This window comes from Camelus ferus, chromosome 17, assembly GCF_009834535.1.
Source record: "Camelus ferus isolate YT-003-E chromosome 17, BCGSAC_Cfer_1.0, whole genome shotgun sequence".
Lineage (NCBI taxonomy): Eukaryota > Metazoa > Chordata > Mammalia > Artiodactyla > Camelidae > Camelus > Camelus ferus.
The window spans coordinates 646,835-718,923 of record NC_045712.1 but is presented as its reverse complement, the minus strand read 5'-3'; the positions used below and the strand labels follow the sequence as shown (position 1 = coordinate 718,923).

Here is a 72,089-nt window from a genome sequence, read left to right as displayed (position 1 = left end):
AAAAATTAGAATGAAAAAAATAAAAGTAAGACAATTTAAAATATAAAAGGAAAAATATTTAAAAACAGAATACTATAAATGATAGAACTAAGCAAAAAATAAAACTGAGAAGCAAATTAAAAATAAAGAAAACAATTTAAAAATAAGAAAATAAAATTTTATGAGTTTAAGAACTGAAAATCCTAAAGAATAAAAAAATGAAAATTAAAAAAGAACAAAGAAATAAAAATAGGAGAATGTAGTTCCACATAGACTGTGTGATTTTAATAATTTTGATGTGAGGCCTACTTTAAGCATGGTTGTTTACCAAGTATTCCTTTTGTGACTTTTGGCTTTGGTTAAGGTTGTAGCTTTGGTTGTGGTGGTCAGAGCCTGCTCGTTCTATCGAGCAGGTCCTCCTTTTGTTCTATCATTGTCATGGCTCTTGTCCTCACACTGCTTTGTGAACTCAATCTCCACTGTGTTGTGACAGAGGCCCTTCGATCAAGCCCTCAGGTCGCAGCCCCATTCTGGGCCGCTTTCACTACTGCATCCAAGCATGATATGTGGGCCAATAGCGCCCCTGCCAGTGCCATTCCCAGAGCCAAGTACATTTCCAGTAGACAGACTACCAGAAAATGGCCACACTAGTCCTTATGCCCCAGATGTGTGGCAAAATCCTGCTCCTTGCTCAGTTGTCTTACAGGTATGAGTCCACTAAGGCACTGGAGCAGAATGGTCCCCTCTGCCTTGAGCTGTAAATAAATCTCAGTCTTGTCTATAAGATTGCAGAGGCCCTGGGTACAGGTTCAGGTTTCAAACCACCCTCTGCCTGGGAGTTGAGCACAGGCAAATATAGTGGCTGTGGCTGAGCACCACCTGTCTTCTCCTGAGAAGGAGCCAGCAATGGTGCCAGGAGTCTGCAGAGACAAAGGCTACAGCACCCCTCTACCCAATACACATTAGCAGTTAGCTTTGCTTTTTGTTTAAATTTTATTTTACAGGGGATTCAGGCTGTTCTGTTCTATATACTCTCCCAGCCACAGAGCACAGTACACTCCAGTCCCCTGAATTTGCCTCTGTACAATAGGCCCCAGTCCTCTGCCTGCTTGGGCAGCCTGTCCCATCCCACCCCTGCCAGTTCACATCTAGAGCTGAAGGTCATATGGACCCTTTGTGCCTGTTTCACTTAGTTCTGTGGGTCATGGGCTGTTCTATACAAATCTGAGCTTTGGAGGTTCCCCTCTGTCCTACTGACATCCCCACTGGGTTTGGGGAGACTCAGCATAGGAGCAATAGTCCTTCTTTGGTGCTTCCTCCCCGAGGGACTGGTACTGCACTAATTTCCTTTTTATTCTTTCTTTTTTTCATTTACTTTTACCAGATTTGTGATGAATTTTGTCAGTTGAAAAAGGTGATGTTCTGTCAAAGTTAAGGAAGTGTTCTGAGTAATTAGGTGGGTCCATGGATGTCTCTCTTGGTGTTTTCTTGGGAGAAGTTCAGCTAAGACAGTCCTTCTGAGACAGGAGGAAAGGGAGCATTGCACAGCCATTCAAAAAATGACAACAATTAACCCCAAAACTGGAGGATTCAACTCCCAGTAGGCCTTGAGGATTATGAAGGCAGGAAGCTTAGCCTCTATTAGACTTTGAGCTTCACTATATGCTCATTGTAAATAACATGCCCATAGGTGCCATGACAGTCCCAAGGCTAACCACACAAAGTCAAACAGTGGGTAGTGGCCCAATTCCTGGGATTCCCAGCCCCTTCCCCAGTGTATATGGAATAGTCCTCACACTTGTTGGCATGTGAAGCTAAGAAGCCCATGAAATCTGGCAAGACCATGCCATGTGGCCGCCTCTCTCTTTGAAAATGGTCCACAATCTGTCTTTAGGGTGTGTGTCTACTTTTACTTTAACCTGAGCACCTAACCCCAACACCTCCTAGCCTTTCTTTTGCCTTCTGAAACAGCCTACACTCTATGCATTATGTATCTCTTTAAATAAATCTACCTTTCCTGAACTGTGGCTCACTCTTGAGTTAAATTCCTATGTGATGCCAAAGACCCACACGCAGTGGGGAACATTCGAGGAGATCAACTGAGACATGGGACATGGCCCTCCTCATGCCCCACATCCATTTTTCCTGCATCACTTCCATTCCACTATCTTGGCTGCTCTCTTAAATGTCTTAGCTCTTTTCAATTCAAGTATTGCTTCTGTCCATTTCCCTCTTTAACTTCTGTGATTCTAATCAAATGCATTTTAGAATTTTTTAAATTGTATTTTAATGGTCTCTCATTTTCTCTCACTGGATGACCCTCTTTTTGCCTCTACAGTCTTTATTCTGAATTTCTTTTCTACTATTTATTCTGTTCAGTAAATTTCTGGTTATTTGTTGTTAAGATGTGCATTTTCAAACACATCCATTGACATCTTGATGTTATTTACTTCTCATGTTTTTAAAAATTTGTTTACTTTTTCAAAAAATTATTTATTATTTTAAAGATATGTTCCACTTCTTTGCCAAAATATTTAAACTTGCTTTTTATCTCCCCAAATCTACTAAATATACTTGCATCAAGTTAGTATCAGGAGGTCAACTGAGCTGGGCGAGAGAATTGAACTGCCAAGTGTCAGAATACCCAACTAAAACAAGAAGCCAAAAATGAGAGTTAATCCTTTAATCACATACTGCAATATTTAATCAATAGTACAGAACTGGGGAAAACACCAACTCCCTCAATTTTATTTTCCCCCATAGAGTAGCACACTTGAGGTTCATGTGGATCAGCACAGATATGAGGTTCATCTCAGTGTGGAGGGAGGCCCCAGACAAAATATCACAGCAGTTTATTAGACAGTAGGCTAAGTGAGAGGCTGAAGCAAAAGGGCTAGGAATGAAAAATTACGAGGTACTGAGTCAGAATCAGCAAAACAAAGTCTTTAAGATTTCCTTTTTCCTCCCTCATAAGGAGGCCTCAGGAGAAATGCCTGAGGGAGATCTTTGTGCAAGGCCACAGAGAAAGACACCTATGAATGGAGGTGTAAGGGCTTGGGATGAAAATATGAGAAGAGCATGCATGGGCAGAGATGCCTGAATCCTTGACTATAACTCCCTTCAGAGACTGCAGTGTGTCAAAAACAGGGCATCTGGTGGGAGAGCAGCTTCCCCCAAGAGGCCTGTTAGGTAACATCCTTTGTAATAACTTGGTATCAGGCCTAAACTGTTCCATAAGTTTAATTTGTCCATTCTTGTTGTTATAACAGAATATTTTAGACTGATTGTTTTAAGCAGGAAACATTTATTTTCACAATTCTGGAGGCTGGAAGTCCATGATAAAGATGCTACAGATTCAGTTCCCAGTGAGAGCTGCTTCCTGGTTCATTGACAGTCATATTCTCACTCTTTCCTCACATGGCAGAGAGGGAATGAGAGTTCTCAGCTCTTCCATTTCTTTCTCTTCCTCACTAATTTTCTCACGGAGGCTCCATTCTCAGAGCAACATCTAAACCTAATTGCCTCTCAAAGATTCTGCTCCCAAACACCATCACCCTGAGGATTAGGGCTTCAAAATAAGAATCTGGAGGGGGATAACACTGATATTCCGTCCATTTCACATAAGTGTTTAACCAGGATCTGGAATCTCAGGTAGTAATTTTTACCTAGTAATTCAAACATCTGAACCATTGCTTGTGTGGTTCTAGTATTGGCTGTTTCTTCTGATCTTTCTGTTGTCAAGTCTCCTCATTGGTTTATTAGAGTTGATGATAAGCTATATTTTTTTTATACAAAATTGCTTGTGGAAATAATTTGAGGGCTAAAATTTGTGTGTTTTTTCTTTCTTTCTTTGTTTCTTTTCTTTTCTTTTCTTTTTTTTTTTTAGCCTTTAGGGGGCACAATTAATCTGGAATCTCCTAAATCCCATAGTGGGAACTGAGACTATTGTTGGACACAAGATCGGCCACATTGATTTGCAATTCTCACAAGGGCATACTTTATTCTGAAAATGTGGCTGTTCAGCAAAGCACTCCAAATTACTGGTGAAGGTATTACAAAAATTCCAGCCTTAATGAATCTGGATTCAACCATTTGTCCCTGTCGCCCTGTGCACCTGTCAAAACTGTAACTGTATGAAGTTGAAAGTTTGCTGCTGCGTTTTCAGTCTGCAGTAAGTACGTAAAGAACAAATGTGCATCATGAACGGTGACCAATCCTCTTTCAGAGCCTGTTGGTGATTGCTTAGTATGCATCTATTTTCCAGGTGTACTTGTGTTGCCACTTTGTCTCCCCCATCAATGGGAAATAAAAAGAAATAATTGCCCAAGAAAGACAAAATTTCAGCAAAGAAACAGAAATGATGATATTGGAAGTAAACTTGTATGTAGTTAGGAGACAGCTGAGCATAAATATGAAAAAACTGCCACCATGGGAAAACAGTAGTTGTGCTGCCAGTGGAACTGAGTGCAGAAGAACTCGACAATATGAACAGGCTGAAAATATCTCAGGGAAATGATTCTGGTGAAAACTTAACCATTCAAGGAACTCTGAGAGATTTTTCAATACATTGAATGTACAAAAATAAGGTGTTAGAAGCTGGTCTGAACTTAGAAAGGAATATGACTGTCCATCAAGACATAAAAAAAGATATCATGCAAATAAGGCAAGTTGTGTTCAAGCCACAGTTAGCATGATTTAAAAAATTAATAAGATGCTTTAATTTTAATGTCTTCAGTTACGGTATAATAAATATTTTTCATATTTTGGTATTTTATACATTTTTTAATTGCAAGTAAGGGTGTTTAATATTTTGACCAAATCTTTGAGTGTCATTGAACAATTGTACTTTTCTCATTGATTAACAAGATTATTTTTTCAACTTAAGGTTTCACATTTTATGGTCCTGAACTACCCTGCAAATTGAAGATTGTGTATAATTGTGTCAAATATCTAGTTGTGATCATTTAGAAAGTTGGTGCTTGATTTTATCCAAATATCTAGATATATATTGTTTATGTACAGAATAATTGAGAGTTTGGAAGGTTATTAGCATCTAGGTAAATGTGCCAATGGCATTTCTGAAAACAGTTTTGACTTTTTATTTTAACCTTGTCTAATTATTTGCTACGAAATTGGACGAAAATTAGAGACTGGCAGGTACTTGGACTCACATAATCTTGGTTTCCTTGATAAGAACTAAAAGGAATAATTGATACCTCTTCTGTAAGGGAGATCTGGAGGCAGAATTCTATAATCATGAGCTTCCTTGTTTTTCTTTATCCTTTCATCTACTCATGGACACTTAGGTGGCTTGTTTATCTTGGTTATTGTCAATAAGGCTGCTGTGAATATATGGGAGCCTATATCTTTTTATGTTTTTGTTTTCTTTGAAAAAATATCCAGAAGTGGACTTGCTGGATTGTGAGGTTTTTCATTTGAGTGTTTTAAAGGACCTAATGTTTTCCATAGTGACTGTATCAATGGACGTTCCAGACAGAAGTGCACAAGTGTGCCTCTTTTTTCCACTTCTTCACCCACCAAGCCCATTATTTGTTGTCTTTTGTAGGATAGACATTCTGTCAAGTGTGATGTGATATCTCACTATGCTTTTAATGTGCAGTCTCCCCAATGATGAGTGATGTTGAGCATCTTTTCATGTGCCCATTGGCCATCTGTATGTCTTTTATGAAAACAAAAATAGTTTATTCGTTTCTCCTGCCTATTTTTTCTATCAGATTATGTGTTCTTTTTGGAAGTTGAATTATGTATTCTTGATCTATTTTGGATATGAACACTTTTTCGGATATTTCTTTTGCAATTCTCCTCTCCTGCTCAGCAGACTACCTTTGTGTTTCATAGATGGTTTTCCTCATGTTGCCACAGCTTCTCAGGTGGATGGAGTCCCATGGGTTTATTTTGGGTTTTGTTTTCCTTGCCTTAGGAGAGAGATCCAAATAAAATCTCGCTAAGACTGATGTCAAAGTGCACACAGTAATACTATTTGTGTTTTGTTCTAGGAACTAGACCATTTCCGATCTCATGGTGAAGTCTTTGACCTGTGTTGGGTTTATTTTTTTGTAGATGGTGTGACAAATGAGATGGTGTGTGTGAGCCGTTTGAATTCCTGTTTCCCTGAGCTGTGAGGTTTAGGTGTGTTCAGGTCTTCCGGTTATTATTTATTTATTTATTTATTTATATTTCACCTACTTGTGGAGGGTGAGTTTCCATTCCTGGTCAGTTTTTTATAGGAACCACTTATTGTGTATGTGTGTACTTTTTCAATTTTTATTGTATTAAATGCCATACTAAGGAAGTTCTAAAACTTGATTTACTGTTGGCAGATTTGCTTGCTTTTTTGGTTGGATTACAATCTGTCATCAACATTTAGCATATTTCAAATACACACACACATATAGAGTTACATTGTATAGATGTAATGGAACTCAGTTTATTTAGTGGGTAGCTATTAACTACCCCACACGCATTTTTTTTCCTGTTATGTTGTAAGTCATGCTGAAATCCGTGTTGGCAAATCTTGATGGCAAGTGTGTTTTCCCCAGTGTGCACACAATCCCATTTTCTGTCTTTAGATATTTTCATTGTCTATGCGGAGTTATATTTTTATTTACACTTCTATGGGTTCAAGAGTATTCATTCTTTCTTTTCTAGCTTCTAGGCTTTGCGTGTCTGCTTTCAAAAGACCTCCATTCAGAAAGATGAAATCAAAACCAATTCCTGCATTGTGGTCTGAGAGGGTTTGCCAGACCTGCTTCCCTCCCTCCCTCCTCTCCTCTCTCCCACCAGGAGCCCAGGGGAGCCCTGGATCTCGCTCCTGCCATTCTGGCTCTGGATCTCGCTCCTGCCATTCTGGTTCTGGGTAGGCCGTGCTGGTGACCCAGGCTCCCAGCATCCCTAGCATCGCGGTGGAATGTCCTCCATCCAAGAATTGTGGGGAGAGTGCATCCCCTTTGCAGCAGCCGCCTGCCAATATCATCCTAGCTTCCCTACACCTCTTGTTTGCCTGCCAGGTTATAGTCATGCGGTGCCTTCCTGGGCGCTAAATTGCTGGGCCCTGCCTTACTGAGCAGGGAGCTAGCTCCTAGGCTGACGCCTCAGGGCAGCACGGGCCGACAGCTGCCTCGCCCTGGGATGAGCTCAGGCATTTAGAAGGCCGATTGGTGCCCTCGCCCACCAGCAATCGATCCATTCCTCCGACCTTTGCTCCGGTTTTCGGGCGCCATCTGGCGGCCGCTTTTATGTAGTCTCCTCCCTCCGGAGCTCTGGCGAACTACACAAGGGATGGGACTCTGCTGCTGTGGAAAAGGAAGAGTTTCGGGATCTAGTCAACGCTGGCGGTGACCACCCTGGTCGCGCCGGGACTTGGACGCATCATTCTCTCACCACAGATTGGACATTCAGGCTTCTGTGGGTGATCAGCGCCGCTCTCCCTGGTGCTGGTGGGTATTCAAGCAACTGCAAGCACTTCTTGGCCTGGAAAACAGACCCCACCAGGGCCAGGCCTGGCCTGCACTGAGGAGATGGGGAGGATGTTCTGCACCTAGATGTCTGTGGACCACTCTGTGTCATGGTTATTAATTCCTCTGCTTACACTCCAATTCCTGCTCCAAAAGTGAGGCCCAAGGAGGGTTCCAGTCCCTAAAGTGAGGACCCTTGAATACGGGTCACTGGATCCTTTCTGAGTCTTCTGATTCACATTCTGGAGTTGGGGACTGGCCTGGACCTGAGAGGTAACCTGGATGGAGTGACATAAGCCTGGGCATTGCCTATAATGGGCCCAGTCATCAAAGGCTCCTCTGTGAAATTGTTCCAAGTCTCCATTCAGAGACTTGGACAGACTGGTAGCTGTCTACTTGGGCAAACAAGCGAGGGCATCCCTGGCCCACTCTGATTTCCTTGTATCTTCAGTTCCCCTGGCTGCCACTGCACAACTTTGGTTCATCTGATAGCCCTGAGAGCTCTAGGACTGGCAGTGATAGGGTAGTACTGGGAGCCAGTGGGCAGACCAGGGTCCCAGACACCCTTTATATTTTATGGATAGACCCTATTTCTGGGTGTGGTAATGTGTTTCATCCAAAGTGGGCACATTTTTGTCACCAGATTGGTCTTGAGTACATGTTGCCAGGACAATGAGACTCCAGAGATGCACAAGTTTCTGGGCTTGATCACGATCTTACATCCAACTTTTTTTTTTTTTTGAGCTGCCTTCCTGGTCCTATTGAGCTGCTCTTGTGTGTATTCCCATTTGCCCCAACCCATGGTGCCGTCTCGGATAACCCAAGGCAGTCGGGTCATGCAGGGTGACTCCCATATCCCCTGTGCTTTTCACCATATGCACCTACTTGTGGCTGTGACAGCCACATTTTGTGTGCTCTGCACCTCATTTCAGGTGTAATCATCCCCAGGTTGTTGTGTACTGCCTACTGAGAGAAAGGTGTTGGCAAAGCTGAAGTAGATTGTTTTAGCCAGACCCCTTCAGGGCTTTCCCATATCTGCATTGATCAGGGTGTTGATGTGTTCTGTTGGGTCTAAGCCATGCCAGAGAAGGGATGAATGTTCATGAAAAATTGGCCATTGTTTTACCCACGAATCTCTTGTCTCTCTCTTAGTGATGGATGGAATGTGGAATCTGGCCTGATCATGCTCTTCTAACCCCTCTGTCTTGGTGTCACTAGAGTCCTCAAATGAGGTATTCTTGCCTCATCTTCCTGGCATGTCTCATGAGTAACCCTCCCTGCCATGGGGAATGTCACCTTGCTGTGCTCTTGGCTGTATAACTGTGTCCCATATGGCCTTCTGTGGGGCCCCTGGAGTGATCTAGGTCATCTGTCAGGTGCCCAAGGCTGAGCAGTGATGGCATCTCTTGTTCCCAGATAGCCCCTTGGATCTCCACTGTGCTGCTGCATCCTGTGAGCAGATTTATTGGGGGTTGAAATGGTAATGTAGGCACACATCTTCCCCTTATGGGGCAGGTGCCTCTTTATGGTTGTTTTCATTGAATGCTTAGTAGATTGACAAGTCCATGTGCATGACATGAGTTCCCTTTTCTTAGTGTTGTGCATATGATGTATGAACAATTGTGGTGGGCAAGACAATGTGAGGGGGACATCAAAGGTGAAGAAAATCCTCCTTGTAAGGGAAATGGACAAGCCTGAGGCAGCACAGGTGTTCCAGGCCTTCACTCTGAATGCTCAACTTATCCACATCAGAAAATCCCCGGACCCCCTAGGTCATGACATTGAAGTGTTTCTGTGGGCCTAATGGGGAGATTACAATAGGAGGGGAGAGCATGTCCACAGTGAGAAAATGCACTCTAAGATCCAAAAGTTGGGATATTGAACTCCCAGCTGCTGGTCCTTCAAAGTATGCAGTAGCTGCTGGTTTAACTGCCACAGCCTGTGGAAAGAACCCCTCAGCTTCCTGTGAGGGCTGAACTGGCCTTGTGTTAAGGGCCAAGAGCTTCTCTTTGTCTACTATGGCCTGTGCCTTCCTCCCCAGGGGAGGATACGACTGGGACAATATCCAGTGCAGCGCAGTTTATGCGTCCTGCCTGCTCCTGTCCTTAGTCACACCCTGTGGTAATATGTGGGTGTGGGTCAGACGGTCTCGATTAAGAATATCATCTGGATGTGATTGCAGAGCAGATGCATGCACAGATTTGGGTGAATGGATTATGTTGGTGGCCACCCCATGGCAAGTGGCCATCAAGCGAGGAGCCTGGTGGAGGGCTGAGGGCTGGGTAACAGGAGGCTTATGGGAGACTGAGGTTGCCTGGCATTCTGGACACTGTTGGATTGCCCTTTTGTCTGTGGTAAATGGATCCTGTGCTTGTTTTTCCTGGTGGCCCAATTGCATCTGAGCTCTTCCTTCTCTGGACAGTGCCTGTGCCCTTGCTTCATGGCCCTCACCCTGTGGGCTACCCTTTACTGTTGTTGGTCTTCTGTCCAAACAGAAAACTGTACAATCTGCTCTCTGAAATGTCCTTTCTTATGTGAGTCACCCCTAGGTGAAATATTCTTGGATCCAATGATGGATTCAGCAGCAGCAGGTACATAAGGGGCCAATGATAAATGATCATCAATGTGTGGGCAAGAGGTCTCATGGGCTGGCTGTGGCTGTGTGGTGTTGGTGCTTGCAAGCCCTGTGAGGGGTCCTGGGGACCAAAGAAGTCCTTGATGCAACGGGACTGCTCCCGTACTGGAGACCTCTGGCAGTGAGACCTGGTGCCATGTCCTGGTGACTGACATATCAAGGTAGTCTTGAGAGTATCAGGTCCTGTTTGGCAGCACATGACCCCCTTTTGAAACCACCATTCCAGCACCTATCCTTGATGCCAGCCTTGCCTAGTCACCTCTCTCCATCTCTCTGTCTATCCAGTCATCCTTGCTCTGGGCATGTGGGTAGGCAGGCTCTGGTGTTTGCCCCTCCAATTCCTTACGTTGGTGGTGCTGCTGCATTGCCCATTCCTTGCACTTGGAGTGACTGCCCTGTGATTGTGAGCCAGCTCTTGTGATCTGGCTTTTTGGAGCATGTGCTTGTCTACCTGATCTTGCCCGTAACATATGCTTGTCTCAAAGATTAAGCCATGGATGTTTACGTACACCCAGCTGATACAGTGAAATTGTGAATGGCTCACTAAATCAGTTTTTGTTCCTTTGGTTGCTTGCTCCTTTGCTGTTTGAATAACTGGTAATTGTAGAGATAATACATCATGATAAGCACTAGCCCCATTTGTTGGGGGGGGAGATGTGTGCATTTATCAAATCAAAACCCACCTGGACAAATCATCTTCCTCTTGGACAGAGGTGAGCACCAGTGTCTTTGTTGACCCTAGATAACATGCCCCAGTATTGGCAACGAACCCTTTAAACAAGCTTCCCTGACAAATTTCACTGCTAGTTGTTGTGCCTACCGTGGTGAACACAGGTGATGGATGCTGGGAAATCAGGGCTTGATTCCTGAAAGGGAGGCTGAGAAATGGCTACTACATCCAAGGAAGGCAGCAGGTGTGCAAATTACTCACTTCCAACCCAAAAAAGGTGTAACAAATCTAATACAGGAGACTTGTGTGGCCCTGTAAATGGAATGATTACACTTAAAATATTTTTCTGAGGATCCATTGGAAGACAAGTCTGGTGCCAGCAGCTACGGGAATTCTAGCTCCAACAGCATATCTGTGGGGCCTGAAGTGTTTACTTTGGAAAATCCTATTCCATCATCCCCAGCTATAGTATCCAGACAGCTCAGTCCTATTTTGAACACTAACCTTGGTTTTGTGAGGTTGGTTTTTGGAAGTGAGGTCATGATTAAGAGAGACTGCCAGGGGCATTTGTATGGCACCACTAGAGGTGAAAATTATGGACTGCTGGAAGCTGGACCAGAGTAAGAGCATTTGCCAAGAATATTTTCATTATTGAAGAATGAAAGTTGATTCTAAGACAATTGGATAGTATAAATATGACCATAAATGATGCCAATTGGCACTGTGATAACATTCCCGTGACCCACTGAGCTGCTTGTAGGAAACCAAAGTCTGGGTTCCACAGGAGAATGATTGCAAAGCTGAAACTTAAAGGAACTGATGGTAGGGCACCACCAGGAGTGGAGCCTGTGGCTTAATTTGACTCAGCATGGGATACCTCCATTGGTCCAGACATGGACAGGTTTGACAAACCAATAGCTCTGCCTTTATGCCATGTGTGGTGGTGCATGGTCATTCTTAGTTGGTGGAGCCATTTGTCTGGTTAATTTTGACAATGAAAGAGACTCTGGCATGCTAACTAGTTATGTGACCCACAAGCATTCCTGTTTCCCAACCACTTAGATGGACCAGTGGTATTAGGCCCCTAAGATATATCAATAATCAGCAATGCCCCCCTTAGATATGTGGGCTGCAGGTATGCTACATTGACTGTTTCAGTGTGTGCCTAGCCTATGCCAGCAAGTCTAGGTAACCTTTTGAATCCCATTTTGAATGATATTGGGGATTTCAGTTTTTCCTGATGAAAAGGAATTCCCAATTGAGGTTATAAGCTTGTCTTAAGTCCTAGTCTCTTGTATACACACCCTATAGCTAATACCAATTAAGTGGCTTGATGAGGACCTTGGATCAGCCCAACTGGGTTTGGCCTATGACCCTGGTGGATTTCTGATTAGATTGTTGGATATCATTTACAGGCCTAAAACATTTTCTATAGATGAACCTGTGGATGGATGTTTAAGAACAGTGCACGGTTGGTGTTAGTGATGGCCTGTGCTGCTTGTAAGCCTCCACTAGTGAGGTGTCAAATAGGAGAGAGGGAGGGAGGTGTCCAGAGTCATGGGGACTGTGTCTGCATATCTCTGTGGTGGTTAACATTCTTCTGAAAGGGAGGAAAAAGTGAGGTGGTGTCAAGAAACTGAGGGAAGTCTCCTTGCTTCCTCTTCTTGTCTCCCCCATGCACCTCCTAGATGCCCATCTTAGACATCCAAGGTGACCATGTCCATAATGGCATGTTGCTCCCATTCCCACCCTGACTCTTAGGAGGTTAGTTGAGGGTTTGGGGGCCGTGTTCCCTTTTCCTTCAACACTGGACCATTTGCCCTCACCAGATTGTGAATTCATGTGCAGAACCTTTGTCCCTTCTTGGGATGTGTGTTCAGGTGGTGGTGGACCCTCATGGCCTAGGTTGTCATGGGCCCCCTGTTGCTTGCAGCTGCTTCCTGGAACCCAAACTGGACCTTCTACCTTGTTTTCTGTTCTGATCTTGCACCCCTTTATGCATCTCTCTGCTAAGCCCCAGGCATGTCCCTATCTGACTTTATTTCTCCCTGTGCCATGCCCAATTGTACCTCAGTTGTCTTAGATGTCACTCTGTGGTAAGACCTAGGGATGCATGCAGGGAAGGCTGGGGGTTGGGAGAAAAACAGAGTCAGGGAGCTAGATGGTTTGGGTAGCATCAGTGGAGGAACTACATGAGGGTTGGCCAGTGCCCAATTGACCCTGCCCCAGGCTTGCAGTGCTGAGGTCTGTTTCCCTTGGGCAGCTGTGTGTGAAGCATGGTAGTCTGTGATAAGTTTGAAGCTGTACCACCACCCCATGCCTTGCCTCTATTGCTTTCCAGGTACATAGAGCTTCCTGGGTGTAGAAGTTTAAACACCCTTGAGAAAAACCCTCCTGGCTAGGGGTTAGGGTGGTCTGGCCCAATGGGACTCATGAGGCCAATGTGTATGCTATTATAAAGTCTTCTGACATCTAGCCTCATTTTGTTTGATTTTGCTGGTCACAGACAACTCCAGGGGATGTGCTATGCAGGGGCTTGCCTCCCCACTATGAGAGGGAAATTCAATACCAATACCACTTCATACACAGAGATGGATCATGCCTGTCAATGAGGAACTCAGCTACTTGTGAGAGTTACTGTGAATTTCAGGAGACATCCATTTATTGAGATCTCAAAGACCTGATTGGCACTGGATTCCTTTCCTGTCTGTTGCTTGACAATCAACCCTCTGGTAGAGTGTGTGTCTCCACAGAGTAATGGAGTGAAAGTGCCCACAGTAATATCGGACCCTCAGCCACCTAAGTGCAGACATGGAATTTCCCCTCATCCTGGCATTGCCACCTGCTTGATGTATGTGGTGAGTAGGTAACGGGTGTGGTGCCAAGGACACAGGGTGCTGCATAAGAAAAGGAGAGAGATGATTGCTTGTAAGAATGGTATGTTCATGTGAACATATGTGCTGTAGAGTGCATCCAGGGGTCCATGCCTTCTACCAACATTGGCTTAGTCCTGTCTGAATAGGCTGACTGGGATGATGCCAAGTTGTGCTTGGCTGCATCTTGGGGTATATGTGCCCAGCAGTGATGCCAGAATGTCTCTGCATCTCAACACAGATCCAGCCAAGATTTAGGGTTTTCTGCTGCCCATTGTTTGAGGTGTCTTGTAGTCATGTTTGCAGAGCATGTGGAATGGTTATGCAGGAAAGTTGTAAGGCCTGGTGGTTTGGAGACAACTTCCTGGATACAATATCCCTATGTCCCATGGACCCTCTCAATAAGATAAAGGCACAGGCTGGGCATAGCATGGTGCAACATTTCTCAGCCTGTGACATCATCTCTTATTATAGATGCCAATGATTTCCCTACATGCCAGTTGAGTGAATAGCGTGTATTAAAAATTGCTTGGCATTCTTTGACATGATGTGGTTCACAACTCCAAAATTACCTGTATTTACCCTTCCCTTACTAATTCCTCATAGTCAAGTGTGGTAAGAGATTAGGGGACCTGACAGTTATGTGTGGTGTGTGTGTGCCCACAATTCCACAACCCCTGTACTAACAGACAAATGTTAAGAAAAATGAGATACAAAAATTCAAGTATAAAAGTTAGGAGAAGAGAAATGATTTCATTAAGAAGGAAATTGAGAGTTGACTGAATCATAAACCTGCAGGGGACTGAGGAAAAGTGCTGCATAAAAAATATATGGAAGAAGGAATTCAAGACATGCTTAAGGGCGGGGGTAGGGGAAAATTATGGGAATGAAATGAAGTTGCAGAAGAAAATGATTCTAGGAGTGGTATCACGGATATATGGTTAGGATTTTCCAAAATTAAGGAAGAGATGAGTGTGATATCTTAGAGAAAACAGCTGGGGTGCATATACAATAAAAGAGTTTTCAGGAAGAAAAGATGTCGGTGAATGTGAAGGGAAAGAAGAAGGTTCCATGCTGAAAATTCAGGAAATTTTAAGCAATGTACTAAATTTTATCTATATTGGACGTCTACTAGTAAAAGCTAAGGGCATCCAGATAAGTCTCTGTGGGTAGTTGTTGAGCCGGCAAGTCAGTTCAGTAAGGGAAGCCTACGTGTCTTAGTGCCCCTTGAAAGGTCACAGGCACAGTGCTCCTTCTCCTAAGGTTCTCCCCTTTCAGGGCTCCTCTCCCACCTGACCAGACAGGAAGCCTTGAGCACCGCTAGTGCCTCGAAGGTGAGCCAGAAAGGACCGAACTCCTTGGCACAAGCAGCCTCACACACCCTCGTTCCCTGGGCTTTGATTCCTGACCACCCGTAGGACCAAGGGCCACTCAGCTCCCTCTGGCCCTGTTCTCCCAAGGGACAGCCATTCCTAGCCGGGAGTGGAGTCCAGGCTTGCCTCAAGCACCCAGACCAGGAGCACCAAGGGGAGGAGACGGCTCCTCTCCCTAGCGTGCCCTCCACCACGAAGGGTCTATAGCCAATTGCATATTGGGCTCGGAAGCCACGTACAAACCCTTCAGCACAGAGGCTCGTTAGGGGATGCACCCTTTTCCCTGATGCTGTCTGGCTTATCTTTTGTTCCCTCACAACGAATGAGAGACGAAGCCCGGCTAAGTCTCGGCAGCCAGTTCCCAGTCATGGAATTTGGACTCCACACGGCTGTGGCCGGAGTGGCATCTGGACACGGAACCTGAGATAGGATGAATCCAGAGACTGAGATTTAACTGAATTCTGCTTTCGGGAATGCCCAGGTCTCTGGCCAGGCTCTCTCAGGCCTTGATACCAGGGTAGGGGTTCTGTTCAAAGAGGGCTTGCAGAGCGTCCTTTTGACTGAGCTTCAGAACCAAACTCCTTCTCCGCTGTCCACTTGGGCGTGGGCCTGCCAAAGACAAGAGGGGGAAACGTCTGAGAGGGAATCCGTACGGTTGCACCAACGGCGGTGCCGGGTGGTGAAGAGTGGTGCCACGCCAGCCTGCCTTTTGTGTCCGGGAGGCCGGGGTGAGTATAGCCAAGTGCGCAGATGACCGTCCCTTTCTATCTAACAGAAGCACACACACAGCCCTTCTTAAAGGGAGACCCTGGGCCTTCCATCTAGGACAAGTAGCAAAGATGAGATGGCTCATGTTCTTGGGATCTACCACCCACTTACCGGCAGCCCAGAGAACTAAGAAGCAACCAGCTGGGAAAGCCTAGGACAACAGGGTCACGTTCCAAATGGGTGGAAGATGTTCCCACCCAGGGGACGCGGCAGCCGGCTGCCGGCCATGCAATGTCTGGAGGGCACCTGGCAGGACGGACCTCGAAATTTAGTACAGCTAGAAGAGCCTGCCTTGTGACTCCTCACACACCCATGGCACACCTGCTTGGACTACTTGAAAATCAAGCCAAGCATGGCCACACGTGGGTAGGTTGTGTCGGATACCCACATTGCGGCCCTCATTCCCCGACCCTGATTCTGATGGCGCCCGGGCTGGGACGCCACAGAGGATGAGCACCCCATCTTGGACGTCAACGTGTCATGTGGACTGGCTGTGTAAGTGCTATTTTTCTCTGTGGAAAGTTTGAAGTGATGGAGCCGTGTCCTAGTAGACACTTGTTCTCTGTGATGCAGAGGAATAGGAATGTGCTTGTTCACACGTTCTGTGGAAAGCCCGACATGGTGTTGGTCACGTCCCGGGCTTCGGGACGACTTGGATTTCCTGAAGTGTATTCAATCTCTAGAATATCAGCCCTCCCGACAAAGGAATTCCCCGCTAGCCACTGCCAGCTACCAAACTAGGGTGTCAAGTTGTCTGCCTGGAAGGACGCAAGGCAGGGTTTGCGCACCCAAAGTGATGCTTCCTTCACAAGCACCCTTCCTCCTTGCCAGCTCCAGTGAGATTGCTTCGGACAGAAGTCATTGAGCACACGGTAGCCTGGCCTTGGGGGTTTTGCCTTCAGAAAGACCCACACCCACATGCACCCCCAGCCGTCCCTGCCCCCTGTATCCACTCCCTGCTTTGGAGTCGATTGGGAGGCAAGTCAAGGGCTTCTGGGATCAGTGCCTCCTGTGCCCTAGTGTTGAGTTTGGTGGCAAGGGATCCTATGATCCTGCCGTGCTTCTTGGGATTCCTGCGTGTGGACTATTTCCAGGGACAGCAGAGAAACAGACCCGTTCCCACGGAACTCAAGGCAAGAGGGAGCTGCTAAACCACAGTGAGAAATTACCAACACCACCAAGTCAAATGTCCTAACGTGGTCCACTAGAAATGCGCTGCATGCGATCGGAAGCCTTGGACAACGGCTGCAGCATTCTGTGCAGCTGCACGTCAGGACTTCTCACAGAGGAGCTGTGGGTGGGCAGCAGGGCTACCGCTCCCTTGTCAATTTCAACGGGGCCAAAGAAATCAATGAATAAAAACAAAAAAAGGAAAGGAAAAACAGAACTACCCAAGCCACTCTCTCAATCATTTGGCCCAATGTCTTCCTTAAACAGATCCCAGCCAGAGCCATCCCTGCAGTCTCAGGGGGCCATTTCCCCTCGTCCACATCCCTGAGAGGGCAGGAAGGCATTTCAGTTGAGCCAGCAGGCAAGCCCAAGTGTTGATGTCTACATATTTTTGGGCGTGCGAGAGTCATCCATGGCTGGAGAGACACCAGTCCGGCACAGAGGCTGCTGGGCAAATGTGGAGTTCCCGGGAGCACTGGACTTATCAAGTTATAGGGCACGCCCCGCACCTCTTTATGGAAATCGCTGCCTCGAGATCCCAAAACCCCTTCCACCTTGAGAACGTTGAAGGATTCCCATGTTTCCATGTTAGGGGACTTGGACTGAAAGGCAAATCCAGAGGCCAGCAAGGACCTTTCTTTGGAAGCCTGGCTTCCTCAGTGCCCCGGGCTGAGTGGGCTCCAGGACTGTCTGGTTTTCAAACGTTTCCAAATTCCACACAGTGTTTGTGCTCCCTGGAGTTCCCCGGCCCTGAGTTCGTGGTGACAAGGCTTTGACCCACTGTTCTTTCCAGTGCGGAGGGCCTAGCTTCCCGGTGTCTACTTCCCAATTCCCTCGACATGTCCTGGACCTCATTGCATTCCAGGCCTGAGGCATTTCCTTGACTGGAGGCTGAGGACCCTCTCATTCCAATAGGAAGGCTGAATGCGCCGACACACACAGGATTCGACACACGGGTCATGCTCTTCGATCACAAACTTTGGATACTTTTCCAACTGTCATCTGCAGCCCGCCCCCTTTCTCAAGGGCCAGGGAGTGATGGAAGAAATGGGCAGACCCCACTACCACTCTAGGAGGCGGCTTCGAAGGGCGAGGCTTGTCCTGGTCGAACCCAACATGGCTAGGTTGCCCCTCCTGTCTGCCAGCATCTTCAAAGCCTTTCCAGAGAGGCCTGATGAGGGTCCGGTCCCCTGAAGACTATCCAGGCCAAAACGTGTCAGCTACACCTGGTTATGTCATAGCAGTTTCCATGTCAAGCCTGTCTCCCAGGGAAGCTAGGCTGAACGCATGTTCCAACAGTAGGTGGGGTAGGGGAAAAGAGGGGGAAGGGAAGAGGGGGAGGGGGAAGGTAGCAGGGAGCTGCCCTCATTCTCCTGGGTCCATCTCCCAGGTCAACCCAGGTCAGAAGCTGTCCAGCAGCCCCAAGGACGCATGCCCAAGTCATCGGGGGCTCTGCTGTCGGGATTCAGGCCCACGCAAACGGAATGCATTCCCAAGTGAACTTCCCTGCTGGAGCCGCCAAAAGGGAAGCAAGGAAATATCGTTTGATGGTGAAAACACATGGAACCAGAGTATCTGTAGACGGACACCCCTTCCCTGGATGGCAGGCACGAGACCGGGAAAGTCAGGCAAGAAACCAGGGCTGAAAAAAGAAGGCCCGGCACCAGAACATGGGAGAAGAGACACATAACTCAAATAACGCTGGGGAGTGCAACGATAGCCCCGCCTCAGCCAAGATGGGCCCAGTAGGATAGAGATGGGGAGCAAGGGTGTGTTTTCCAAAGTCGAATACGTGAGTAGGAGGAGAGGGAAGGGAGGGGTTTGGGGAGAAGGATGAGGAGGGGAGGGGAGGGGTATGGGTGATGGGAGTGGGCAGGGGGTGGGGAGGGGGAGCAGAGGACAAGAAGGAGGAGGAGGAGCAGGAGCAGGAGAAGGTGAATTCCAAAGCTTCCTAGAGGATGGTGGCGCAGATCTGCTAGGAAGGAATATTTGGCTGGAACATACCAAGCCATCTGACATTTTATCTGAGCCTAGACCCTAGACCTTCGAAACAAGGAAACCCAAAACATATAATGGGCCATCTTTAGTGTACTTCTTTGCCACCCTGGTCCATGAAACTCAGCCATGTGCACTGAGATGGAGACTACGAGCTTCTTCAGCAACATTTGGGGATGAGTCTAATTATACCAGCACTTGGTTCAAACGATGCTTGTGTGTTTGTGTGGCTGTGTGTGCGCTGTAAGTGTTTGTGGCAAAGAGACCATAAGAAAGGGGGAGAGGGAGAGAGAGAACGAGGGAGAGGCAGAAGGAGACAAGTGAGAGAGGGAGGTAGGGATGGAGGGCGTGTGGGAGAGCGAGAGATTGATTGCCTGCCTAATATCCCCAGCACCTTGGTTAATTTGAGTCCTGCTGATAATAATCTGGCTATAATCTGGGAACCAAGATAAGTGCTAGGAGACTTGTGTAACGGTGCTCCCTTGTACTGGCCCTAATCGAAGCTCTCTTGCTCCCAGAACCCCAGTGACGGGGCTTCACTGTTGTAGGGAATCCTAGAGAATCTAGTTTGCAAGTAGAAGCTGGCTTCTTATCAAGGGCCCCCGACCCCATTCCCATTCAGTCCCAGGCAAAGTTGGACATGGTGAATTTGTGAGGTTTGGCATGGATGCTGTTGCACAGACTACAAGGGGAACAAAACAGAGCCAAATACTTTTCATTGAGTTCCAAGCCAGGTTTATTTGATCAAGGCAATGTCAGAAAGAACCCGCAAATCTACCTCCAAGCCAAGAGGACTTGGGCCATCCTCTTGACTGTTGGCAAGCTAGCATCCCTTCTGACATCAGGGAGGATGCTCCTCCTGGTGCCAGTGCGTCCTGAGAGTGCCCGGGGAACACGGCAGGTCTGAGGGAGGCCACGCAGTGGCACCGGCAGTCTGGACGCCTTGCCCTTGCTGCCGAGCCCTTAGAGTGTGGCTGGTTCCTCGTCCTTTTTTCTCAGCCGTGGCTCGGCATTCCAGGGAAGGAGGCCTGATTTGGGCTCGACCGAAGGCTTTCCTGAGGCCCTGGCGAGCCTGGCAGCATGTCCAGGAGGGCCTGGAATTCGTCGTCACTGAGGGGTTCTTCCAGGTTTGGCCAAAATCCCTCTTCCGGGGTGCCGTCGCTCAGGAAAGGTTGTGCCTTTTCCAGAAGGCTGGCGTCTGACAAGAGTTCATCTATGAGGCTCCCTGAGCCTCTGGCGCCTGAGGTCTGGGGCTGCGGGTGGAGCGGAGGACACGTGAGCTGATCCGATGGGGCCTGCTGCTGCCACAGGTGTGTCTCGGCCTGTTCGGGCTGCAGAATTGGCGCGTGGGGGCTGCGTGGCTGAGCCGGATGCTGCCCGGTGTGTGGAGGAGCGCTGCGGGGGACAGGGCTGAGGGCGTGCTGCCGTGCCAGGGTGCATGCTGCTGTGCGGGCAGGCCCCTCTGTGGGCGGAAGGGCGTGAGTGTCGCTTGCATGGGTGCGAGACCCCCTCCTGGACTCGGCCCTGCTGTGGTGCCGCCGGGGTCTGTTCCCGAATGTGGAGGGTTCTCGACTCCTTGGGATTTCGGTGTGGGCTGGACCACCAGGAGCATCAAAGGCTGTCCCATCCTGGCACCACAGGGAGCACAAGGCACAAAAAATCTGGGCGACAGAAGAGGGGCTGCAGCGACAAGGGCCCGGAAGCTGTCCAGTGGATCAGATTGAGTCAAGTGATGAGCCCTCTTGTGGGTACTGGTCAGGGGCTTTTTGTGGGTTGGGACAGTTGTGGCTGGTCTGACATCGGGGTCTTCTGCCCTTGTCTTGGCAAGCGCCCCTTTGCTCTCCTCTGGGTGCCGATCTCTTTTTTTCTGCAACCGTTTCTAGTCAAGTTGAGAGAAATTGAAACTGGTAGATTAGAAGCAAGTCATTCCAGGTCAAGTTGCCACCCCATGCTACCACCCCTGGTTTGACTTTCTGGGCAAATCACTTCCATCGTCTAGGATTTGACCCACGGCGATGTCACCTTTGACGTTCCCAAGGTCTTTGAAATGTAAGGGGCAAATCAGTGCCACACATTACCACTGGCGTCCAAGAGAGTGTCATCATTTACTGGGTATAGTGTCGGGTCCCCTCACTGGCTGTCTGCACATTCTCTGCCCCATCCCCTTCGGGCAATGGATGCCTTCAGCTCATTTACCTGATTGAATTCGTATACTGATATTTAAACGCACCATTCCTCACCGCAATCCTCTCAATGACACACCCACAAAACCAAAACTTTCATAAGTGCCTGAAAATCTGAACGCCGACACTGGAAAAGGAGCACTGTCCAGGGGGGAAGCAGGGGTGAAAGGCAGGCCATGTCCACGAAGTTTCCGAGCATGTGAGGTGGGGTGAGGAGGAAAGGCTGGAGAGGTGGTCCAGAACACGCTGTGATGGGGACTAAGCAGTTTGGGAAGGGGACTGGGGGATTCTGGGACACAGCAGTTGTCTGCTTCTCTGCTGGGCTCCTGTAACTCATTGATGGCTCATCTGAACCTTACGAGCGGGTCAGTTCCCCTGCCCTGACAACGTGGGGACTCAGCCAGCCCCCATCGAGTGTGACTGAGGCATACACACCCCTCAACCTGGAACCCGGCTCCTAACCAGTCCTGGGGAACACGGACGTCTCAGCCCATGCTGTCCCTGATGGGCGAGCTGTTCTAGGGAAAATTGGTCAAGTTTGGAAGTAAGAACTCTTTTAGGAGAGAATACAAATCTGGGTGGATGACAGTTCATACACTTGTCTTGGCCCTGAGCGCGCAGCCCCGCCCCCTGGCCAAAGGAGCCAACCCGAGTGCACGCAGCCCGGCCCCGCCCAGGTGCCCTCCTCGGCCACGCCCATGCCTCGGCGGCCGGCCCGCACCTTGATCAGGCAGGCAGGCAGGCTGGAGGCAGGAGGCAGATGTTCCCTGAGACCCGGGGCTCTTCTTAGCGGCGCTGTCCCTCCTCAGCCTACCAGCGGCGGCGGCTGCACAGGAAGCGGCGCGATCCCTTTCGGAGGCCCAGCTTGAGCTGAGCGGCGGCCGCGGAGGGGCCAGCCCAGTGCGTTGGCGGCGCCGGTGGCGTCCGCGTCGGTTTCCATGGAGGCGGCAGCGGCGGTTGCCGCGGTAGCGGCGGCGGCGTCGGCGGACACGGGCTCCGAGATGGTCCGCGGGCAGGCGTGCGACGTGGGCCGCCCTACAGTAAGCTCTGGTACATCGTGGAAGGCTCCTGGGGCATGATGTCGTGATTGTCCGCACCCTGTGTGCCGGCCGCGCACCCCCGCGCATCTTCCCATCCGACCTAGGCGTTGGCAGCCGCGGCCTTGGCCTAGGACCCTTGACGCTGATTCCAGGGCCGACCCGACTCCCGCCAAGCTGCCCCGTCTTCTGAGCGCCAGGAGTCTGGGGCAGGGCCTGGCTGCTCTTGCTGGGGCTTTGCTCTGGCTGCTTCCCACGGCGGCCCTCCCTCAGCGCCGGGAGTCGGGGAGGGGAACAGGGCGTGGAGGCCACGCCCCGGTGGGGCCCTTCGTGACCCCCAGGATGGGAACTTGAGCCCCCGGCCCAGGGTGAACCCCTTGCGGCCTTCCCTTGACCACCCCCAGTGAAGCCGCCAATTCCTTCAAGTGTTGAAGCCGGTTGCGGCCATGGGGTAGAATGCCTTTGCAGTGGCTTATGTGCAAAAACCCAGGATCATTGTCTTGTTTCGGCCCCTCGCCTGTGTTTTCCGCAGATGGCTTAGCTTCAGCACCTTCTGTGGTGCCAGTGTTGCTCTCCTGAGTAAGCTTTCTTAAAAGCATGCAGTGGTAGCAGTGTTGGTGTGGAATGTTTCAAACCTGAAGTTTCCAAATGGATTCTGCTATGGTAGTGTTCGCGTTTCAGGAATGGTAAGTCAGCATCGCTGTCTTGATTTCTTCAAGTGTCATTTGGTTTATGATCTAAGTTGATGCTCCCCCTGCCACCGCCCCACTTTGAGCCCGACTGAGATTTCCTACTAGCAGATAGGCATCTAGATGTCTTAGCGCAATGACTGTGGGCTTTTCCTTCTAAGGCTTTAGCGCTCAGTGTGTATGCAGCCCAGATGGTGTTGTTGCAGAACCAAGAGCAGGCACCCAGGGCTGGCTTCAGATCCCTCAGAAGCGTCCGTGGAATCGGGGTGACGGCGTTGTTATTGATTTTTTTTTTTTAAGTAAAACCAAGCACCTTTTGTCTTTTGTGCTGACGGAGACTTGTGGACTTGTAGGCTCCCTTCCAACTCTGCCTTCATGGGAGTGTGTCTTTTGTGTGGAATGAAGGAAGCAAACCATTTGCGAACACTGCATGTCAGATACTGTGCTTGGTAAGTTATCTCATGTTACCTAAACAGACATCTGCAGAGAGGGAAGGGCAGAGACAGCTGTCTTTCAGAGGAGAAGCTGTCTCAAGGTGAAGCCAGTACTTATAGTCGCCCAAATAGTCTGACTTGACATTGGAGTCTGAGATCCTCTTTTGGTTGCCAGAGCCCTTTTGATTGCTCCCTGTTTTCCTTATTAGTGTTGGCAATAATTTTGGAATTTTATCTTATTTTTCCTTTACAAGCGTATTGATTTCAGAAACGTATTCCAATTTCAACGTTCAAAATTTAAGAAATGCATAGAGGGAATGTTTTACCAAGTAGGCTAGCTAGGTACAGAAACTAGTTAAAATTCGTCCAAAAACAAAAAACAAAAAAAAAAGGTCTTGAATATTTCCATGCACTTCAGGAACAGGGTGCTGTGAACGAATGAATGACCCTGAGAACCACTCCAAGTGAAACAAGTCAAACGTTGATGACACTTTCAAGTGGCTGTCATCAATATGCAAACATACAGAGACAGAAAGAGGATTAGTGGTTGTTGAGGCATAGATGTGGAGACAAGGCATTAATAACGAAGGGATATATGTTATCTTCTGGAGGTAAGGAAATCTTTGTAAAATTATTGTGGCAATGATGAGAAAGTCTATGAATATGCTGAACGCCCCCCCTCAATATTGTACACTTGAAATGGGGGACTAATAGGCTATTTCAATGTCTTAATAAATATTTCCTTGTAAAATTTGCTGAAGCAATTATGGGAGATTGTTTAACATTGTGTCATGTCTGAGTGCTGGATGTAGTGTTCGTATTGCCCTTGTCTATTTCTGTATACATTTGCAAAAGTCCTATTGAAGTTGCTGGTTCTATCAGAAGCCCATATTCAGGGAAAAGAGAAGTGAAAGTGTTCCTTGGGGTGTGATCTGCATGGCCTGGCTGGTTCTGAGGAAACCAGTCTGGGCCCAGTGGACTACAGTGTTGTTTGGATGATTTGCACTAAGGAGGCTGTCCTCTTTAGCCTGAGGGAACATGGAAGAACCAGCCTTTGATCAGTTTCTTGCCAAAAGACTGCAACTTGTGCAGCTGATAACAGCCACTAAGCCCTCTATGTACACGGAGTTTGCCATCCTTCCTTGAGGGCCCTGGGAGATGGTCTTGTTCATTAGCCAATTCACCTTGAAACTTCTGAAAGCAGTGAACTCACAGGACTAATACGTCCCACCAGGGAAATTAGGGTCCAGGTTCTATGTGTCCATCATCACACCTCCCCCCCCTTTTTTTTTTTGCCATTGCCTGCCATGTGTGTCACCCAAGGCAGAGACACAGTGCAGTGACAGCCACCAGGGTTGGCAGATGCTCTGTCGGAGCCTGGACAGTGTGTGGATTCTTCTGGTGCAGGCCCAGCTGGACAGGGAGGTGGCAGAGCTGAAAACGTGCCCTAAAGTCTCCTTCGCAAAGCGTCAAGAAGGGCTGGGAGCCCTTGGGTGCTGCTCAGGTGGACAGGAGGAGGCAAAGCAGTGGAGGAGTTCCGGAGGGGCTGACTTACAGATCGTGTGAGAGGTGAAGAGAGGGCCCTGGCGTGAGGTCCATATTCCGCAAGTTCTTTGCAGGGCCAAGTGGAGGGTCATACCACCTGCATAAGCCCTAGGCCACAGCTTTCCATGCTGGTGGTGTACAGGCCTTCCTCAAGGAGTCTCTGCTGTCCTGACCCTGCCTGGGTCCCAGGGAAGGAATCAGAAGTCAGAGCCTGGAAGAGGTGCACTGTGCTGGGGGGAAGCAGGGATGAGAGCCATGCCATGTCCACAAAGGATCAGAGCATGTGAGGTGGGGTGAGGAGGAAAGGCTGGAGAGGTGGGCCAGCACACACTGTGATGAAGTCTAGGCAGATTGGGAGGGGGCCAGGGGAGTTCTGGGACACAGCAGTGGTCTGCTTCCCTGCTGGGCTCCTTTCCCCCACTGATGGCTCATCACAAACTTATGAGCGGGTCAGTTCCCCTGCTCTGACACCCTGGGGTCTCGGCCAGCCCCCAAGGAGGGTGACTGAGGTATCCACGCCCCTCAGCCTGGTTCCCAGCTTCTACCCAGTCCTGGGGAAACACAGACATCTCAGCCCATGCTGTCCTTGCTGGGCAAGCTGTTCTTGTGAAAACTGCTCATGTTTGTTAGGAGGAGTTCTCAGGCGGGAAGACAAATCAGGGCGGATACCACTTCCCACACGACTCTTGGCCCTGAGAGTGCAGCCCCGCCCCCTGGCCGAAGGAGCCACTCCCCGTGCACGAAGCCCGGCCCCGCCCAGGTGTCCTCCTCGGCCACGCCCCCAGCTCGGCGACGGCCCACCCCTTGATCAGGCAGGAGGCAGGCAGGCAGGCAGGAGGCAGGAGGCAGGAGACAGTTGTTCCCAGCGGCCCAGGGCTCTTCTTAGCCGCATTGTCCCTCCTCCCGCCTGCCAGCGGCGGCGGCTGCACAGGCAGCGGCGTGGTCAGTTTCGGAGGCGCAGCTTGAGCTGAGCAGTGGTCATGGAGGGGCCGGCCCAGTGCGTTGGCAGCGCCAACGTCCGCGTCGGTTTCCATGGAGGCGGCAGCGGCGGTTGCCGCGGTGGCGGCGGCGGCGGCGGCTGCGGCAGCGAATGGGGCGCGGCGGCGGTGGCGGCGGACACGGGCTCCGAGATGGTCCGCGGGCAGGCGTGCGACGTGGGCCGCCCTACAGTAAGCTCTGGTACATCGGGGAAGGCTCCTGGGGCATGGTGTCGTGATTGTCCGCACCCCGTGTGCCGGCCGCGCACCCCCGCGCAGCTTCCCATCCGACCTAGGCCTTGGCAGCCGCGGCCTTGGCCTAGGACCCTCGACCCTGATTCCAGCGCTGACCCCGACCCCCGCCAAGACGCCCCGTCTTCTGAGCGCCAGGAGTCTGGGGCAGGGCCTGGCCGCTCTTGCTGGGGCTTTACATCCGCAGCTTCCCACGGCGGCCCTCCCTTAGCGCCGGGAGTCGGGGAGGGGCACAGGGCGTGGAGGCCATTCCCCGGTGGGGCCCTTCTTGACCCCCAGGACGGGAACTTGAGCCCCCGCCCCCGGGGGAACTCCTCGCGGCTTTCCCTTGACCACCCCCAGTGAAGCCGCCAATACCTTCAGGTGTTGAAGCCGGTTGCAGCCATGGTCCAGAATGCGTTTGCAGTGGTGTGTGTGCACAAACCCAGGATCATTTTCTTGTTTCGTGCCCTCGCCTGTGTTTTCCGCAGACGGCTTAGCTTCAGCACTTTCCGCGGTGCCAGTGGTGATCTCCTGAGTAAGCTTTCTTAAAAGCATGCAGTGGCAGCAGTGTTGGTGTGGAATGTTTCAAACCTGAAGTTCCCAAATGGATTCTGCTATAGTAGCGTTCGCGTTTCAGGAATGATAAGTCAGCATCGCTGTCTTGATTTCTTCAAGTATCATTTGGTTTTACATCTCAGTTGACGCTCGCCTCGCCACCGCCCCACTTTGAGCCCGACTGAGATTTCCTACTAGCAGATAGGCATCTAGATGTCTTAGCACAATGACTGTGGGCTTTTCCTTCTAAGGCTTTAGTGCTCAGTGTGTATGCAGCCCAGATGGAGTTCTTGGAGAAGCAAGTGCAGGCTCCCGGCCCGGCTTGAGATCCCTCAGGAGCATCCTTGGAATGGTGGTGATGTTTTTTTTATTGATTTGTTTTTTTAAGTAGAACCAAGCACCTGTCGTCTTTTGTGCTGACGGAGACTTGTGTACTTGGAGACTCCTTTCCACCTCAGCCTTCATGGGAGTGTGTCTCTTTTGTTGAATGAAGGAAGCAAACCATTTGTGAACACTGCATGTCAGAGACTGCGCTTGGTACCTTATCTCATGTTACCTGAACTGCCACCTGTAGAGAGGCAAGGGCCAGTGATAGCTGTCTTTCAGTCGAGAAGCTGTTTGGAGGTGAAGCCAGTACTTACGGTCGCCCAAATAGGAGACTTGAGATTGGAACTTGAGATCCTCTTTCGGTTGCTGTAGCCCTTTTGATTGCTCCCTGTTTTCCTTAGTGTTGGCAATAATTGTGGAATTTTATCGTATTTTACCCTTACAAGCAAATTGATTTCAGAAACGTATTCAAATTTGAATGTTCAAAATTTTAGGAATGCATAGTGGTAATGTTTTACCATGTTTGCTAGATAAGTACGAAGAGAATATATAATGTGTAAGAAAATTTTTTTGAATATTTCCTTCCAGTTTATGTAACCTTTTGTTAATATATATCCGGACTTGAAAACCATTCTAAGTGAAAGAAGACAAAGATTGATGATCACATATTCTATGAATCCATTGAATTGGAAGTCAAGTATATTCAAATCTCAATTTCATAGACATGAAATCCATCCCAGTTCACAGGTTAGTGGCTGTCCGTTTTCTCTCAGTCCTATTTTTGCGTGCAACATATTCTTTATATGAATATGACCTTCATATTGGTCATATTGCTTAATATGCCATGCATTCATTCTTTATGTATGGCATGTAAGAATGTATCAGAAACTATTTATCCCTTCTTATAATAATAGACATTTGGGTTAGTACATTTTTCATTAGTATGAATTCACATTTTGAACATTTATACATGCATCTTTTTTGTAATAATCTGTTGTTTCAACATGTGTGAAGAATATTTGCTAGCAGTGATATTGGGTCATTGTGTCTTAAATACAGCTTAACTGCCTTTTGAGTATTTCCTTTTTTATTACCTTGGTTTCTCTTTGGTTTTTGTGAGTCCATTGTGTGCTTTTGGCCTATGGTCATACTGATTCTCGAATACATTAACCCATTTCTCTCTCTGTTGTCTTTAAACAGAGAATTATATAATCTCAAACACATCCTGAAAAGAATGGAAACAAATCTCTATATCCTGGCTTCCCTCTCCCATCCTTAATGATTTTGATGCTGTGTTTTACAACTTTATATTTATTCTTTTGCCAATTCTTGCCGTTTTTGCCTTTCCAAGGATGGTTTTCTCATTTCTACATCATCCTGCTTCTTTTCTCATCAGGGTCTAAAATTCTCAATCTTTCTTGCAGGGTAAGTTTCTTATTGCAAGATTCTTTCCATGTTTGCGTGTCTGTGAAACTTTTGATCTCTCCAGTTATTCTAAAGGATTGTCTTGTGGCATAAGTTATGCTAGATTGCACGTTCTTCTCATTCAGGGAGTTGTCTCTCTCTGTGAACTCCCTTCTTGGCCTGCAACGTTTGTGTTGAGAAACCTGCTGAAAGCCTGATGGAGGTTCTCTTGTGATTGACTAGTTTTAATTTTGGTGCACTTAGAATCATTTCTTTATCATGAAATTAGGTCCTTTTCATGACAACATGTCTTGATGTGGGTCTCTTTGTATGTATCTTGTTTGGATCCCACTGTGTTTCCCGTACTGGGAAAGCTGATTCTTTGTTCAGTTTGGGAAACGTTAGTCTGATTCCTTCAGTTCCTTTTTCCAAATCCTTTTCTCTTTTCCATGTGGGGCCTCTTTGATTCATAGAATGGCATACTTCTTATTATCTCAGGTTTGAAATACATGGCTCCCATTGGTTTTCACTTGCTTCTCTATGTGATGTTCAGATTGTGTGATTTCCCTTATCCTGTCTTTGTTTTTTTAGCCTTTTTTTATTGATTCATAATCATTTTATAATATCCTGTCAAATTCGAGTGTAGAGCATAATTTTTCAGTTATACGTGAACATGCATATATTCATTGTCCCATTTGTTTTGTCTGTGAGCTACCATAAGACCTTGTATATATTTCCCTGTGCTATACAGTATATAATCTTGTTTATCTATTCTACAATTTTGAAATCCCAGTCTATGTTTTCCCACCCCCCACCCCCTTGGGAACCACAAGTTTATATTGTATGTCTGTGAGTGTATTTCTATTTTGTGTTTATGATTTGTTTGTTTGTTTGTTTGTTTGTTTAGATTCCACATATGAGAGATCTCCTATGGTATTTTTATTTCTCTTTCTGGCTTACTTCACTTAGAATGACATTCTACAGGAGCATCCATGTTGCTGGAAATGGCATTATGTTGTCGGTTTTTAATGCTGAGTAGTATTCCATTGTATAAATATACCAGTTCTTCTTCCAGTCATCTATTGATGGACATTTAGGCTGTTTCCATGTCTTGGCTATTGTAAGTAATGCTGCTATGAACATTGGGGTGCAGGTGTCTTCCTGAATTAGGTATACTTCTGGATATATGCCCAGGAGCGGGGTTCCTGGGTCATATGGTAAGTCTATTCCTAGTCTTTAGAGGACTCTCCATACTGTTTTCCACAGTGGCTGCACCAAACTGCATTCCCACAACCAGTGTAGGAGGGTTCACTTTTCTCCACAGCCTCTCCAGCATTTGTCATTTGTGGACGTTTTTGAATGATGGCCATTCTGCCTGATGTGAGGTGATACCTGATTGTAATTTTGATTCACATTTCTCTGATAATTAGTGATATTGAGCATTTTTTAATGATCATTGATCATTTGTATGTCTTCCTCGGATAATCGCTTGTTTAGGTCTATTGCCCAGTTTTGGATTGGGTTGCTTGTTTTTTTTCTTATTAATTCATATGAGTTGCTTCTATATTCTGGAGATCAAGCCTTTGTCAGTTTTATTTGCAAAAATTTTCTACCATTCTGTAGGTTGTCGTTTTGTTTTCCTTATGATTTCCTTTGCTGTGCAGAAGCTTGTAAGTTTCATTACGTCCCATTTGTTTATTCTTGCTTTTATTTCTGTTGCTTGAGTAGAGTGCCGTAAGAGCAGTTTTGAGATGTATGTCAGATAATGTTTTGCCTATATTTTCTTCTAGGAGTTTTACTGTGTCTTGTGTTATGTTTAAGTCTTTGATCCATTTTGAGATTGTTTTTGTGTATAGTGTGAGGGATTGTTTTAGCTTCATTGATTTACAGGCTGCTGTCGAGTATTCCCAACACCATTTGCTGAAGAGACTGTCTATATTCCATTGTATATTCTTGCCTCCTTTGTCGAAGGTTAGTTGACCAAAAGTTTGTGGGTTCATTTCTGAGCTCTTTATTCTTTTCCATTGGTCCATATGTCTGATTTTGTACCAATACCATGCTGTTTTGATGCCTGTAACTGTATAGGATTGTCTGAAGTCTGGGAGGGTTATTCCTCCATCCTCTTACTTTTTCTTAAGTAATACTTTGGACATTCTAGGTCTTCTGTGGTTCCATATAAATTTGATTATGATTTGTTCAACTTCTATGAAATATGTCCTAGGTTATTTGATAGGGATTGCGTTAAATCTGTAGATTGCCTTGGGCAGTGTGACTATTTTATAAAAATGGAAAGACATCCCATGCTCCTGTATTGGAAGAATCAATATTTTAAAATAGTCTTCTTTAATTTCCTTAATCTGTGTTTTATAGTTCTCCATGTGTAAGTCTTTCACCTCCTTGGTTAGTTTTATTACTAGGTGTTTTATTACTTTGGGTGCTATTTTAAAGGGGATTGTTTATTTACTTTCTTTTCCTTTTGGTTCATCATTAGTGTAAAGAAATGTAACTAATTTTTGTACATTAATCTTGTAATCTGCTACCTTGCTGAATTCTTCAGTTATTTCTAGTAGTTTTTTTGTGGACTTTTTGATTTTTCTATTTATATTATCATGTCATCTGCATATAGTGACACTTTTACCTCTTCTTTTCTAATTTCGATCCCTTTTATTTCTCTCTTGTGCCTGATTGCTGTGGCTAGGATTCCAAGACTATGTTGAATAGGAGTGGTGATAGTGGGCATCCTTGTCTTGTCCCAGATTTTAGAGGGAATTTTTTGAGGTTTTTACTGTTGAGTTCTATGCTGGCTGTCAGTTTGTCATATATAGCTTTTATAATGTTGAGATATATTCCCCCTATACCCCCTTTGCTGAGAGTTTTTATCATAAATGTGTATTGAATTTTATCAAATGCTTTTTCTGCATGTTTTGAGATGACCATGTGGTTTTTGTCCTTTCTCTTGTTGATGTGATGTATTACATTGATTGATTTGTGTATGTTGAACCACCCTTTGGTGTTTGAATTAGAGAGGTGGCAACTTGTGTTGGGTAACAATAGGGAATTGTTAGAGCAAGAAGCTGTCTTCAGGTATTTTCCATCCCTTCTCCACTCTTACCTGTGACTTCCTACTACTTACTCATCAAATCTAAGTCATGCTGGCTGGGCTCTAATGTATATGAGTTCATTTCTCTTTCTTCCTGATAAGATTAGTCCCTGCCATGTGATCTCTCTCTCTGATCAGTTGCACATTCAGACATGCTCACAAGCAGGCCTCTGATGATGTGTTAATAGAGATATGGGCTTCCTGGTCCATAGTTTCAGGTCCTTCAGGACAAAGACCAAATTACAGTGTTTAGCATGGTTCTGAGAATGATACAAGCACTCGAGCATCTCAAAGAATGCATCTTTCTTTGTCAAGACTCTTATTTGCAAACTTAATTTAATTCATATGTGCGACTAATATATAATTCAGTTGTTCTATGAAAAATAATATCCATAAAATGAAAGAACAGTAACATAATTAGAACTAGCTTTTTGAAAGAGAACACAGTAATTTATTTCTTCTGGATTGTAGAATGAACAAGGGTAATATCAAGTCATGCTAATTAGGGTAAAACTTTAATTCTTATTCAGTCCCATGCAAGGAGTACCATGACTGACCCTCAGTAATGCTTCCTGGGAGTCAGCTATGCATTGCTAATGACTTGCTGATAACGATTTTCTCATTTTATGCAGCTTCCTCCAGCTCTGCACCACAATTTGAAAAGAAGGATTATAGAGAGATTCAAGAAAATCTTCTTCAGCCAGCAGAGTAACCCTTGCAACTTGAAATCTGAAATTAAAAAGGTATGGTGCTCTACGTACAGGAATTCTTCTTTGGCTACCAAACAGAAACACATCATAGGAATTAATTTGTCTGCCTCCTGAGCTTGCGTCCTCTACTTAAGCTCTGCCCACGGTGAATGGGCATTGTCCATGGTTGTCTTAGTCCATTTGGGCTGCTGTAGTAAAAGACCGTGAGATGATATATGTAGAAACAGCAGAAATTTATTGCTCACGGTTCTGGAAACCAAAAGCCCAAGTTCAGGGTGCCAGCATGGTCGGGTCTGGTGTGGACCCACTTCCGGGCTTCAGACTACTGACTTCTTGCTGTCCTTACATGGTAGAAGAGGCAAGGGAGATCTCCCAGACCTCCTTTTATGGGTAATTTTAAAAATAGGAACACTTATATAAGGACTTTATCCTTCTAGCCCAATTTACCTCCCAAAGGGCCCACTGCCCAAAACCATCACCTCAGGGTTTATGTTTCAACATACAACTTTGGGGAGGACACAAAGATTCAGACTGTAGCATCTCTTAAGATAGTAAATCAAGGCTATGCCTTTGCCTCTAATTTTCTCACCTTCATTTCTGAAGCCATCAGTCTCAGAAGAGTAATAGAAATTTATATCAATATTATTGTATGTTTCCCTAAAAAATGTTATTAAATATATCTAAGTGTGTATATATATATATACATTTAATATATAATATATGTAATTTAATATCTCATACACACACACACACAATTATTAGACAGTTCTAGTCCAATCTTTATTAGGATATTCTTCAACAAATCACTGAGTTGAGCTTTGCAAATTGGAACAAGTCAGCTAACATCTGAGGCCATGGTTTTTCTCACCTATGAGGGTGGAATGAAACATTTATAAAGTTCTTTCCATAATCGACTTTCTGCAGTCTCCTAGACTGTGGGTGCTGGTACATATTTCTATTCTTAAATAAGGAAACTGACTCACCAGCAGGTTAAACCAACCAGGTAGAAGGAAAATTGCTTATCTCTGGTTAGCACAACTTGGTGACAGAAGTCCCTTTGTCCTGTTTGACATCTGTAGGGACATAGGATCATCTTTGCTTTCAACCTGGCTGAGAGCCAGATTCAGTTAGACGCTGAAGGATGCTCTGCCCCCTTGATACTTTAAGCCGTGGTGATTTATGGCGTTATGAAACACTACGATCATGGAGGCAGGCCTTGCCTCCAGTGAGCTAAAGAAATCTTCTGCTTGTCATATTAACTAGCTCTTCCACTAAAACCTTGTTTCCTCATCAAGAATTAATCGCCCCTTTCTCTATGCATTTTCACTCTTACTGTTGTTTTAAGTAGCTCATCATTCAAACAGACTTGCATTATTACAGTTTCTCCAAAGGCAGTGAGTGTGTCTCATTCATCTTTGATTCCCCAGGGTCATACCCAGTGCCTGGTAGGTGCCTGATGGTTAATATAGTTGAGTATCAAATAGATTCTAGGTTGGTGCACCTGCACGCTGTCTAACATGGCCTATGCTGGTTCTATTCTTCATTGGAATGTAAGTATTGATACATTTATACACTTCTCCATAAGTAGAAAGAAGCAACTTTGTCCCTAGTCTGAAACCTAAATGAGGCCTTTGTGACCTGTTTTTCCCCCTTTGTGATGTAATCTTTAGTCAACAGTGGGATTTGTTCAGAAATGGCTTTTTCATACACTGTGCCATCACAGAGTAGAGGCCCATTAGCCTTTGACTGCCACAGCCGTCCCACACCATGGCTGTGGAGCAGTGGTGACAATACACGAATTGCACTCAGTTCCCACCTCCCCCTCTGAAGCTCCCCCTGAAATCCAGGGACTCTGTGCCTGCAGTCTGAAGGTGTTTTCATGGGATGACTGTGCCTTACTTATGAACCGCCTGAGACCCGGGGTATACAGGTGAGCCAAAACATGGACGAGCCCTTTTCCGAAAAATGAAGCTCTTTATTTTTTGACTCACCTGAGGTATCTTCAGTCCAGCCTGCTCAACCTTGGCTAGAATTGCAGGAGAAATAAAGCATCTGAGTAACTGGATATGTGTCTCTGAGGACCAGGATTTTCAGCAAGGGAGAGAAAAGCAGCAGAGACAAAATAGAAGGTATTAATCCAAATTAGAATTAGAAAGATCAATATGAATGGGTATGAATTCATGATAAATCTTATCTTTTAAAAAATACTCATATTTCCAAAAATTTCACTAATATAGTTTAGAAAGTAAGCAAGCAGCAGTGTGCTCCGTCTGCACCCATGGCTTTGGAAATAGAGCCATTGGCAGCTCTAGAGCTGAAACTGAACAAGACTAGGCTGGAATATCTTAACATAACAGATTGCAGGGCAGGGATGCTGTCCAGGGCTCCCGAGGGTGTGTCAGAGGACTCAGGAGCTCACTGCTCTCTGTTGTATAATTAGAGCATTGAAGAGAATCATAACCACAGTGGATCAAAGGCACCAACTAATGTTTAAATCCAAGGCTTCATGGTAGTGGAAAAAAAAAAGAAAATCACTTACTGTTTACCTTTGAAAGACAGTGAGTGACCAACAACTTATTTCAAATTTGTTTAGAGAAGGAAATAATCAAACGTTTATTCTGTCTTTCCCTTATGAATTCTGTCTCAGGGTAACTAAATTGATGAAAGGAAATTCTCTCATTACAGAACTCATTCAGCTAATAAGTACTTAAAGTGTAAAAATACTGTCATTTTGCAGCCCCTTAAAAGAAGTGATGGGTCTAGACATGACCCTTCTTGGCTGCTGACATCAATAAAGAGAGACAGCCGGGCATCCCATGATTCCTCATGGGGGTGCATAGCACCATCTGTGAAGTTTACTGTAAAGTAAATGCTTGAACCTGCATCTTATCAGCCACTATGATTTAAGTATTAGAAAATAGTGCGTGTAAATACTGACATTTGTGTTAACAAATTGGCCTCAAAAACCTAATGAAACCTAATAGTAAGGAGCTGTAGTTTAGAAGAAATGAAATAAAAAGTAATACTTTGTGACTTAACATGTTATATAATTCAGTGAGAGAGGACAAGGGAAACCTAAAAGAAAAAAGATCAGAGGCCTGGCGAGTGAAGTGTGATGAGAAAAGTGCTGAAACTTTTCTCACTTCTGACACCTAATCTCATTCATTTTGGCTTAATTTCCTTCTGAGTCCCTCAGTTGATTAGTTTCGAAGTTGTTTATGTAGCTGTCCCACAGCAAAGATAAACTTATTTTATGATATGAAAAGAAGATACAGTTTGGAGAATTTAATGAGTATTACGTTTGTAATTCCTCTCTGTTTTCTTCTATTTAGTTTTTTGCCCAGAAAGTAACAGTGTTCTCAGTTGGCCAATAAGGTGGTAAAATTGTTCAATATTTGCTCGACATCAGTGTGTTTGGTGGGAAGGTTGGTGACAGTGATTTTTTTTTCTCTTTAATAGTGACCTGTTCAGTTCAAAAGCACACACAACCATTTGCCCTTTGCAACTGTAGGTGCTTGTTCAGAGCAGAAGAGCCCTTTTATATCAGTTCAGAAGGAGGATCGTACACGTTCTTCCAAGCAGAACATAATGCTGAAGATGGGAGGTGCCCCTCAGCTCAATATTCACGAGCCAAGGGAGGGCCCCACGGTGCTGGTCTGGGACTGCTGACCCACATTGTGGCCTCAGCTGGCCAGAGAGGCCACTGCTTAGAAAGCTTCTGTTGTATCACCCAGATTTCCACCTGGCGGGTGAATATTTACTTGCCATCTGGTATGTCCAGGCTTGAAGTCACCATCTTCCTCCTTTCTTTGCATCAAATATCACTGGCAGCATTTGTTTTCCTTCTGCTTGTTCTTCAAAGCATGCGGTCACCTCCAGCTGTTCCACTTTACCTCTTGCATCTCCTACCTCATTAACACCTGGTGGTCTTCGTCGTGCAGGTGGTTTTCCTTGGCGTTTGATATGATAGCCCTGGTCCTGCCACTTAGGAGCAAATTACTTTACATCCCAGATGCCTCATGTGTAGTGGGCAGAATGCCTACCTTACAGGGTAGTTGTAAGGACCAAATAGAACATCAAATGTATCTAGAATGCAGTAAGCACCAACTAGCGGCCGTATGTGCTCCTGTTATTAAGTAAGAATATTTGATCTTCAGTAGCCATTCCTTCCTACTGGTTACCACCTAGTCTGAGGTCTTGGCACCCTTCTCTTGCTGATTTCCTTTTAAAAAAAAAAACTTTTATTGTGGTATGGTTCCTATACAGTAAACTACACATATTTCAGATGTACACTTTGATGAATTTTGATAGATGTCTACACCCATGAAACTACTGCCACACTCAAGATAGCTAAAATTTCCAGCACTCTCCAAGAGGTGCAATTTTCAAAATCCCAATTTATCCCTTCCCACTCCCTTTAAGCCCTGGTAACTCTAAGTTTGTTCTCTATGTCTGTGAGTCTGTTTCTGTTTTGTAGATAAGTTCACTCATGTAATTTTTTTTTTTTAGATTCTACATATAAGTGATATCATGCCGCATTTTCTTTTCTCTTTCTGGCTTCACTTAGAATGACATTCTCCAGGTCAATCTATGTTGCTGCAAATGGCATTATTTTTCTTTTTTATGGCTGAATAGTATTCTGTTGTATAAATATACCACAGCTTCTTTATCTAGTCATCTTTCGATGGACATTGGTGTTGTTTCCATGTCTTGGCTGTTGTAAATAGTGGTGCTTAGAAAATCGGGGTGCATGTGTCTTTTTGAATTCTGTTTTCCTCCAGATATATGCCCAGGAGTGAGATTAATGCATTATATGGTAGGTCTATTCCTAGTCTTTTGAGGAATCTCCATACTGTTTTCCACAGTGGCTGCACCAAACCGCATTCCCACCAGCAGTGAAGGAGCATTCCCTTTTCTCCACACCCTCTCCAGCATTTGTCATTTGTGAACTATTGAACGATGGCTATTCTGACCGGTGTGAGGTGATACTTCATCGTAGTTTTGATTTGCATTTCTCTAACAATTGTTGATGCTGAGCCTCTTTTCATGTGCTTGTCGGCCATCTGGATGTCTTCTCCAGTCGGTTTTGCCAGACGTTGGCAGTGTTCTTAATCACTTGCTTCCAGTTTCCTGCCTCCCCATCTGACACCGGGTCCAGCTGCCTTGGCCTCCGCTCTCTGCAGGTGCCTCCTCATGATCTGTCTGCATTCACACCAAACCCCCAGCCCCATTCAGACTCTTACATATATATTGCATCCAGAGTGATCCTTTTAAAACAGAATGTGGTCATCTCTCTCTCTCTTGTCTCTCTCTCTCTCTATCTCACACACACACATGCACACACACATACACACACACACACACACACACACACACACACACTGTTCATGGGTCTGAGTATAAAATGCCAAAATTCTCACCACAATGTTCATGTCCTGATTGGTCCCAGCCTTACCCCTCTCCCCACCCTCACTTTGTACCACTCTCACCCTTTGCTGTCTCCTCACGGGACACAGGGCCCACCTACCATGCTGCTTCCTCCCCAGCCTGCACGTACTCTTTCCTCTGCCCGTGATGTTCTGCCCACTCCATCCTTTACTCACTCTTGCTCATTATTCTGTCTCTCAGCAGAAGCATTATTTCAGGAAAGCCTTCCCTGTCTCAGTTAGGTCTATCTGTGACCTCCTAGAACCACCGGCCTGGCCTTCAGTGCATTCAGCTCAGTTGCAATTTTACATATATCCAGGCGGGTATTTCACAGACACATTTTTCTCTAATTAGGCAGTCAGTTCCAAGAATATGGTTTTTGGCCACCATTGGTTGTTTTCGTTGCTTGCAGGTGTGCATGGAACACAAGAGTTGGTTTAAAAAACACTCCCTGAATGAATGAACAGCACTTGCCTTCCTCTCTTCAGCCTAAATCCCCATGCCTCCAGAACATTGGGTTAATGTCCTAGCCCTGTATCACTCTGTCCCTAATGTGCAATGCCCAGCCTCTGCCCTCAAAGTCCTCCCACCTGGAATGTCTACTTGGCTTCCTTGTGTCCACCCAAATCCAGCCTTTGGGGTTCAGATCCAGTGTCCCCTCTTCTAAAAACCATGTTGGTAAAGGGGGTGAGAAAGGATAAATTGGGAGTTGGAAATTTGCCCCTCTCAGGGAGGGATGGAAATGTTAGGTGGTGATGATTTCCTCGGTGTATCCATCTATCAAAATTCATCAAATTGTACATCTGAAATATGTGTAGTTTACTGTACAGAAATTATACCACAATAAAGTTATTTTAAAAAATAATTTTTAAACAGACAGAGAATACAGACTTGTGGTTACCAGGGGCCTGGAGTGTGGGAAGGGATAGAATGGGATTTCAAAATTGTAGAATAGATAAACAAGATTACACTGTATAGCACAGGGAAATATACACAAAATGTTATGATAACTCACAGAGAAAAAAATGTGACAATGAGTATGTATATGTCCATGAATGACTGAAAAATTGTGCTGAACACTGGAATTTGACACAACCTTGTAAAATGATTATAAATCAATAAAAAATGTTAAAAAATAATTTATAAAAGCCACGTTGGTCTTCATAGCTTTAGCATCCTTCTTTGTGCAAGTTTAGGTCTTAGCACCTCATTTCAAGCTTCCTTATTTAATGAACAGAGGATATGAATCCAAGGTAACTACTGTGGCATAGTCTAAATTGTTCCTTTTGCTTCTGGTTTGTTAACATGAATCGACATTTTTAAAGCATATTGTATTACACAGGCACAAAACTTGGCCAGCCTAAGTGCTGGTTAAAATGAAAGCTGAAAGGAAGTTGAAAATTTCATTAAAAAATTCAACTTTACAGAGGGGAATTAAATGATTGGAACTTTAAAAAATTCTGGCTTTTAGTGAACTACTCTTTCGTTTGCAGTGTTGAGAATTAATGTGTGGAGATTAAAAATAATTAATGGTGATTGAGAAAGATGTATTAAAAAAACTTTTTTGCCTTGGCCGGACAAGAAGGCATTTTCAAAGCAGATACATGGAAAAGTATAGATTTGCTGTATACATAATGTTCTGTTGAATAATTGGAGTTTATTCCTCCCACGCCTGATAAAAATAACATTTTGGCATTCCAGACCCCATGCCATTATTTTTCTATCCATTTTAATTTTCTTCTCATAAGACTGTAAACTGTAGGATGTGTGTGTGTGTGACTCACCTGATCAGGGAGCTTGCTTTTACTGTAATTTGTCTGCCTCTAATTTATAAGTCCTTTTTTTCTGGATGGTGGGGAGGTTGGTTGGGGGAGGTAGTTTGGTTTATTTACTTACTTATTCCTAGAGGAGGTACAGGGGCTTGAACCCAGGACCTCATGCATGCTAAGCATGTGCTCTACCACTTGAGCTACACCCTCCCCTCTTATAAGTGCTTTTGAAGGGAAGAAGATGGGTCTTTATCTGTGTCAGAGGGATTGAGAGCCGAAGAGCCCCAGTCCCTCTTGTGGAGACACGCACGGAGGTCTCATGTCACTTGACTCTGAATGTGAAATAAGACGCGGTTTTACTTTTTCTGTTTCAGTTATCTCAGGGATCTCCAGAACCAATTGAGCATCAGATTACCATTTATTGCATCATTCATCAAGTGAACACAGCCTGTCCTCAAATAACTCAACAGGTAATGGTCTTCAACACAGGAATCTGGCTTTCATGAAGAAACAGATTTTTTGGTATTTTTCTTTCTCTTTCTGGCTTACTTCACTTAGAATGACATTCTCTAGGGACATTCATGTTGCTGCAAATGGCATTATGTTTTTTTATGGCTGAGTAGTATTCCATTGTATATAACACAGGGAAGTATATTCAAGAGCTTGTAGTAGCTTATGGTGAAAAACAATGTGAAAATGAATATATGTATATTCATTTATGACTGAAGAATTGTGCTGTACACCAGAAACCGACACAACATTGTAAACTGACTATAACTCAATTAAAAAAAAGAAAAAAGAAACAGATCTTTGGATCAACAGCTACCCTCAAAAGATTATCTTCATCTTAAAATAAAAATAGATCTTATATTTATTATCTATGATGGTAGTTGAGAGGGACGTGCAGTAGGAATCTGGCCATTCCCTGAGATTTACTTTATTCACTTGGGACAGCTTCCTTGATCATTAATTAATACCAGAAGCAAAGAAAATCCATGTGGTTAAATTGTATTTCTTTTTATTTCTTTTTATCTGATGCTGGGGAATCAAATGCCCAAAAGCATCCAGGGAGATAAAAAGCAGAAAGGAAGAGTTTGAATAGGACAGAAAATTTGAAACTTACCTGAAGAATCACATCAAACATAGTTAATTTTTTTTTTCTTTTTGGAAAAACTTCACATAGGGAGGCAATGTAACTTAGGGATTAAAGGTGCATACTCTGTGAACCTAGAAGCCTAAGTTCAAATCTCAGCTCAGTCACTTAGTAGCTGACCTTGAGCAAACTGTTTGACCTCACTGAACCCCAGTTTTATTGCCTGTAATATGAGGATAAAAATGTTATGTGCATCTTAGGGTTATTGCAAAGATCAGTGTAAATACATAACAAATGCTTAGCCAGTATGCTTATGGGCTGAGCATAGTGTAACTCTCCTTGTGACGTGTGACTGTCAGAAGAGATCTTCAGGCTACTCTGAGGCTGTAGAATTCTGCATAATTTTTGAATCCCTGTAAACTACAGTTATGTCCCTCAGTGGGGCAGAAACAGAAGTGAACCTTTTAGGGTTAAATGAAAACCTGCCATTCCCTCAGCCAAGAACATCACTCATTGCTGGTGTGCTTTTGTTGTTGCCTAATTTAGGCAAATCATTTCATGTAATAATTATCAGACTTTCCCTAAGACTTGGATTCCTGGGATAAGGCTAACCTGGGCAGGCAGAATTTCATTTAAAATAGCCCCTGAGAAATGTATGAGATCCAGATAAACTGTTGTCTAAAGTCATTTGCTTTCATTTATTTTTTAATTGAAGTATCATTGATTTGCAATATTGTGTTAGTTTCAGGTGTACAGCAAAGTGATTCTGAATATATATTATATATTCCTTTTCAGATTCTTTTCCTTTTATAGGTTTACAAGGCATTGACTATAGTTCCCGATGTTGTACAGTAAATCCTTGTTGTTTATTTTATATACAGTAGTGTGTATCTGTCAATCCCATACTCCTAATTTATCCCTCCCCCCAGCCTTTCCCCTTTGGTAACCATAAGTGTGTTTTCTGTGTCTATGAGTCTGTTTTTGTTTTGTAAATATTTGCATAATTTTTTAGATTCCACATATAAGTGGTATCATACAACATTCGTCTTTTTCTGAGTGACTTCACTTAATATAATGTGGCATATATACACAATGGAATACTACTCAGCCATAAAAATTTTTAAATAATGCCATTTGTAGCATCATGGATGGACCTAGAGATTGTCATAATAAGTGAAGTAAGTCAGAGATGGAAAGACAAATATCACATGACATCACTTGTATGTGGAATCTAAAAAGAAAACGAGACAGCTGAACTTATTTACAAAACAAGAACAGACTCAGAATGGAAAAAGTCACTTGCTTTTAAAAGTATCTCCCAGGGCAGGTCAGTCAGTCACAGGCCAGACTTCTGACAGCAGCAGCTCCGATGAGGGAAGAGCTCTGGTTGAAATCTCTCAGTGGTCAGAGAGGGACTTGACAAGCTTTCCCAGAAACTGGACACACCACCCCAGAGCAGACTGAGTGTGTCCCTCATCACAGCAGGCTGGGCAAAAGGGAAGACAGCAGAACCATGAAGCACTTTGGGCTTTAAGCCAGGCTTAAAAAACATGCTGCCAGGATTCACATCCTCACGCCTGCCCTCAGCCTTCAACCCGTTCTCTTCTCTCTCCTGAGTGTCAGGGGAGCTCCTGGCCTCCACGTGTTGATTGATTTGAGTGGAATATGGTCAACACTGCTTTGGGTGGCACCGGAGTAGGTTAAGCGCTGGCATATGATACTCAGACTAAACAGGAAAAGAAATCTTGTCCTCTAGCTTTAAATGTATTATATTTCCCTCCTGGCAGCCAATGGAAGGGGTCAGATCTTTGTTGTCGTTCACTGGCTGGTACTTCCTCCACTAAGAATTTATCCTTGCTAGTACATTTCCACTCTTTTTGTCTTGTGGATGAGGGAGAGTTTCTTAATCTTTTCTTTGCCTTTCAGGTAGTTTGTGTTTAGAGTCACTCCTTTCCTGTTCATAAGACACACACACACCCATACACACCCACACACACCCCAACTTAATTGGCCAGTTTATCTGACGCCTTTAAATCTTGAGTATTATTTTTTGATGGCCGCCCCAAATGCAGAAAGCTATTAAAGGAAGAGAAACAATGCATCTGAGTATTCAAAGCCAAGACGATTTGGAATGTGTTTCTAAGTACTCGTCTTCATCATTAAGAAACTGACCTGTCTCGCTGCCCGCTTGTAATTGCCAATAAAATGCAACTGAGAAAACATGAACCAAGTGCCAGACTTGCAATAGTTTCTCTGTTTCAGGTCTGCCTACCAGCTTTGCTCTGGAGGAGGGCATCACTTATGAACAGATGCAGGTGAGGTTTCTGCAGCGCCTCTGAGTGATTCCAGTTTGTTGCTTTTAATTCAATACTAACCTGATTTTTTTTTTCGATTTTAGACTGTGATTGAAGAAGTCCTAGAGGAAAGTGGGTATTACAATTTTACTTCTAACAGGTGAGATCCAGGGTTTGCTTTCAAATATTAAAGTTCAGTTTAGAACTTAGAATTCATCCCCCCCAACCGTAAGTGAAAATAGGCAGCCAGTGCTGGGCAGGGGACAGACGGACAGAATCCCCAGGACGAATAGTTCCAACAACTGCTGGGACTTTCCTAAGAACCCACTTCTGGCCAGCTTGCCACAGGCGAGCTGGCTCTTACACTCGACCCTGTGTGTCCCCACCGCCAGAAGCTGCCACCCAGGAAGCCCAGAAGACCCTGAACACTGAGAGAGTGCAGCCCCATGTTGGGCGTCAAAATCTGCTACCAAACTCAGGTCCAGCAGCTTGCTTCTCACAAATCAATACTGAAGAGTGACAAATGTTGGTAGAAAGGACAGTTGCCTTTTGTTCGAATGCTGGCAGTCTGGGGAGATTGTGGACTTAGTGTCTACATAAAACAACTCCAAAGAGTCACTCGATCATGAATGTTTTCAAGGGAAAAAGGAAGTGACCTCAGTTAAATCATTGAGATGGGGGTCAGTCATTTCTCTCCCCTCCCCCCCCCAATATGCAGGCTTGTTGACCTCTTGTGATTTTTCTTTAGATGCTGTCTTGTTCACATAGTTTGTTCATAAGATGACAGAAGGGGAAGCTAGGAAAGAGATCTGGTCATCTGTTCATCACTTAGTCTCCATTTCTACTTCTTTGATCTAGGAAGCAACCAACATGTTAGACAAGATATTGTGTGATCAAAAGATTTGAAAGGTGCTCTAGGGCTGGGGTTGAGCAGGGCATGGGGGTGCCTGATTTAAGGTTAGTGACCAGACAAAGGGACCTCCTGCAGAGAGCTCTTTCCTGCCAAAAGCTGCTTTTCCATTAGTTTATTTGAGAGGCAATCCCAGAAAACTCTGGTAGGTATTGAAGAACTCAATGAAGATTTCATTTTCAAGCAAATTACCATTGTGGCAATTGAACCACAGTTGAACTTGATCCCACTGGGAATCTGGGCGCTCCAGGGCTGAGGGAGCTGGGATGTTGATCTCTGATTCCCATCAGCCCTTGTTGGAGGCCTTTTTCCCCAGGGGACATTAGTTTCCTGGCATTTCTGGCCTGTAAGAGTGGACAAAGCAGATTCTAGAGGCCAGAGAAATCCTCAGGAAAAGGAATGCAGATGCTGGCGGTTGGAAGTCAGGCCAGCATATTTTGAAGGGGTTTGAATGAGGGGATATGGGCACTGCCAGTGTCTACTATAATGAATTGTCTCTGGACTTTGTCGAGGAGCCCACTGGTAACTGAATCATCAGATCGACCGTGAGCCACCACTTACACATCCTGTATGGCTAAAGTTGCTTTAGGAGGCACGGTCCTGTGGGGTTTGTTCTCCCAAAGTGGCCTTTTCTGCCTGGAGATGCAGCCTTTCTGTCCAGCTGATGAAGCTATCTGGTGACCACTGTTTAAATTATTCTCAAAGTCTTTCCCAGAGAAAGTGGTCTTAAAAACAACCTGTTACAGGTCATTCTATGGAAATTAGATGCTTTTTTTGGACAGTGTCTTTGACGTTAGTTCAGTGTCCAGCCATTTTTCCCTTCTGTTTCAACAAGTTATTCTTATGAATCACACATAAGATTATTCAGCTGCTTGCTCTTTTGGCTTGACAGTGTATTTCCAAAATTCTACCTTTGTATGTTTAGTTCTGCTGTGATTTGTAACTTCAGAGAAATGAAGGCATATTGTTAATAGAAATCAGCCTCTCCATCATCACTCTGCTCCCACCGTCCTGGAGGGATTTGGATCGTTCATTTTCTACTCTTGATCTGAATACATCCAGCCTTCCATGGATGGTGTGAGTGTCTCTGTTCTTGAGTTTGGCAACTTCTTATTTCAAGTGCCCTTGCTTGTGGTGGGGCAAAAATCATACTTACCTTTGTTACATCTGCATTTTCTCAGAGACTCAGGATCATGGGCTATGAGTTCAAATTTTTGCAGAAAATCAACTAAGTAACAGTGTAAGGAACTTGGGGAGGCTCTTACAAGAGGTCTTATTTTTCCCTTTATAGAAATAATAATTTCAGTCTAACTTTCAAATGTATGGTTATCCTTTTCAATTCTATTATTATTGAGTTTTTAAAAAATCAAATACTACTTCTACTTTCCAAGACATATTCCTGTATTAAAAGACATTGCAGGTTTTCTTATTATGGTAAATACACAATAAGATGCTTAATAATGAAGGTGAAATTATTCAGTTATTTTCAGAATTGTGAATACAATATGACAACATGATTTAACTGATCAAGATAAAGCATTATATATGATGGTTATGACATGAAGTTTTCTTAAAGTGCTCCAAGTTAAAATGAATAATGCATTTAAACAGCCACATGGCCGTGACATTCTTCAGTTTCTAATAGCAATGATAGAATATATCACTGGGAGAGTTTTCGTGGTTTACTAGTAAAAATAACCCATGGTAGTGCTTAAAGCCATTACTTGTTTACTGGTGTCCCCAATTAATTTCCAAGAAGTAAATCAGGCTCTACATAGACACCTACGACCTCAGAAGCTGAAAACACACAGAATTCCATATATGAATCAGATCAGCTGAGACAGTCACGATTTTTCCATAGTCAAAGTATAGATGATGCTAAACATCACAGGACATACAGAGGTATTTAGAGTTAGTACTTAGAATCAGTAGAGTGTATTTTCCCAAATCGGTTTTGTAAATAGCCAATATCCTCAAAGATGTTAATAGGTGCTCCCTGAAAAATAAAGTTCCATGACCAAATATATTTGGGAAACTCTGAGTGTATGTTTTTCCATTTTTGGAGAATGTTAACAGGTATTAATATATTAAAGACTTTGAAGTGCACTGTAGGAAATTAGTCTGCTGACTTTGTTCACCCCAGTGATTCTTCATCCTTTACTTGGAACACAAACTGAGAATACCTGCCCGAGAAATATGGTTAGAAATAGGAAGCATTGTTTTAGCTCCTCCACCAGTATTTATCCAGATCTGCTACTGTTCCCATCATCCTCTTAATCATCATTGTCATCATTGCAAAATATTATTCCATGATCTTGGTTCATTACCATGGCCAGAGAATTACGTGCTAAGTCCTGTATAACTCAAGTTTACAATTTAAGACTGTCTCTTCAAACTTAGACACGTGTGTACAAAGCATCCAGACAACAGCTACAGCTTTAAGCCAAGATATGGTGCATTTTCAGCTTAGATCATGGAGTTTATGTTTAGTTAGAGACAGAGAGATGCGATTCTCAAACAGAGTCTCAGGACTCTAGCTATTAGCTGTCTTTGGGGAAGTTACCGAGAAATGTTTAAATAATGGGTAAGATGGCTTGGGCAGTCAGGAGGGAGAATGTCTCAGGCACAAAATGCTGCATTAGTTAAAGAAAATGGTAGCAGAAACAGAAACAGCTGTGAGGGACCCTAGCCAGAATGAGGACTTTAGGAAGAGGGGGTAGTACATAGTTGAGCTGAAGACAGCTGTGTAAGAAAATGAAACAAGGTTCAACAAGCTGGCCCAGCCCCAGGTGGGCCCTACTCATGATCATTTGCAGCCTTGTCTGATTGATTACTTCTTACACACATTAAAAGTTCGCTTCCTTACCAGAATGTTACATCCTGGTGTGCCTGAAATTGATCAGTGTTGTTTGTGAGAGTAAAAGCATTTTGTAAGAGAAGAGATGACCAGCCTACCATCCTTGTATACTTAGGGGTAAGCATTAACATTTTATTTTGTGACAATGAAATAAGTGTTGAGATTTTTAAAAAACTACATTGAATCAGCTTGCATTGCTTTTTCTTCCAGTTAACTGTTGAACATGTGAAATAGGCTTTTAAGATACAGGCTACTTTGGAGAGGTGATTTTTCCACTCTAAAAGGTTATTAGTTCCCACTGAGTTTGTAGTTTGAGAAAGACAGTGTTAGCAGTGGACTTCAGCAAAAGGCAGCTTTCTGACAATCTCCCCATTCTGTCCTGTTCAGAATCACATTTTGATTCCATGTGATTTGTTTACTTATATACCTGAGCTACTGCTTTTGAAATTGAATGTGTGAACTGAAATATTTGAGGCTGTAGCTAACTCTTTCCACTTCTGGCTCTTCCAGGTATCACTCCTATCCCTGGGGCACCAAGAATCACCCAGCCAAGTGATGAAAATGCTGCATTTTAAAATGGACGTGGTTTCCGCAGTCAAGTTCAAGTTCTGGACTTGAGGCACTGTTGCAAGATGCCCAGGGGTGGGGAGCTGCTAGAGGAGTGTGGAAGAGAGAAGACCAGCCTGCCTCGGTGCCAGCAGGGCCGCTTCCTGGAGGTTCATCCCGGGGGTGCGTTAGATGCAGGATGACGGAGCTGTCAGCGTGCTCCTGGGAGAAGATGCTGCAGAATTCACCTGTGAGAAGGAAACCCACTCCTCGCCGAACTGTTCTCCAAGTTCAAACCAAAACAAAAAAAAACTTGTCCTATTTTTCAATGGAATATTTTATATTTTTAGAATTGCTGAAACTATTTATGTAAAGGCATCTAGCCTTCCACATATAAAAAATAGTTTTAGATAAAATTATAGGACCCAGAAGAGTGAATATATTGGGTGATTCACTGAGCCCTCAATTTTTCTGCTCTTAAAAGGAATTCAGACTATATGATTGATTTTGTAGTTTTTTGTTTGCTTTAATGAAAGGATTGGTTTTCTCTCAACCACTCGGGTGCTAGTGGTCTTGAGCCCTAAGACAGCGTAGACAGTATTTGCAACCTTGCACAGCCTCTGAGAATAATTGTAGGATTTAATTTGGACCGATAGAAGATACTGACCTATAGTATATTTATACGTACATACATATGTAAGGGGAGGAGGGAGGTTTCCATTAGGCTAATGCTTTGCTGCTAATCAAACTCATAGTGTTTTTAGAGCACTTTCAAGAGTCATAGTCTATGAAAGAGATGCGACATTCTTTATTCTGAGTCCCTTGTAACTAACATTGCCTACTTTGGTTTTAAGTTTTTATTGTTTAAGAACTTGAAATGAAAATAAGTTATATAATAAAAATATAAATTTCTTCTTTATTCATTGAGACGTCTCTAGAAAAGAGAACTCAGGATGCCAAAACAGTGCCCATTCCTGTGTAGGGACAATTTATGATGAAAATTCTCTAGATTCTTGTTGGGCTAAAATCTAATTGGCTTCTTATAACTGGTGTAATATCAAGAAATTATTGTGAAATCAGACTGTACTTATAGCTACTTAACATTTTAATTCTATGTAAGTCACCTGAAAGCTGAAATTATTTATGCTTTTTATTTACTTCTCACTAAATTCTATATTTACATTGATGTATGATGATCAAGTAGTATTATTTTAGTATTATCAAATAGAATTTAGTTCACTATATTTACAGTGCTTGAAACACATCATTTTGTACAGGATGGAAAAGTCTCAGTGTGAATTCATAGTATTTTTACAGTGAGTATGTTTAATACCTAAATTATATATCCAAATTCCCTTGGACTAATGCCTTTGAAAACTGCCAATGAATCCTTGTCTTTAAGCCAAATTAATTATTACAAATACACTGTAATTTAAAGCAACAGATGAGAATATAGCAATGAAAATTTCAGTTTGGGCCTTCAACCAAATTCATTCGTGTAAAATTTACATGTGAAATCATAAGGCTGCGATGCTGTTGATTTCAGCCAGGAAAAATTTGGTTTCTATTCTGGCTTCATTTGAACCTGCAGAGTTATTTTTTATCTCTTTTTCATGTGTGGAATGGGCACATCTTTACTTGTACACAGGCCTAGGGTCACACATTTTCATTGTGACAGAAGCCAGTACCTAGGAATAAACCAAGCTATAGGGTGAAAAGCTTGAACCATCTCAAATGGTGTAGAAAAGAATAGTATTCAGAGGTCACACCTTGGTAAGAAAAGAGAAGTTATTTATTTGAAGGTATTTTTAAATGTATACAGTTAACCCTATTGACCAAAAAGGGAGCAAAATATTTCTAACTCTTTTAGACCATACAAATGGCATTTATTATGCTAGAAGTTAGTAAGAAGTAACAGAAATAAGCAAATGAATGTCTTTTTCAACAGCAACTTTAGGCCCATCAACTCTAAGCTGACAGATGCATTCTTTGACCAAAATACTATTTATTAAACTACCAAATCGGCCAAAATAAAAGTAAACTGCCAGTCAGTGAATCAGCACTCTCCCAGTGTAAGAGCCGGCTTTTAAGAGAAGACTGCACACTGGGAAGGGAAGCATTTTGTGCCTGGACTCACATCCCAACAGTCATGTTAAATTTTCAAAAGCGCTCACTTACGAACTTTCAGCACAGCGCCCTCCCATCACAGTGAAACCAGAAGGATCATTTTGTTCTCACTGTCTGAGCTGTCTCAGTGCAAAGAAGTTGTTCCTTACACTCAGTTTTTTTTTTGTCTTTTCTTGATTGCATTTAAATTCTCTTTCTTTTGTATGCTTTTTAAATCACTTCTTGTGTGATGAAATTTCCTATGAATTCATCTAATTCTCAGTCACTGAATATTTGTATGGGACAGAATATGACTCAGTCATCTCAGGTCATTTTTGATACAAAACAGACTTCAGTTAATTATGTTAATTATGTTTGGATCCACCAGCTCTATCTGAATATGTGTATTAGAATTTGTAATTTGCTTTTTAAAAGGAAAAGGTTTCATTCTCAGGGAAGTGATGGAACAGGTATGTGTGCTTATTGTTTGCTAACCTTGTTTCCTTCCAGATGTGTGATATTTCATTAGAGATCTTCAGGGAATAGTAACATGAACACAAGACCCAGAACTCACGGACAGATTTCAGAAACCTCCCCGGGAAAGGCTGCTGAGTTCAGTGTGGACATCTCTGCGGTGCTGTGTAACATGTGCCCCTCTGTTTTGACATTCTAAAGCACAACTTAATTAAGAAACACTTATGAAGTTTACCCAGTGATAGAACTGAACTGGAGCTAAGGTCTTCCTAGAGGTTCCATCTATGACTTGTTGAATACTGTGAATTTTGATGTTTGGAAACAGACATAGGACCTGTTGATTACATGCAATTCCAGAGATGTCGTCAGTTAATCACTCATATTTAAGATGTGTAAAGTCAACAATACTGCTTAGTCACTTCTATCAGTGTTCATAAACATAGAATCCACATCCTTCTGCTTGATTTGCTGAATTGCAGAATATATTTATTGCTACTTCTCTCCTTTGTTTGAAATGGTGAGGAGCGGTGCACTTCAGATGTGCTGGATTCCTTTAGAAATGGCTTCAACTTCTGTCTGAAGGCAGAAACAACTTTTTACCGCTACCTTTATTGTTTGCCTTTTCCTTTGTTGATGGTTTGTATTCATGAGCACAGAAATCAGCCTGGGAGGCAAAGCAGGGGCATCAGGGCTGACACAGCTTCTCAGTGCCTGGGAGAAGCAGCGCTGAAGGGCTCCCAGGCCAGGGAAGCGCAAGGCTTCTGTGTGTCTACCTGGATCGTCTGGGTGAAGTTCCATCCAATCGTGAAGCTCTCTATGTCCAACAACTAAATGGCTTAATACATGGAATTTACATGTATTCCTATGATATTGTTTGGATTGTATCCTTTGATGGAAATTTATATAGTTTTGAATAGGTTGTCTTTTTCAGTTGAAACTGCTGCTAACGGTGTGTTCACCCTTGAATGCTGTTTTCCATAATAACAGGAAGACTCAAACGTCTCAGGGAAACAAATTTGTGATAAAGAAATTCTTATGTGTGTCATTACATTTAAATATCATGTTGTAAATATGACTGTCATGGGTGTTTACAATCCTGCTGTGATGATGTTTTGAAATTTGCAAGAGGGACAGGAAATATTTTATGACTTTGACAGGGTGACTGATGGATATTGCAAATGTACGTGCCCTCTGGGACTCTGGGCAATAGTTGTTTTGAAAAATGAAGATCACATGTCCTGAAGTCATAGCAGCAGTCTTACTACATGAGGAATGCTAGATTTATATATATATATATATACACACAGCATTTAACTAGTAATATACAAGTTTTTAAATATAATTTATTGCTTTATGCTAAAAGTAAATGAACTCTATCTTAATTGAAAACAGAATGTTATTCCTCTAAATGTGATAAGCTTCCTTTTTTTTCCCATTTTGTAGTATAAAACTTTGCACTGTACTGAAAAAGTGAATTTAGAGGTAGCAAAAAATACATTATATCAAATATATGACTCTTTAAATAACATTTGGAAGTTTCTTCCAAACTTAGATGGGAGGTTTATAGAAAATCACTGTCATCTTGACAGGTAATCAGCAAGTCTCAACAAATGCTTGGAATTGATCTGGTGAGCTCCCAAATGAAAACTTAACTGAAGGTTTTCCAAACATGTGATGAAAAACAAAAGTTGTTTCCAAAAGACAAGTAGAGAGAGATTTGGGCTAGAAATAACAGATCAATAGGAACTAATGCTTTAAGACCTTAGCACTGTTAAGCCAGAGTGAGAAGATCTCTTATAAAATATTCTTATCCCGTGATTTAGTTCTGCATTTCTAGCACCAGGTGAGTCAGGGTTCTGAAAAATGGCAAAAATTTAGCTTTCTTTGCCCTCCATGTCCTCTGTGGTTATCTCGTGAATTTTGAAGGAAATGGAGCTGGTTCAGGGATACCTTGTGTCCAGAAGGGCTATGGCAGCATGATAGTTAGCACAGAATGATTTTATTAATTATAGATTAAAATATAAGAAGAAAATTCTGATAGGCAAATGCAAAGGTGAGAAACTAAAGTCAAAGCACCCCTCTGTTTATGTTCGAACATCACTCGATGCTTGTATTTAAAAATATGATGATGATGATGATGATGATGATGATCATGATGATGATGATGATAGACAGTACCTCAGAATCTCAAAGACATTCTGCTATCTTCCTCTTATCCTAATTTCAATGCTGACATCATATGTATAAAATGTAGTCACAGATACATTAATGAGAACATTTACCACTGTAACTTTTAATCACACATATAAGTCTATCTCCATTCATGACTATTTCAACAAAATAAAGTGGCACAAAAGAATTTCAGAGGGTTGAAGCATTCTCTGGATGAAAATCTTGGTCATGGTTATGATATTTATGAAGACAGGTGGCAAAAGAAAAGCACTTAAAAAATGGGTATCATAGTTGGATCTACATACTTCAGATTTTTTATACTAGCTTTCATTTCCTTCAGTGGAGGTACTGGGGATTGAACCCAGGATCTCGTGCATGCTGAGCATGCGCTCTGCCTCATACTAAGCTCCATGCTCCGGTGATGGGCCGGCAGGACGAGAAAAGCCTGGGAATTTGATGGACAGTTTGGGAAAGTTTCCAACCACATCTTCATTTTCACTATCAGAATTGTCCTCAGAAAAGGTTCTAATTCCTGGTCTCATAATGTCATCTTTTCCTTCTACTATAGCGAAAACAAGGTAGGGTAGATGGAAATACCTGTAATTTCAAATCACTGAATAGCACAAGAAGGTCATCTTCCAGTAACTTACTGTTTTCCCTGGACGGCTGACAGCCGTAAATTCACTTTGTGAAGCTTGGCTTCAGGATATTCTAGAGAAGAAGTAAATAACAGCTTTAAGAATAACAAGTATGAAACTGAATAAAATAATTAGAACATTCCCCATTACTATATGATCTAACACAAAGAGCACACGCTTTGGAGTCATTCAGGCATGGATTCCAATCCTGGTTCTGACGTTTACCAACCTACATCTTCTTCTGGATGAGGATTATGAGAGATGACATCAGGAGTCCCCAAATCTTACTTCCCTTCCCCCTCATTGATTGTTACACAGATACTGTGGGATCCATTAGATGACTTTCTTGAGCAAAATGATCTAGAACAAAACTTACCCCTGGAAGTTTACAGTCTATTGCAAAAGCTAACATTAATACATTTAACGTAATTGTTATACTTTTAAAAATTTTATTGAGTTATAGTCAGTTTAAAATGTTGTGTCACATTCCACAATTTTTCAGTCATACATGAACATACATACATTCATTTTCATATTCGTTTTCACCATGAGCTACCACAAGATCTTTTATATATTTCCCTGTCCTGTACAGTATAATCTTATTTGTCTATTCTATATATATCTGTCAGTATCAACAAATTTCAAACTCCCATTCTGTCCCTTCCCACCCCCCAAATGTGTCTGCATGATTTATAGTATCTCTCACGGGGGAAAATACGAGAGTTTAGTTTTTAGCAGTATCTTATTTGGATGGGTTAGGACAGCAAACAATGTAAGTTACTTCTAATCCTTGGGTCAAAAAGCTAAAGACAAATGATTGTTTAAAGTCAGCTCCTTCGAAGAAAGAGGAATAAAAAAACAAGATTAAATCTGAGGGGCAATGACTCATGAATGAAAACCACACGTATAGTAAACACAAAGCCATAACCAAATACAGTCACAACAGAGACAGAGCAAGATAGACTGAAAGAACAGACATGGAAGAAGTGATTTTCTGCAAGGAAAAATTAGGTTAGGGGTAAAGCATTAAAAATAAAGTAAAGTAAGTGGGGGAGGAGGAGGAAGAAGAGAAGAAAATGAGACGTGACTAGTCCAATACAAATTTAAGAAAAAAAAGAAAACTATGAGTGAAAAGGTATGTGGAGAAATACACATAATTCAGCATTTATATATAATAGATCAGTGATATATCAGTGTTGATAGGGATACAATAGGAACGAAAGCCTCTGTTTTGCATTTTTACTCTATATAAAATATATACAAATTGTATAGATAAGTATATATATTGTTCTTCAGCAAATTTTGTAAAAATACCAAAACACACACACACACACACACATATATATATAAAACAGGCTTTTGTTCCTAGTATGTCCATTACGATACTGATTTGTATTACCCTACAACTATTTGTTTATAAATACCACTATAATGAAGTGTCATTTTCTCACTGTGAGTCATTCAGTTGAACACAGTCATCTATCACTACGTAAATGCTGTAAATTATTACTAGACAGAGAGAAATAGATTTGAAAAACTTCCTAAAAACATTAACTTTCCACCTAGAGAAAGAACTGGTGATCAGAATTGTAAGGAGAATGTATGGCTTGAAAAGCTACATTTAATGGAAAATGAAATGGGGCTAAAAAGAAAGTTAAACTGTTTAAATCTAAAATTCTGAGCTCACAACTGGTGGATACTGAAAAACATACTGTAACCTTTTTCCTACTTACCATATAGTTATTATTCATTTCTTTGGTATTTATGACATACTTCCTCATAACAACTAAACTTACACATCCCAGACCAAGGGAATAGAAATTTAAGTCTTACTTTTAGAAATCAAATAGATTTCATTATGACAGAGTATGCACATTGTATTACCTGTAACATGATACAGAATTCCATTTGTCTCTTCATTTATTCACATTCAAAAAACACTAAAATTCTTTATACATTTAAGACCTTATTATTCTGAATGCTTCAGGAAATGCACAATGATGTTCCCTAATCTCCAGCAGTTTATACTGATGCAGGGGCTATAAAATGACTGTTTCAATAAATATACTACAAAATGTCTGAAATGTGAAATTTTAGAATGTGACACAAGGACTTTAAGGACATTTTTTTAAACTATAATGCAAAAAATTTTGAAGTTCTCTTTTTTATCATATGGTTCTTAAAAGAGCCTCTGCTTTGAGAACTGGTTATTATTTTAGGGGAAACATATTCTTCAAGTAGCTGAAAAGTTTTGAATATACTCTTAATGGAATGATTTAGAAAAGACAAAGGAATCTCTTTATAATATGGATTTAGAGAAAGAGTATTTTAATTTTGAAGTTTGTACAATTTCAACTATTATTTTAGTCTTAATGCAGAACCAAAGATAGACATAGAGATAAAAACCTTTCTCCTAACAATTCTATGATACCAAAATAAAAAGTTTCCAAGAAAATAAATATGGATGGTATATGCTATACAGGTTTGGATCTGAAAGGCCCCAGGAAGACTTCATGATTATTCCAATAAGTAATGTATCTACTAAAGATTTCATTTAGGCATGAGTATTGTAAAAGTCACGTCAGTGTGGTTTAAAAGGCAGAGTAAGAATCCTTCTCGACAACAATTCCAGTTCTTCCATTGTGGGAGAACTTTTCCCAGTACAATTTTCCTGCACTATATGTTTTCTAGTCCATTTTGTCATCAGATCCCATCTTCAGTATTTACCAAAAAAAAAAAAAAAATCAACTAGTTATGTTTTTAAAAAACATTTTACTCTGACCAACTTTATAATACAAACATAAAACTATGATAGGTAGACCACTGCTCAATTTTAATAGTAAATACTACACAAAACAAAATTCAGAGCAGAAAAATTAATTTCACAAGAGAGCACTTTAACTTGGTATCAAAATCTGAGTCTTGATCATCTGATGAAGGCCACGAATCATTAACATCAGGGTTAGGAATTTAATTTTAGAGAAAGATACACAACAGAAATGAGTGAGTTCACTTCTTTAAACTAACAAAAATCTATGCTGAGGGAGAAGAAAGCAGATTTGGGAGCCAGGCTGTCTGACGGTCAAGTCACAGGTCAGCTACTTGTGACCCATGGAACCACGGGTCAGTTAGTCAACCTCTCCTGAACTACAGGTGCCTAATGAATGAAAAGTCAGCTGTAACCAGCACAGCTGCTTTGCACAGCTGTTGTGATGACTGTATGAGGAACAGATGTGAAGCACATAACACAGTGTCTAACCCAGAGCAGAACAGCAACAAACATTAAGTTTCTTTCCTCTGTGTTCCCTCAGTCAACACACAATTTTAAAAATTCTGTAAAATTGTACCTGCTTAAGGAGTCATCTTTAGAATTCTCATTCGCAATTAAAGAAAAAAAAGTAAAATACATTTTAAATCAGTAATAGAAAAATGCAGAATATTTAAAAGTGTAAGACCGATGCTTTGCTCAAAAGCATTCCTTTGGGACCACACCTGGAGACTACCATAGACTGAATATTGAGTATACTACTGGTAGGCAATTAATGCATAAGAACCACTTCCCTTCCTTTATATTTATCAAATGCGAAAAAAATGTTATTTCCCAAAATTTGATTCCTTAAATTGAATGACTGTTTACAAGGACCATAGTCCTAACCAAACTCTATGAGACTGACAAAAACAAATGATATCATTAGTAGAATCAATATCATAAACTGACACTGTCACACTTAAATAGCACGATATTTCTGGCCTGCCATCCTTTATATGAGGGGTCAGCAAGCCACAGCCCATGGGACAAAGCCACCCTGCCATTTGGTTCTGTAGACCTAGTGTTATCTGAACACAGACATCACTGTTCACTCACATACCATCTACAGCTGCTTTCACACTGCAGTGGCAGTGCTGAGTAGATCAGAGAGACACCACGTGGCCTCAAATATGGACTCTCTGACCCTTTACAGGAAACGCTTGTGGGTCCCTGCTTTATGTCATAACCAGAGAGTCCAAATACTCAAATCGAATCTTCTTACTCTTCTCAAAATTCTCCAGTGAATCCCTGCTGGCTTCCAACCCGACAGCCATTCCTTTTTCTTCCTTCTTGCTGGACAATCACAAATTTACTTAGATATTTTTTGTCCCAATATACAAAGAGGGTGACCTCTCCCCAGTTCCAAAAAGAGAAATGATTATTCTAAGGTAATCTCAGGTACTACCTTTCCTTTACCAGTGGCTGGTTTACAAGTGAGCATGTGATGTAACCCAGCCAATAAAATGTTGGGGGAAGTCTACTGTAAGCTTCTCGGTTTTCTTCCTGTTTCAAAGGAAAACAGGTAGAGAAAAGCAGCCCTTCCAGCCTTTGGATATTGTTATGGGCGAATATGATGCTTGGGGCTGCTGCTACTCAGCAGACAAGGGAAAGGAGACATCAAACACTGGCAGCCTCACAGCTGAAGGAGGGACAACATCTGGGATCCTGATGGCATCACTGAACCATCTAGACAATCACGCTTCCTCTTGTTTTAGCCACTGTCCCTTAGGTCTCCTATTATTCTTTACAGCTAAGAGCATCCTGATAAATTTCCCTGGGTCTACGGGAGACCTGCTCTTCTCTATAGAACTAAAAGTGCTTTCCGGAGTATGCCTGAGCTACATATTCACCTCATTCCCAACCATTCCTACAGAATCATTTTTGCACCAACAAACTTAAACTCATCAATCCTGCAAAGTTTGCTCCCACATCAGCCTTTGCACTGCTGTTCTTTCTGCCAAATGTATTCCTGAAAGATGTTCCTCCTACCAAACACTGTCCTTCTGCCTCCTTCCCTTGGAGACTTGTACTCATTCTGCATGCTGACCTGAAATCCTACCCACTTTTAAAAAACTAATTTCCTCTCTATGAACTTAAAGTATCGGGCAAATATAAAATGCCAGTAAAAATACATAAAGACACTAGCAAAGTCCTAGTTGGGCTCTGGGACGTAGGAAACACAGGATCAATAAAATCATAAAAATGATGCTGACAGTAACAAGCTCCTGGAGGGCAGGGACTGTGTTTTTAAATGTTTGCATTCTGTAACATCAGAATGGTGCTTCGTACCTACTTGATAGTCATCTGTTAAGTGGAAAAAAAGATGATTTAAAAAGTGATAAGTAATTAACAAATAATTAAGATTTTTTTGAAAATTACACTTGAAAAGATACAGAAATTACCCAGGGACAAGTCCATTCTATTATGAGCACTTTCAAGATCAAAACTCTGTCGATTCCATCTTTGTATCTCCTACAACTTGTAAAGCCAACTTCTAGAATTCTTTGCTTGCTAGAGGTCTACTAATTTAAACGTGCCCTCACACACTTCAGACTGTACAATGTGCCAGGGCTCCATGTGAAGCATTTTTGGGGCTTTTATTGGAATTTGTTGAGCCCCGAGTTGAGCTATTTGAATATTTATGATGATAATCCTTTAAGTAATGGCAACCGACCATCTTGTTGATAAATTGATAAATAATTAACAAGTATTCTTCTGCACTGTCACTAGGTATCTTTATTTTTTAAACTTTTTTTAATTGAGTAATAGTCATTTTACAATATTGTGTCAAATTCCAATGTAGAGCACAATTTTCAAGTTATACATCAACATACATATATTCATTGTCACATTTTTTTCACTGTGAGCTAGCAAAAGATCTTGTATACATTTCCCTGTGCTACAAAGTATAATCTTGTTTACCTATTCTGCATATGCCTGTCAGTATCTACAAATTTCAAACTCCCAGTCTGTCCCTTCCCACCCCCTGCCCCTTTGACAACCACAAGTTTGTATTCTATGTGTATGAGTTTGTCACTGTTATTTATTTATTTATTTATTTTTAGATTCCACATATAAGTGATCTCATATGGTATCTTTCTCTTTCTGGCTTACTTCACCTAGAATGACACTCTCTAGGAACATCCATGTTGCTGCAAATGGCGTGATGTTGTCGGTTTTTGTGGCTGAATAAATTCCATTGTATAAATATTTCACTTCTTCTTTATCCAGTCATCTGTTGATGGACATTTAGACTGTTTCCATGTCTTGGCTATTGTAAATAGTGCTGCTATGAACATTGGGGTGCAGATGTAATTTTGAAGTAGGCTTCCTTCTGGATATATGCCCAGGAGTGGGATTCCTGGGTCATATGTTAAGTCTATTCCCAGTCTTTTGAGGAATCTCCACACTGTTTTCTACAGTGGCTTTCCTTGCTTCCCTCTCCCACTCTTAATGATTTAGATGTCTTCTTTTACAATTTTGTGTTTATTCTATTTGTAAATCATGGTAGTTATCACCTTTCCATTTATGAATTTCCCATTTTTGTAGCATCTGGCTTCTTTTTTGTTTAGAGTAGACCTTTCAACATTCCTTTTAGCATGGGTTTAGTGTTGCTAAACTCTTTTAGTTCTTGCTTGTCTGTGAAGTTCTTTATCTCTCCTTCTATTCTATAGGATAGCCTTGCTGGATAGAGTATTCTAGGCTGCATCAATTTTTCATTCAGGACTTTGAATATATCTTGCCACTCCCTTCTGACCTGTAGTGTTTGTGTAGAGAAATCAGCTGAGAGCCTTATGGGGGTTCCCTTGTAACACACTCCTTGTTTTTTTCTTACTGCCTTTAGGGTCATTTCTTTATCTTTGACTCTGGTCATCTTGATTATGGTATGTCTTGGTGTGGGCCTGTTTGGTTTCTTCCTGTTTGGGACCCTCTGAGCCTCCTGTACTTGGATATCTGATTCCTTCTATAGGTTTGGGAATTTTTCAGTCACGATTATTTCAAATACCTTTTCAAACCCCTTTGTCCTTTCTTCCATTTCTGGAACCCCTATTATGTGAAGACTGGCATGCTTTATATTATCCCATAGATCCCTTATGCTATTTTCATTTGTTTTTATTTTTTTTTATCTTGTAGCTGTTCTGATTGGGTGCTTTCGGTTGTCCTGTCTTCTAGTTCACATATTCATTCCTCTGCATTACCTAGTCTGCTTTGCACAGCCTTTAGGTCATGCTCTCATCTCAGTAAATTGGTTTACCAATTCTACTTGGCTCTTCTTTATAGCTTCTATTTCATTTTTGACATATTTTATATCTGTAAACACTATTTCTTTTAGTTCCTTCAGTACTTTGATCCCTTATGTTTTGAAATCTTGATCTAGTAGGCCATCAATATCTATTTCCTTGATCGTGCTTTCAGGGGATTTCTCTTGATCTTTTAATGGGGGGTAGTTCCTCTGCTTTTCATATTGCTCATATCTCTATGGCACTGTGGCTTAAGAAGTATCAGTTATCTAGTTCTCCTGGAGATTGTGTGCTCTTAATGATTTTATCAAGAGGTCTTAGTGTCTTTGCCCTGTTTTGAGAATTCAGCTTCCTGTTTCCAGAGTTTCTCCATTGGCACCCTTGTGTGTGCTACTCCAAGAGACTGTCAGCTAGCCGATTGCACCCCCTCCCAACACTGGGTCAGGTGCTGAGCTATTACCCTGTGGGTGGGCAGATCACTCCCCCTCCTGATGCCGCCACAGTCAGACAATTCACTAAGGCAAGGCAAGTGGGCAGATTGTGCTCCCTCCCAGCACCGCCCTCTGCCGACACCAGTTGCTCTGCTGCTCTGTGCTGCTGCCTGCTCTGCCTCAGGTCAGCACTCCAAAGGCAGGCCTGTGGAAGACTGCAGAACAGCCCTGCCCAAGCTCTGGGCCAAATCTCAGCTCCTTGTTGGTCTTGGCAGTGGAAGTTTTCTGAGGTGCCAAGGCAGAAAGATCCTATCTACCTTGGAATGTAAACAAGTCTCAGTTCCCCCAGGAGGTTGCAGAGTCCCAGGTGTGGATTCAGGTCTCGGCCCCACCCCAACCAGGCGCTGCGCACAGAAGGAAATGGAGGCTGTGGCCACACCACGACTCTCTTCTTGTGGGAAGTGCCAGTAATGGCACCACAGGTCTGAGGAGACAAAGGCTACAGTGCCCCTCCCCCCAGGGCACACCAGCCATGTTGCTTTGCTTTTTTCACAATTTATGAAGGACTGAGGTTGTTCTGCTCCATATCCCCTCCCAGCCACAGTGTGCAGCACCCTGCCGTCCCCCAGGGCTGCCTCAGTGCAGCTTCCCCAGTCCTCTGCCCACTTGGGTGGCCTGTCCCAACCCAGCTGCAGGCTCGTGTCTGGGGCTGTGTGTTACGGGGACCCTTTGTGCCCGTTTAACTTAGTTCTGTCAGTCAAGGTGTGCTCAGGGCAGATCTGAGCTTCAGAGGCTCCCTCTCCATCCAGTTGGCCTCTCCATTGGAGAAGGGGAGACCCAGTGAAAGAGCGCTATTCCTCTTTTGCTGCTCCCTCCCTGCGGGACTGGTCCCACACTGTTTTCCTTTTTCTTCTTTCTTTTTCCCTTTCCTCCTACCAGATTTTTGTTGTCTTTGTATTTTGAAGAGGGCGACTTTCTGTGGGAGTTCAGCAGGTTCTTTCGTTGGCTGAGTAGGTCCATAGATGTGAGTTTTGTTGTATTTGTGGGAGAGGGTGAGCTACAAGTATCATTCTATTCTGCCATCTTGCTTCTCTCTCTTCCTGTCACTAGGTATCTTTAAAAAACAAGCTCTCATGAGTGTGCTGTGTTTCCAAACAGTTCAGTACAGAGCAGTGTAAGTACCACTGCTCTTCATCTTCACAAATTTTGTGAAGGAAAATGGTATTTCATTTCTCTTTTAACTTAAATTCCTTTTCTGACCAGAGATGCTAAATATTTTCCCCTGTGTCCATTGGTCTTTTATAGATATGAAAAAAGGCACTTTGCCCAATTTCAAATTAGAGGGGATTTATTTTTGCTTGTTGATTTCAAAAGTTCTCAGTAAAAATGAAGATTTATTTTGTTTGATACAAATCCATTGGAAATATTTTAAAATCACGTCTTTTATTTTGCAAATTTTATATTCTGATCTACAGATGGTTTTGATTTTTTATGTTTGTATTCAACCTCCAGGATTCTTTTTTTTTTGAAGACTTTCTTAAGAATGTCTTGGTGAGCATAATGAAATGTAAAAATAGGAATTTGTGTTTTACTCTGGTACTTTTCTCACTTTGTAAATTTCAAATTTATAATCTACACTCCATCTGAAACTTATTTTTGTGAGATAAAAATTTAGCTACTTTTCTCTAAATAGATTAATTCTCCACAGTTTATGAATAATTTATGTTTCCCTTCTTATATGAAATGTCATCAGTAACAAGTTCTAAAATCTAACATATATTTGCATGTTTGGGCATTTTCTCTTCCATTCATTTATCTGTCTTTTCAGTTGTTAGTAAATGAATAATTTGTGTATAGCTTTTATTATGTTGAGATATGTTCCCTCCATATCCACTTTGGTGAGAGTTTTTATCATAAATGGGTGTTGAATTTTATCAAATGATTTTTCTGCATCTATTGAGATGATTATGAGGTTTTTGTCCTTTCTCTTGTTGCTGTGATGTATTCCATTGATTTATTTGCTTATGTTGAACCACCCTTGAGTCCCTGGGGTGAACCTCACTTGGTCATGTTGTATAATCTTTTTATGTGCTGTTGGATTCTATTCACAAATATTTTGGTGAGGATTTTGGCATCTATGTTCATCAGTGATATTGGCCTATAATTCTCTTTTTGGGTAGTGTATTTGCCTGGTTTTGGTATCAGGGTGATGGTGGCTTCATAGAATGAGTTTGGGAGTATTCACTCCTTTTCAATCTTCTGGAAGACTTTAAGAAGTAGTGGTATGAATTCTTCTTTGTATTTGGTAGAACTCCCCGGTGAAGCCATCCGGCCCTGGACTTTTATTTGTATGGAGGCTTTTTATTCCTATTTCGATTTCATTTGTAGTGATCAGTTTGTTCAAGTGGTCAGTTTCTTCTTGATTCAGTCTTGGTGGACAGTATGTTTCCAGAAACTTGTCTATCTCCTCTAAGTTATCCACTATGGTTCCATAGAGTTTTTCATAATATTCTCATATGATATTTTATATTTTTATTTTATTTGTTGTAATTTCTTCATTTTCCTTTCTTATTTTGGTAATTTGTGCTCTCTCTTCTTTCTTCTTTTTGAGTTTGGTCAGAGGTTTGTCGATTTTATATATTTTTTCAAAAAACCAGCTTTTGGTTTGCTTTTTTCTGTTTTTTAATCTCTATTTGTTTTATTTCCTCCCTGATCTTTATAATTTCCTTCCTTCTGCTGCCTTTTGGGTCTTTTTGTTCTTCTTTTTCTAGTTCCTTCAGCTGGTGGTTAAATTGTTTATTTGAAATTGTTCTTTTATGAGGAAGGCTTGTATCAATATAAGCTTCCCTCTTAGCACTGCTTTTGCTGTGTCCCATAAATTTTGTGTGGTTGTGCTGTCATTGTCATTTGTCTCAAGGTATTTCTTTATTTCAGCTTTGAATTCCTCATTGACCCATTGGTTTTTTAATAGCATATTGTTTAATCTCCATGCTTTCCTTTTGTTCCCCTTTGTTTCTCTGTTGTTGATATCTAGCCTCATGGCCTTGTGGTCAGTAAAGATGCTTGAGATAATTTCTATATTCTTAAAATTTTTGAGGTTTCTTTTGTGCCCAAGTACATGATCAATCCTAGAAAATGTTCCATGTAAACTTGAAAAGAATGCATATCCTATTTTGGGGGGTGTAATGCTCTGAAAATATCCACCACATCTAATATTTCTGTTGTATTATTTAATTTCTGTTTTGCCTTATTTATTTTCAGTCTGGAAGATCTGCCTAGTGATGTTAATACGGTCTTTAAAATCTCCAACAATGATTGTATTCCCATCAATATCCCCCTTTATCTGTTTTAGTAATTGTTTTATGTATTTAGGTGCTCCTATATTGGGTGCATAGATATTAACAAGTGTAATATCCTCACCTTGTATTACTCTTCTAATCATTATAAAATGTCTTTCTTTATCTTTCTTTATGGCCTTTGTTTTAAAGTCTATTTTGTCTGAAGTCAGTACTGCTACAACTGCATTTTTGGCTTTTCAATTTGCATAGGCTATTCTTTTCCATCCTTTCTCTCTCAATCTATATGTGTCCTTCTCCCTAATGTGGGTCTAGGGATGCTTCATATAGTAGGTTCTTGCTTTATTACCCACTCTGCCACTCTGTCTTTTGACTGGAGCATTTAGAAAAGCTATATATGGCAAACCTACAGCTAGCATACTACTCAATGGTGAAAAACTCAAAACATTGCCACTAAAAGCTGGGACAAGACAAGGGTGCCCACTATCACCACTCCTCTTCAACATATTCTTGGAAGTCTTAGCCACAGCAATCAGGAAACAGAGAGAAATCAAAGGCATCCAAATTGGAAAAGAAGAGGTAAAAGTGTCAGTATATGCTGATGACATGTTTCTGTATATAGAAAACCATAATAGGTGCACACAAAAACTACTAGAGCTGATTGAAGAATTCAGAAAGGTAGCAGGTTACAAGAATAACGTTCAAAAATCAGTTGTATTTCTTTTCACGAATGAATTAAAAGAAAAAGGAAGTAAAGAAACAATCCCCTTTAAAATAGCACCCAAATTAATAAAATATGTGGGAATAAATCTAACCAAGGTGGTGAAAGAATTGTACACAAAACTATAAGTCACTGATGAAAGCAATCAAAGAAGAATTTAGAAAATGGAAAGATATCCCATGCTACTGGATTGGAAGAATCAATATTCTTAAAATGGTCACACAGCCCAAGGCAATCTACAGATTTAATGCAATCCCTATCCAATTACCATAGACATGTTTCACAGAACTAGAACAAATCATAATCAAATTTATATGGAACAATCAAAGACCTAGAAATGCCAAAGCATTGCTGAAGAGAAAGGAAGAGGCTGGAGGAATAACTCTCTCAGACTTCAGATGATACTATAGAGCTACAGTCATCTAGACAGCATGGTATTGGTACAAAAACAGACATTTAGACCAATGGAACAGAATAGAGAGCCCAGAAATGAATCCATAAACTTTTGGTCAACTCATCTTTGACAAAGGAGGCAAGAATATACAATGGAACAAAGACAGTCTCTTCAGCAAATGGTGTTGGGAATACTGGACAGCAGCATGTAAAGCATTGAAACTAGAACACTCCCTTATACCATACACAAAAATCAAGTCAAAATGGATCAAGGACTTAAAACAAAACAAGATAAAATTAGCCTCGTAGAAGAAAATATAGGCAAAACATTACCTGACATACATCTGAAAATGTTCTTGAGAACAGTGTACTAAAGCAATAGAAATAAAAGCAAGAGTGAAAAAGGGGACCTAATGAAACTTTCATGCTTCTTTACAGCAAAGGAAACCATAAGGAAAACTAAAAGGCAACCTACAGAATAGGAGAAAATTGTTGCAAGTGAAACCGACAAAGGCTTGATCGCCAGAATATATAAGCAGCTCAGACGACTTAATAAGAAACAATGAAACAGCCCAAACCAAAAATAGGCGAAAGAACTAAAGCAATTTTCCAAGGAAGACATACAATGATCGATAAGAATATGAAAAAAATGCTCAATATCACTAATTATCAGACAAATGCAAATCAAAACTATAATGAGGTATCAACTAACACGTCAGAATGGCCATCATTCAAAAATCCACAAATGACAAATGCTGGAGAAGCTGTGGAGAAAGGGGAACCCTCCTAAACCGTTGGTGGGAATGCAGTTTGGTGCAGCCACTGTGGAATATAGTATGAAGATTCTTCAAAATACTAGGAATAGACTTACCATATGACCCATTAATCCCACTCCTGGACATATATCCAGAAAGAAGCCTACTTCAGTGTGACACCTGCACCCCAATATTCATAGCAGCACTATTTACAATAGCCAAGACATGGAGATACCCTTAATGTCCATCGACTGATGAGTGTATAAAGGATATTTGATACATTTATACAATGAATACTACTCCATCATAAAAACCAACAAGATAATGCCATTTGAACCAACATGGATGGTCCTGGAGAATGTCATTCTAAGTGAAGTAAGCCAGAAAGAGAAAGAAAAATACCATACGAGGTCACTCATATGTGGACTCTAAAAATAAATAAATAAATAAATAATAACAAACAAAGCATAACTACAAAACAGAAATAGACTCATAGACATAGATGCAAACTTGTGGTTGCCAAGGCGATGGAGGGTGGGAAGGGATAGATCAGATTTCAAAATTGTAGAATAGATAAAAAAGATTATACTGCATAGCAGAGGGAAATATATACTATATCTTATGGTAGCTCACAGAGGAAAAAATGTGACAATGAATATTTATATTTTCATGTATAAGTGAAAAATTGTGCTCTACACTGGAATTTGACACACTATAAGCTGATTATAAATTAATAAAAAATGTTTTAAAAAAACAGTTCATACATTTTAATAACAAAACCAAATACAACTCAATCCAAAAATGGTCAAAAGACCTAAGCAAGCTTTTCCTGTGTGAAGACATATGAATGGCCAATAGATGTATGAAAATTGTTCAATATTCCTAATTGTCAGAAAAATGCAAATCAAAACTACAATGATGTATCACCTCACAGCAGTCAGAATAGCCATCATTCAAAAGTCCACAAATGATAAATGCTGGAGAGAATGTGGAGAAAAAGAACCCTCATACATTACTGTTGGGAATGTAGTTTGTTTTCACCATGATGGAAAAAAGTATGGAGATTTCTCAGAAAACTAAAAACAACCCTACTTCTGGGAATATATCTGGAGGGAACTGTAATGGAAAAAGATACATGCACCCTAATGTTCAAAGCAGCACTGTATACAATTGCTAAGACATTGAAGCAACCTAAATGTCCATCAACAAAATAATGGATAAAGAAGTCGTGGTATATTTATACAATGGAATATTACTCAGGCATAGAAAAGAATAAAATAATACCATTTGCTGCAACATGGATGCACCTATAGATTGCCATTCTAAGTGAAGTAAGCCAGAAAGAGAAAGAAAAATACCATATGATAACACAAATATGTGGAATTTAAAAAAAAAAGGAAAAAAGAAAACACCATTAGCTCATCTACAAAACAGAAACAGACTCTCAGACTTAGTAAACAAATTTTTGGTTGTAGGGAAAGGGTGATGGAGGGAATAAATTTGGTCATTTGCTATTTACAGATGTTAGCCACTATATATAAAAATAAATTTTTTAAAAAGTTTCTTTTGTATAGCACAGGGAACTATGCTCAATATGTTGTAATAACCCTCGAAGGAAAAAAAATACTAAAGTGAATATATTTATGTATATGCAAGACTGGGACATCATGCTGTACACCAGAAATTGGCACATTGTAATTGACTGTACTTCAATAAAAAAAATTAAGACCGTTAAAACTGACAAATGAATACAACAGAGGCTCAATAAGCTCATTGGATTACAAACATAAGAAAAACAATAATAGAAAGAATTACCCTTCTACACTAATTATAATAAAATCATAGAAAATAAAGGGGAAAAAAGACAAAGAAACAACCTGAAAATCATCAGGAAGGGATACAAAGCGGAAAGAGAGAAAAAAGATTGCATCAAAGAAGAAAAAATTAAATTGGTATCTAATTTCACACATGTATCACAGCTTTGATGTGCTGAAAGGATATAATGATGATTGCATATGAAATATTGCTTGGGAAAAAAAGAGAAAATGAAAACACTTAAAGGAGCACAAAAACAGGCTTTTCATTAACATATCAAACTAAAGAATAATAATGAAGAATATTTATTTAAAAAGGGGAAAATCCTGGATAACAAGAAGGAGAAGCAGAAACATACTAGAAATAACAAAATTAATAAATCTGTGGATAGCACCAAATAAATAAAAATATATAAAGCAATGACAATAAGTGATAGGTATAATATAATTTATAATATATATTTATTTACATAAATTATATATATATACTAGTTTGTTGTATATATATGTATATATAACTTAAAAACACAATAACCTGGAAGTCAGCAGGGGGTACATGGGGTTCTTGATCTCTCTTGGAAGAAGCTATAATTACATATGTCAAAAAACACTACATTTAATGATGAATTGGAGAATATTTTCCCACTGTTGATTGGCAAAAATATTGCTTACTGTCACTGTTGTTACTATTCAGTGATAGACTGGAGGTCTTACATAATGCAGAGAAAATTCTGCATTCATATATATATATCAGTATGTAAAAAAAAAGTAAGATTTAAAACCCAGAAATAATGATACTAACATCTGCAGATGACACAATTGTTATACAGAAAATTCAAAAAGAAACTAAAGATAAATGATGAGAATTAACAAATCAGCTTTTTATTAAAGCTGCTTGATTGAAGGTCTTCATATCCAATAAATTTTATTTCTATACACCATCAAGAAGCAGAAAGATAATTTTAACAATTTAATTTCAAAAGCATCAAAAATACCAAATATCAAGAGAAAACTGTTAAAAAATGCAATATTTGTAGATAGAAAATTATGAAATATTGCTAAGAGAAATTAAAGAATAGATGAACAAATGGATAAACATATGAAGTTCATGAATTGAAAAACAAATTTAATATGACAATTCTCCACAGACTGATATGTAATTCAATTCCAGTGTTTTAGGGGAATATGTCAAGTGAATTATATTATGTTTATGAATATTCAGAAAATGAAGACTATTCAAGACACACTTGGAAACGAATAAGGTAGCAGGACTTCAGCTAGCTTAATAAGTCTCATAATAAAACTACAATAATCAAAATATTATGGTCTTCATGCAAGAATGAACAAATACACTAGTGGAATAAAACACAATATAAAAATACACCATGTAAAGAGAGAAATAACAACTAATACTAAAGAAAAAAGGAAAAGAAAAAATACACCATGTGCTCCTGAATATTACCTTTGTGACACAGAAGGCATTGCACAGGCATGGGATAATGAAGTCTTTTTAAATAAATCCTATTGGGATACTTGGATTGGCATAAAGGCAAAAAATATAAAAATAATTTCTTTTTTTAACTTTTTGAATTGATTCATAATCATTTTAAAATGTTCTGTCATATTCCAGTGTAGAGCACAATTTTTCAGTTATACATGAGCACGTATTTATTCATTGTCATATTTTTTCCTCTGTGAGCTACCATAAGATCTTGTATATATTTCCCTGTGCTATGAAGTATAATCTTGTTTATCTATTCTACAATTTTAAAATCCCAGTCTATGTCTTCCCAACCCCCGCCTCCTTGGCAATCACAAGTTTCTATTCTATGTCTGTGACTCTATTTCTCTTTTGTATTTCTCTTTTGTTTGTTTGTTTGTTTGTTTTTAGATTCCACATATGAGTGATGTCATATGATATTTTTCTTTCTCTTTCTGGCTTACTTCACTTAGAATGACATTCTCCAGGAGCATCCACGTTTCTACAAACAGCGTTATGTTGTCTGTTTTTATGGCTGAGGAGTATTCCATTGTAAAAATATACCAGCTCTTCTTTATCCAGTCATCCATTGATGGATATTTAGGCTGTTTCCATGTCTTAGCTATAGTAAACAGTGCTGCTATGAACATTGGGTGCAGGTGTCATTTTCAAGTAGGTTACCTACTAGATATATGCCCAGGAGTGGGATTCCTGGGTCATATGGTAAGTCTATTCCTAGTCTTTTGAGGAATCTCCACACTGATTCCCACAGCGGCTGCACTAAACTTCATTCCCACCAGCAGTGAAGGAGGGTTCCCTTTTCTCCACAGACCCTCCAGCATTTGTCATTTGTGGATTTTTGCATGATGGCCATTCTGCCTGGTGTGAGGTGATACCTCATTGTAGTTTTGATTTGCATTTCTCTGATAATTAGTGATATTGAGCATTTTTTCATGTGCCTATTGATCATTTGTGTTTCTTCCTTGGAGAATTGCCGCTTTAGGTCTTTTGCACATTTTTGTACTGGGTTTTTAATTTTTTTCTTATTAAGCCGTCTGAGCTGCTTATATATTCTGGAGATCAAGCCTTTGTTCGTTTCATTTGCAAAAATTTTCTCCCATTCCGTAGGTTGTCTTTTTGTTTTACTTATGGTTTCCTTTGCTGTAAAGAACCTTTGTAAGTTTCATTAGGTCCCATTTGCTAATTCTTGCTTTTATTTCTATTGCTTGAGTACACTGTTCTAGGAGAACATTTTTGAGATGTATGCAAGATAATGTTTTGCCTATATTTTCTTCTAGGAGGTTTATTGTGTCTTGTCATATGTTTAAGTCTTTGATCCATTTTCAGTTATTTTTTCTGTGTGGCGTAAGAGAGTGTTCTTGCTTTATTGCTTTATGTGCTGCTGTCCAGTTTTCCCAACACAATTTGCTGAAGAGACTGTCTTTATTCCATTATATATTTTTGCCTCCTTTGTCAAAGATTAGTTGACCAAAAGTTTGTGGGTTCATTTCTGGGCTCTATATTCTGTTCCATTTGTCTATATGTCTGTTTTTGTACCAATACCATGCTGTCTTGATGACTATAGCTCTATAGCATCATCTGAAGTCTGGGAGAGTTACTCCTCCAGCCTCTTTCTTTCTCTTTAGTAATGCTTTGGCAATTCTAGGTCTTTGATTGTTCCATATATATTTTAGTATGATTTGTTCTAGTTCTGTGAAATATGTCCTAGGTAATTTGATAGGGATTGCATTAAATTTGTAGATCGCCTTGGGCAGTGTGACCATTTTAACAATATTGATTCTTCCAATCCGAGAGCATGGGATATCTCCACTTTTTAAAGTCTTCTTTAATTTCTTTCATCAATTGTTTATAGTTTTCTGTGTATAATTCTTTCACCTCCTTGTTTAGATTTATTCCTAGGAATTTTATTACTTTGGGTGCTATTATACAGGGGATTGTTCCTTTACTTTCTTTTTCTGTTGATTCATTGTTAGTGTAAAGAAATGCAACTGATTTTTGAACGTTAATCTTGTAACCTACTACCTTGCTGAATTCTTCAATCAGCTCTAGTAGTTTTTTTGTGCACCTTTTATGGTTTTCTTTATATAGTAACATGTCGTGAAGATATGGTGACACTTTTACCTCTTCTTTTCCAATTTGGATCCCTTTGATTTCTCTCTCTTGCCTTATTGCTGTGGCTAGGACATCCAAGGCTATGTTGAATAGGAGTGGTAATACTGGGCATCCTTGTCTTATCCCACGTTTTAGTAGGAAGCTTTTGGGTTTTTCTCCGTTGACTACTAGGCTGGCTGCAGGTTTGTTATGTGTAGGTTTTATGATGTTGAGATATGTTCCCTGTATACCCACTTTGGTGCGAGTTTTTATAATAAATGGGTGTTGAATTTTATCAAATGCTTTTTCTGCATGTATTGAGGTGATCATGTGGTTTTTGTCCTTTCTCTTGTTGATGTGATATATTCCATTGATTGACTTGTGTATGTTGAACCACCCTTGTGTCCCTGGGATGAACCCCACTTGATCATGATGTATACATTTTTTATGTGTTGTTAGAATCTATTCACAAATATTTTGGTGACGATTTTGGCATCTATGTTCATCAGTGATATTGGCCTATAATTCTCTTTTTGGGTAGTGTGTTTTCCTGGTTTTGGTATCAGGGTGATGGTGGCTTCATAGAATGAGTTTGGGAGTATTCCCTCCTTTTCAAACTTCTGGAAGACTTTAAGAAGGACTGGTATGAATTCTTCTTTGTATGTTTGGTAGAATTCCCTGGTGAAGCCGTGCGGTCCTGGACTTTTATTTGTAGGCAGGATTTTTATTGATATTTCAATTTCATTTGTAGTGATTGGTTTGTTCAAGTCATCAGTTTCTTCTTGAGTCAGTCTTGGTGGACAGTATGTTTCCAGAAACCTGTCCATTCCCTCTAGGTTATACAGTTTGTTTCCATATAGTTTTTCATAATATTCTGGTAGGATATTCTGTATTTCTATTTTATTGTTGTAATTTCCCCATTTTCCTTTCTTATTTTGGTAATTTGTGCTCTCTCTTCTTTCTTCTTTGTGAGTTTGATTAGACATTTGTCAATTTTATTTGCTTTTTCAAAAAACCAGCTTTTGGTTTGATTGATTTTTCTGTTTCCTTCGTCTATATTTTATTTATTTCCTCCCTGGTCTTTATAATTTCCTTCCTTCTGCTGTCTTTTGGGGATTTTTGTTGTTCTTTTTCTAGTTCTTTTCTTGGTGGGTTAAATTGTTTATTTGGGATGGTTTTCCTTTTATGAGGTAGGCTTCTATCACTATAAACTTCCCTCTTAGCACTGCCATTGCTGTGTCCCATAAATTTCGTGTGGTTGTGCTTTCATTGTCATTTGTCTCAATGAATTTTTTAATTTCAGCTTTGATTTCTTCATTGACCCATTGATTTTTTAATAGCATATTGTATAATCTCCATGCTTTCCTTTTGTTCTCATTTGTTTCTATGTTGTTGATTTCTAGTTTCATGGCCATGTGTTTAGTAAAGGTGCTTGAGATAATTTCTATCTTCTTAAAATTGTTGAGTTTTCTTTTGTGCCCAAGTACATGATCAGTCCTACAAAAAGTGCCATGTACACTTGTAAAGAATGCGTATCCTATTTTTGTGGGGTGTAATGCTCTGGAAATATCCAACAAATATAACTTTTCTATTGTATTATTTAGTTTCTCTGTTGCCT

General features: G+C 41.8%; 1 protein-coding gene across 7 annotated transcripts; it reads left to right on the top strand.

Annotated features, from left to right (window-relative positions):
• The first annotated feature begins 21,882 nt into the window (after nucleotides 1–21,882).
• LOC116656625 (serine/threonine-protein kinase Nek10-like) lies at nucleotides 21,883–48,494 on the top strand. 7 transcript variants are annotated; one of them, XM_032458035.1, is made up of 6 exons: nucleotides 25,669–25,995; nucleotides 32,056–32,166; nucleotides 39,704–39,799; nucleotides 42,685–42,737; nucleotides 42,821–42,852; nucleotides 46,994–48,494. In XM_032458035.1, exons 1-5 carry the CDS (start codon nucleotides 25,807–25,809, stop codon nucleotides 42,825–42,827), a joined length of 456 nt encoding a protein of 151 aa, XP_032313926.1. In that variant the 5' UTR covers nucleotides 25,669–25,806; the 3' UTR covers nucleotides 42,828–42,852; nucleotides 46,994–48,494. The 7 variants fall into 7 exon arrangements, with proteins under 7 accessions (XP_032313928.1, XP_032313926.1, XP_032313925.1 ...); XM_032458034.1 differs by having other exon boundaries at nucleotides 42,821–42,876; XM_032458036.1 differs by lacking the exon at nucleotides 46,994–48,494 and adding an exon at nucleotides 44,552–46,486.
• Nucleotides 48,495–72,089: the final 23,595 nt, after the last annotated feature.

Excerpts from the sequence above, each read along its gene's own strand:
- LOC116656625 (XM_032458032.1), top strand. The coding sequence starts at position 25,807 with ATGGAGGGGCCGGCCCAGTGCGTTGGCAGCGCCAACGTCCGCGTCGGT. Across the intron at positions 25,996-32,055 it reads GCGACGTGGGCCGCCCTACA|CTTCCTCCAGCTCTGCACCA; the intron begins GTAAGCTCTGGT and ends CATTTTATGCAG. Across the intron at positions 42,877-46,993 it reads TACAATTTTACTTCTAACAG|GTATCACTCCTATCCCTGGG; the intron begins GTGAGATCCAGG and ends TGGCTCTTCCAG.